This window comes from Eschscholzia californica, unplaced genomic scaffold (genome assembly GCF_041429995.1).
Source record: "Eschscholzia californica isolate CP2 unplaced genomic scaffold, dmEscCali1.0.p SCAF_1, whole genome shotgun sequence".
In the NCBI taxonomy this organism is placed as follows: Eukaryota; Viridiplantae; Streptophyta; class Magnoliopsida; order Ranunculales; family Papaveraceae; genus Eschscholzia; species Eschscholzia californica.
In genome coordinates, this window is record NW_028238198.1 from 1,367,110 (window position 1) to 1,437,418 (window position 70,309).

Consider the following 70,309-nt stretch of genomic DNA (forward strand, 5'->3'; position numbering starts at 1 on the left):
GTCACTACCATCACTCACCTTCTTTCTTTTACACCGAAGTGCTCTCAACATGTTCCATCCAACTGATGGAGTACTTTCATCTATGTTAGTAGTAACTTCTAAATTCTCACTTCGACTTGTTCGCTCTTCTGCAGAGTAAATTGATTTGTATTCCCCATATATTTGAATAAGGGTTCTTTTAACTCGATTAGAGAGTTCAACTGCTTCATCTTCACCAAATAAAACTTCCAAACAAAGAGCAAGTCCTTCTTCTTTGTGTCTTGGATCAAGAATTACAGCAATAAAAAGAAAAACATTCATCTTTGCATAATTCCCCCAATATTTGTCATACTTTTTCTTCATACTATTTGCCATTGTCACCATAATACTATCCTCACTATTACACCAAGCATTTAGTTGAGCACGAATCATACACAATTGCCACAAAAAACAATTTGAAGTGACATAAAGTGTACCAGAAAAGTTCAAAGTAACTTCATAGAAAACTTTCAAAAATTTAACAAAAATATGTGAACGTTCCCAATCCATATCATTTGGAGGAATATGTCTCCCGCAATACTCCCGCACAAATAAACCATCTTCCATTTCCATTCTTCGAAATCCCTTTTGAAAAATTATTGCTGACTCTAACATCAAGTAGGTAGAATTCCATCTAGTTGGAACATCGAGACACAATCCTTGTTTCGATTCAATCCTAGCAAGCTCACAATAGGATTTAAACTTTTGTTGCCTTGCAGGAGAAGACCTAACATACTTAACAACCTCACGAATCCTAGCGACTGATTCATCGTATTCTTTTAGTCCATCAGAAACAATTAAGTTTAAGATATGTGCACCACATCTCATGTGGATAAATTGACTCCCCATAATAGAGCCTTTCCACTCGTTTACTACTTTTCCTAAATATGCAACAGTAGTGTCATTAGAGCTTGCATTATCAACAGTAACTGTGAATATGCTATCAATGTTCCATTCTAGCAAGCATGTCTCAATGGCCTTGCCAATAGTCTCACCTTTATGATCTACAACTTGACAAAAGTTTAAGATTTTTTTTTGTAATTTCCAATCACTATCAATGAAGTGAGCTGTGACACACATGTAATTAAGATTTTGGAGAGACGTCCATGTGTCTGTAGTGAGACAAAGTCTTTGGTGATCACCACCCAAAATTTCCCTCAACCTAAGTTTCTCTTTTTCATAAAGCTTGTAACAATCTCTACACACCGTCCACCTAGATGGGATGATAAACCTTGGCTCAAGAAGCCTTATAAGGTCTCTAAATCCCTCTTTCTCTACATGACTAAATGGTAACTCATCTAAGATGATATGCCTAGCAAGTGCTTCTCTGCAAGTCTCTTGGTTGAAAGAAGAGAGGGCGAGCTTACCCTTTTCTTCTCCAATTTTCTTAGGCTCGACAGACAAGAGTTTTTGGTTAGACACTCTACCGGGAAATTTTACACATTGCAATGCAATATGATTGTTCAAGTTTGATGTTCCATTTTTTTTCGGGTCACTAGCATATTGTTTTCCGCAATAATTACACTTTGCTAAGTTACCTTCTATTCTAACAAAGTGTTTCCAAGCCTCAGACGGGGTTCGAGAAGGTTTTTTCTTACCAAGAGTACTTTTTTGAGCTTGCTTCGGTGGTTGTTGAGTAGTTGGTGCTTGTTCAGTAGTTTTTTGAGCTTGCTCTAGTGGTTCTTGAGTAAATTGTGTTTGCCCAATAGTTGTTTGATTTGGTGTGTTTCCTGTTTTTGGAGTAGTCGTCGCATTGAATTTCTCTTGGGTAGACATCTATTCGGCAAAGGACAAAAAAAAAATTAATAACCAAAGATGTCAAAAAATAATAAATTACAAAAGACAACATTCTATTAATTAAACTATTAAAGCTACAAAGTATGCAATTTATAAAGAATTAACTATCAAATATTCCGAAAAATTGAATTCGGATATAGAAGGTATTCTACTTTAGAGAAGATATTTATGAAATTAACATGTGAAAGAAAAAGTGAATCCAACTCTTAATGGTGAATTAAGAGGAGCAAATAAAATAAGACAAACAAACAAGAGTACATAAATAAATTTAACAATGGAATGTTTACACTCAAGCATCATAATTAGAAAATCTAGATCAAGTATGCCCATTGATCCTAATTCATAAGCCAATACAATTTCTCAAAATTTTGCTTAAGTGTCTTTATATCTAGTATTATTAATCACTCATGAACAAAAAAAAGTTAATCAAATCAACAAGCAAGTAAATAACAATGTATAACTAATAGTAATTAACAGGAAAAGAAAAAAAATGAAACAATTATCACTTTCTCTCTCTAGTTTCTCACTTTTTGTCTTTCTAATACTATTACTAAGAACAAATTTCTTTCAAAAAAAAAAAGAACAAAATTTCTAACACATGGAAACTACATAGCTCCACCAAAAGATGAACAAAAAATCTTACCCTCTTGTGTGATTACCAAAACAAATCTTTGTTGACTGCGATTAGAAAAAATAAGAGCCAAGATGTGGCCTAGTCACTTTGATTGGAGTTTGAAGATTTAGACTTTTGTTTTGGAGGAGGCGGCAAGAACATGAGTTGAAAACAATATAAAACTAGGTTAAATTTTAACTTTCTCACTTAAGGACAAAACTTGTAGAAAGTTATAATTTAAAGAAACTATTTAAACTATTAAATATTTAAATCCCTACAAGTACAATACTTCTGTCATAACTTCCAAATTCCAATCCCTATTAACTATTACTATTAAATACTTCTTTATAGTATTATACATATATAATATTATATATATATATATATATGTAGTTCGGTCGGTTCGGTTTGGGCGGTTTTCAAAATCCCAAACCGAAGCCAAACCAAACTACGAGCGGTTGATCGGTTTTTCAGCCGAGCCGAGCCGAACATTGTTCGGTTCGGCCTAAAAACCATTCGGTTTGGTTCGGCCGAGTTCGGTCTGGTCGGTTCGGCCGACCGTTGCTCACCCCTAATTTCTCGTCATGAATTTACAAGAAACTGTTAAACAAGATATTTATCTACCCATTTAACAAACATTCACTCTCCCAGGCCTATTAAATGGTACTGATGATCAGTCGCTTAAAGAGGCATCTGGCGATGTTCAAGGTCAGTTATAAATTTTGTTGCTGTATCTTGGCACACTAGAATAGTTGAGTCTTTTACTCTTGATTTAAGCCGTTGAAGTAATGAAGTATGTTATGTGCAGCAAGGGTCATCACTGACAGAGACACGAGTAAGCCGTTGAACTATGAAACTGAAGAAAGCGCGAGCTTAGCTGTAGCTGCAACGGACGACCAGGTCTGAATATGAACTATTAATATTACCTTGTGATCCCTGACAAACTGTATCAGGATATTGATTAACCAAATGTCGTAGGACCCCAACGGAAAGAGTATTCGTATAAGCTATGCAGCTGAAAGACCTAGTAATTTCGTAAGAAAGAAACCTCTCTTACAAATAGACACTTTTTCAAGATGCGATTTAATTGAACAAAAAATGTCTCAGATTCATCTTCTTCTGTTTCAAGTCATTTTTCATCTTTTGTATATGATTTTTTTCATCTTAGATCCGGTTTCTTATTTCACTATTCATCGTTTAAATTTCTTCTTCAATTGTATCTCAATTTGGTAGTAATCACCTCCATTAATAATCAAAATTCATCAATAATTAAGTTTGATTCTAGCTTTTTGTGCATGGAATTTATTAGATTGATTCGAAAACTTTCATCTTGGATCTATCTATCATAATCATCAATCTGAATACTTTGATTTTCTTCTCTGTTTTGATGAACCGAAATTGAGATCCTTAAAGTGATTTTTTAGGTTAATTTGTATATTTGATCTGGTACCATAATGTAACTTGATCATTGTTGTCTGTTTAGTGTTTTTCTCATCGGAATTGAAACTTTGGTAATCTTATTCCTGACTTAATTTTCTGTAAACTTTTAGAGAGAACTAGAGAAGGTGCTGACGACTTTCGAGGAAGCCTGTGATGGATTAGTGAAGATTGTTAGGTAAAATTCTGATACATCATCGCAGCTTTCCATCTTCTTTCTCTGTGATTCTAATTTCACGGACCGGCTGCCGGCGCATGTTACGGGAGTATCTTTTGTTTTAACACTCAAAAGAACATGTAATGTCCGTCATTAATCTGTTTTTTTTTGTTTTTCATGAAACGGTTCCCACCTGAACCACTCCATATGAACATAGTCTACTTTAGTTGTTATTACATATTCTTTTTTTACTAATAAAAAGTTTGGATTTTGTGTTTTTTCATCTCTTAGTAAGAACAAGAATCGCGAGGCATTTGCTGTGGCTAGGATCCAACAGATGACGGCTGAACTAGAGGCGGATGGAAAAGTTGGGTTCGATCTGGTTGAGAGATTGAAAACTGAATTTGCCCACTTAAAGAAAGAGAAATATGAGTAAGTAAATTTCTTTATTTAAACCGTTGATTAATTTTCTTTTGAGACAGGATGTTCAATTCCAACTAAATGGGGTCTTATGCCTTTTTTTTTTTCAGGAAGAATCAAGCACTTCACGTGGAACTTTCTAAGGGTCAGAATCCGAAGGTATTCTTTACTAATAGTTAGACGTAGGGGTGGGTTTCCGTCAGGCTCGGGCGCCTGCGGACTTTTTTTTTTTTGCATACTCGGGCGGATCGGGCACGGGAAATTGAAGCCCACTACTGAACATTGGGTGGATCGGGCCGGACACTTGGCCACTTTGTCGTGCCCGCAACCCGCCCGATCGGGCCCCGACAGTTGTGGGCCGTACGGGCTCGGATTTTACAAAAAGATAAACTAATAACATAATATTTATTAATTATCTGATCGGGTCCGGCTCTTGCGGGCCGAACGGACTCGGATTTTACAAAAAAATTATACTAATAACATAATATATATTAATTACCTTAATTTCATTTTGTAGTTATACTTTTAAAAAAATAATGGTAATCAATTGTCAAGATTGAAAGGAAACTTCAATTAACAATGCTAATCATAAAGGTTAAACAAGGATAATAATTAGGCCTCTAATTTAAGATCCAGATTTAGGTTAAGATTCTTGAACAATTTACTTTTATCACTCCCTCAACCAAGTAAATGTATGTATTAAGCAAAGAAAGGATGAAGTGATGAACTAATGTTTCATATCATTATCAAATTAAAATCAATTGACATGATGATCTAGTGGAATAAAGATGATAGATTGTCTTTAGAAAGTAAGATTCACTACTCCTCACTAATTAACTTAGAATCCAACAATTTCAAACATCAATAGCATCAGATTTTTACTGTTTTACAATGTAGAAAAATAGGAAAGTAAAAGATCATAACATCTAAATGAAACCCTACAATACAAATTAATTTCTATTAGAACAGATTTAGAAAAAAAAAAAGTATATCATTGAACTTCTCTGAAACAGATCGAAAAATCATAACAAAGAGACAAAGATAAGTAGAGAATAAGAGAACTATAGAATGTTTATGCTAAGGCTTAGGCTTAAAGAGTTTCGAAGAATGGTTGAGTAGAATATGAAGAGAGGAGAAGTTGAGGAAGGAGATGGAGGAGGCGTTAAAGTTTCTTGTAAGGCTTAGGTTTCTCTTGTTATGCCGTTTCCGTAAATGGTGGAGTATAATATAAGAGCATCTCCAATGCAAAACTCACAAAAATCTCTATTCATCCTATGTGTCAAGTTCTAATTGAGATTCTCACTCCTAGGTGGCTTTAATAGAGATCCTCAATTTTTTTTTGTCTCCAATGCAAAACTCTAAACTTATCTTATTTACTTATGTGACATAGTTACTTTTGTCAATAAATAATTAGTTATTTTAGAAAATAAAGAAGACTCGATTTCTATTGGTTGAAAATCAAATATTGATGAGTTGGACAATTAGAGATATCAGAGTGTCCTCTTGAGATATCTCTATTCCACCATCGACACGTCATCTTAGAGATCCAAATAGAGTGTTGCATTGGAGAAGAGTTTTAAGAAAAAACTTTAAAAATCCTAAGTGGCACTCAGAGTTTCTAAGATTGAGTGTTGCATTGGAGATGCTCTAAAGAGAAGAGAATATGAGGAGGGAGAGGGAGGAGGCCTTCAAGTCTGAGTTGGAATAAAGATGGGTTATTTACAGGGTTGAGCGGGTAGGGTTTATAAGGGGCTGACCTTTTAAGGTTAACGGGTGGGGTATAACCGTATAATGGGTAGGGACTCGGGTAGGAAGTCTTACCCGAGTCTCGATCGCTTTAGCTCGAAATTACGGGTTGGGTAAGCCCGAACCGGCTTATACCAGTTGCAGGGTCTTAACGGTCCGGACAATTAGGGTGGGGTCTCGGGTTTCCAGATCGTTTATGGGGTTCGTAGGTCGCGCCATGTCCAACTCACTGACTCGATGAAAGTTATGATATACTTCGTTGAAACTAAATAGAAACTGATTGTTATTATAGTTCACGGTTTTTGCATGTTCTGATTCTCGTGTGTGCCCTTCGTACATCTTTAATTTCAAACCTGGGGAGGCTTTTGTGGAGCGAAACATAGCTTGCATGCTTCCATCGTGTCATCAGGTTCAATACTTCAACCTCTTAAAAATGACTTTCTTTTTTTAATAAAAAATAATTTAACTGCTTACGTTGTCGCCTTCGTGTAAATGCCAGACTAGATATGCTGGAGTGGATGCAGCTATTGAATATGCTGTTTTGCACCTCAAGGTGGATTATATTCTTCTAACCATTTATGGTTTCACATGTTTACCTTGTCAATTTTTAATTGTGAATTCTTCACAGACACATTCAACCTAGAACGAAATAGAAGCCTTACAATATAATTAAATATTATTTAATATGATGTATTATAGTCTTTATTTCAAATAATATATGTAATAGTCTGGAATGAAAGATTTAGAAATTCATTAGGAAAGTCTAGCCTACATGTGGTGCTTATCTGGTCGACTTTGGTCTGTACAGGCCCGACTCGGTTTGGCCTGTATGTAACGGGCCAGGTTAACCCTGCTTTCTTCCCGTTGTTGTGTTGGGACTTTGTTTTCAATCTCACGTGCTAGGCCTGGAGTTTGGCTCGGGAAAATCCCAAGTTATGCCGCTGGAATTTTTAGATGGGCTGGGTTATCTAGGCCCGACTTGTCTCAACGGTTCGATGTGATTTTTTGTTTTATTCTACAAACTTTTATCGACAAATACTAAATCAAATACTAAATCAAACCATTTTCAAGATTTCAACTAATTTTATCAAGGTATTTGTTATTTTAATTCTCTTCTCATGACCTCTCATTTTTTTTGTTTTAATCAAGGATATAAATACGATGATGTAATTTAATATTTATGATAACTTGTAAATTTGACGATATTATTTTATCAAAGAATATACCCTTAATTTATCAAAAGACCCATATGAACATTATAAACAATTTAGGATATTCTGGACTTAACGTGTACTTGCAAGTTCTATTGGCAAAAGTATAGATGATGATGACTTTGATGTTCTACAATGATGATGGCGAACAATTAGAACTGTTTCTCGACATCTATTTCTCCGGTCGTACAAAGAGTAGGGGAGGGTCTCCACACGTGTCAAGCTTGAACCTCCCCTTGCTCCTCTTAGTGACACTTGTTTCGCTGCATGTGCTCCTTCTATCTTAACATGTGTCAATTCTAAGTCACGTGTCCATTTTCTGGTCTCTCCTGTCACGTGTCTTTCTTCAGGTCTAGGTGGTCATCTCACTTCTAGGGACTTATTTCCTACTTGAGGGCCCATCCATTGTTTAATTTGGGTTGGGCCATTCTATCTTTTGGGCATTCCTTTCGACCAAGGAGAGTTTAATGGGGGCCGACCAGCCTTTTGATCCTGGCAATAAACTTTCGACTCACTCGGGTATGCTTTGGTTTCCTTCTATCTCAGTTAGCCCTGCTTTGGTGGTCTCAGCTACGAGCTTACCATTAACTAGTTATGGTTCTCTGCTTCACCACTCACTCGTTGCAGTTTATCTGCGTTATTTCTCTGGTTTTGTCGTGCCTCTTGGCTTGAACTTACCAGAAACTCATTATTCCAGGTGTCTGATTACGGATTATTTTGATTGTGGTGGGGCATTATTTCTCTTCTCAGAGAAGTCTGGTTGGGTACTCCGGATCTTCGGATTCTGACTTGAAAAAAACACTAGACTTTTGTGAAGTTTGGTGCTTCTTTTTCCATTGGCTCTTCCTGGTGTGGTTTGAACTGTTTCTGGTTGTTAAAGTGTGGCTTTGGTTGCGATTGTCTCTTGGCGGTTGTTCACTGAAAGGCAGGCCTGTTTTCATGCGATCATGTATTTGGTTGCAAGTTAATGGAAATGCTGCTAGTCTTGAGAAGTCTTATTTGGCGGCTTTTACTTCAGTCATGAATGTTACAATTCAGAGAGTGTGCTCAAATTTGTATCTTCTAAGTTTTTATTCTGAAATTGTAACAAAATTGTAACTTTGCTTCTCTGTAAACTCTCATATATAAATAATACGATGTTTGCTTCTCTGTAAACTCTCTTTCAAACTACAAATAAAGGCCCAAAATGTTTGAAGCACTTACGCATGTAAGATGAAGTAATTGTTAGAAGATAATTAGTTAATTATTTCGATCATTATAAATAAAATCAAGTGAGATGCTGGATCATGTATTCCCTTAACCCTTGGGATCATGTATTCCCCTAACACTTGGGATCATGAAATAAAATCAAGTGAGATGTTGGATCATGTATTTGCTGATTCTAGCTGAGAGCATCTCCAATGCAAAACTCAACATGAATCTCTAAAGTTATGTGTCAAGATTTACTTCGGAGATTCTTAAGAGGACACTCTAAATTTAGAGTGTCAGACCTCTAAGTGCCACATAAGCAAGAGTATCTCCAATGGAAGTCTCAAGAAAAACTCTAAAAATTCTACGTGTTAAGTGTGAAAAATGGATTTCTAAATGTCCTCTTTCCTATTTGACCATTTAGAGATACTCTAAATAAACTCGACTACGGTGCGTACCTTTATTTTTACTATTTTAACTCAACTGTTTAGAAGTTGAATTAAACAACTATTTGAATCAATAGTAATTGAATCAATAAGTATTTTTATATTTAGGCCGCGGCTTTGGGGAATAAAGAAAACTCTGTAGAGAATAAAGACTTAGTCGGCTATAATCGACTTTGGGAACATATTTATGTTTTAACCCAAAGACTCATTTGATTAAATTTTGGCCCTTAACCTTCGTCTTCTAATCACCTCACTGCTACCGTTGTAACTCTTAAGGCCGCATGTTCTATCTCAATCTCTCTCTCCCTTTTTGTCACACTTTTTTCAAAGCAATATCTAACATAACAATATCTTACATATGAAAGCCACAAAAAATAGCATGTTCTATCTCAACCTCTCTCTCTCTCTTCTCTGTAAACTCTCTTTCAAATTACAAATGAAGGCCCAAAATGTTTGAATCTCCTTTAACTGTTAGAACAACTACAACCCAAAAGACCTAATATTTGTGGATGTGACGAAAACGTATATTTATATTTAGGGTGCTTCTAAAGGCACCGGACCAAAAGGCTGTTAGCATCCGGAAATTTTATTGACTCGGGTCAATAGCCATTGACCCGAGTTCTCTATAAGCACCAGTTTTTAATGTGGGTGACATTCACCTTCGTTTGCTTCTTCCATCTTCTTCTTCCAAAATAAAAAGAATACCAATTCATTTTTTTCCAAAACAAAAATGCTCATCTAGATAGTGTAAGTAAAAAAAATTCATTTTTTCTTATTTACTTTATATTCCTGTTAGTAAATACACAAAATTGAAAAGAATTGGTCCACTCTCTTCTTCCTTCTTCACCAAATTTCATCCACAAAATAAACTCATTTTCTCTCCTCTTCCTTCTCATGTTCATCTTCATTCTATATCCCCTTTGTAAATGTAGAAGAAAGATTGCAAGATTCAGAAAGGTAGAGAGAGAGATGAGAATAAGGGTTTTTAGAGAGAGAAAGATAAAGAAAACCTTGCGAGAAGTAGCAGAGGAGCTGGTCATGGTCGAGTTCACGAGAAAGAGAGTGAGGATTGGGGTGTTTTTTAAGCCCCGGATCAGCTGATCCGTTTGGCCCTCTTAGGTCCCGGATCAGCTGATCCGTTTGGTCCTCCTAGGTCCCGGATCAGCTGATCCGTTTGGTCCTCCTAGGTCCCGGATCAACTGATCCGTTTGGTCCTCTTAAGTCCCGGATCAACGGATCTATTTGGTCCTCTTAAGACTCGGACTGGTTCAGTCCGTCCGATAGATTTTGTTTGATTTTGTGATAAACGGATGGAGGTGTTAGAGTTAAGTTGGCTTTGACTGGTGCCTACATAGTTGAATGGTGCTAACAGAGAAATGAGCAGTTGGGCCTGGTGCTAATAAAGATGGATGCTAACAGCCTTTTGGCTTGGTGCCTTTAGAAGCACCCTTATATTTATGGACTCAAATGGAGAACCTTGGGCATAAAAAAAGAACCCTAATTTAGGGAAAAAATAATTGTGAATGTAGCGAGATGTTCGAGGCCGTAATCAAAATGAGATTAATTTGAAAGGCACGGAGAATCACTTAATCGTTTTGGCCAACCTTCAATGCAAATTTCGTCATTTTTAATCAATTTAGACGTCTTTGCTCTGCAAATTGGCTTTAATTCTTCAATTTCTAGGGTTTCAAAAACAATCAAAACAGAATTCGAATCAAAGATCTAATCTTTCAAAGAAACAATATTTAAAAGATATAATATCATTTTACTAGAAAAGGTAAACAAAATCTTCCAAGATCTATAACCCTAAGAACCCCTAATTTGGTAAAAAAGAAATTTGTGAATGTAGCGAGATGTTCGAGGCCATAATAAAAACGAGATTAATTTGATAGGCACGGAGAATCGCTATTCGTTTTTGCCAACCTTCAATGCAAATTTCGTCATTTTTAATCAATTTAGAAGTCTTTGCTCTGCAAATTGGCTTTCTGATTTCAACAATTTTGACATTAAAAAGGAAAACCCTAAAAAAATTGGGGAAATTTTGGGAGAAAAATTAGGGGAAAAGCTCAGAGAATTGCTAAATGTGCTCAAGGAAGAACCTTTTTAGGGTTCTTCTCATACAAGAGGTGTCAGAAATATAGCAATCGTCATCTCCGCCATTCTACTACCTATTTTGAACAAACAATTTCAAACCTCTGAAACTAATAAAAAAAATACAAAACATAGGAAGAAAAACCCTAACTTGTTAGATATGATTCAGACTGCTTGAGATATCTAGGGTTCGTGTGCGGTACTTATAGTGAAATTTTAAGCCAATTAGGGTTTCGGACGAGAACTTCGCGGCCTTGACCTAGTATGACGGGAATACACGGAATGCTACCCATAAAGATGAAGAAATTTTTAAAGGCGACCGAACATAACGGAGAACTTTATAGGCACGGCAGAATTTTGTGAACACCACTGCTTCCATAATTTGTGGAGGCTGCCTATAGAAGTTTTGTGGGGTCCTTTTCCTTAACGTGGAAGTGTACACGTACAAATGTTGTACTTGAGAGTTCTTGTGAGAAGAGTTCCTTTCCACCAAAAAGTGAGTGTGGACAAGGGAGGGGTTCTCTACTAAGCTAAAAAGAACTTCGGTCCTCTTCACCTGAATAAGAATCCAACTTCTTTTTACTAAAAGCACCCAAGTGAACTAAAGCCCCACTTCCTTCATTTTCTCTTTAAATGGTAAGACTTTTTTTTTTTGTTGAAGGAATTTTAAATGGTAAGACTTGAACCCTAATATGTCCACTGAAAAGACATATATGTTACTCAATTAAAGTGAAGTTCACAAGTGCTTCTTTTTTAAACATCATTAAATAAATATAGAAATTTTTTGAAAATGGTTTCACTCGAAATGTAATGTTAATTAGGTTGAAATTATATCAAACAACTTACAACCATCGCTAGAAACCAAATTAATTTTAATTGGATGACCACAAGTTTTAGCATGATATCATATATACCTATGACTAGGGTTGGGAATCGGTCCGAACGGGTAGTCGGCAGACAGACTTGCTCCTGGACCTGGCGGAACGGACAAAACTCCATGATGACCGCTCGGACTAGCGGACTAAACGGACAGACTCGAAATTTTTTTCTTTCAAATGTCTGTTTGTGTCCGTTTTATCCATCCGGACATGCCGGGCACCGGTTGATCGGGCTTCGGGAATGAGAAATAAAATACGTGCAAAGAAGCGAATATTTAGAATTACAAAGATAAAATTAAATTACAAAACAGACAGAAGATAAATCGAAAAATTAAGTACTAAAGTAGCCTAACATCATTAACTTCAATTCTTCAACACCATTGAATGCACACGATTAACAAAACACCATTCCTAAACTGTTTCAAAATCCACCTGATGCTTTTTCAAACAAACTTGAGTATGCCTAAAGAAATCAATCATACCGGTCTTAGACTCGCATATCGTTCTTTCACCACAAATTTTACTAAATTGGTACTAAATGGACAGATGTATGATCGGGCGGGGCCTTATCTAAAGCGTACGGTCACGGGCGGACCGTGGGGTAGACCCTTTTGTCCGTGACCGTCCGATGGAATTTATCGGTCGGGCGGGTAAGCCCGGCTCGGGCACCGGGTACCCGCGGTCACTGCCGGTCGCGGGCGCACCCGGGCGGATCCGGTTTGGCGGCCCAAATTCCCAACCCTACCTATGACTACACGTGATACATTTGAAGGCAACTGTATTTGCCATTAGGTCGTTATCCGATAAAAAAAATGTGTTCGGCTATAAGAAATAGAAACTAGGGTTTGAATCTATGGTAAAGAGCAAAAGATAGGTATGAGTCAACTAAAATGAAATCTAAACAACTTCAACAATGTAAGTATGCATCTATAGGCGCCCTTTCATGTTATTCTTGGGCTTGTTTCTTTCTTCGCGCACCGACGGATAGGGGCAGTCTGACGGCACTCTGATTGGGTCTCATTCATGTTGGGCTTGAACAACACACATTAGACTCATTCGGAGGGCCTTTAGACTCTTGCAATCCATGGGCTTCTTAGTCCGCGGCCCACGAAAAGGCATGAGCGGAATGAGCTGCGAGCAAAAGGGTGGGTCGCCTTTATAAGTACCCTTTCTAAAATCTAAAATCTAGATGGTTGGATGGGAGAAAGTAAGTTGGCCGAGTCAAAGATTTAATTTGATTTTTGACAAAGATGAGGCAAATTAAACAACACTCCGAGATTAATTTTTAATTGACTTAGAGGATCTCAATGCAAAACTCCATCTTAGAAATTCAGAGTGTCACATAAAATTTTTGGAGTTTATTTTTTTTAATTCCTCTCTAATACTAAACTCAAGATTTTTTTAATTTAAACTAATGGACATCAAGACTTCATATATTTCGAAAATAACTAATGATTTTTTTACAAAAATAATCATGTCATATAATTAAAACAAATTTAAAGTTTTGCGTTAGAGATATACAAGAATTGTGGATCTCTTTTTTTGTCACATAGGAATGAAAATCTCAATTGACACTTGACAAATATGACTAGTTGTGATTTATTTATTGTTTGCATTGGAGATGCTCTTAAGTATGAGGTGTGGAGTTTGGATCCATATTACTTGCTTTAGAAGGCCTCCTCCTCTAAAAAAATGAGTTATTTCCCCAGAGACCCCCTACTTTGTGACCAGCTTTCCGCGAAGGCATTTGTTTTATCAATAATACCGAGAAGGTCTACTATTTTCCGTTACCGTTAAGTGTCTGTTACTCTCTCTCTCTCTCTCTCTTTCTCTCTCCTCCATCTCATCACCTTTGTCTGCCACGTCAACCCCTTTGCCACATCATCATCTTCTCCGATAAGATCGTCGGCCGGTCAAAATTTCGGCGACCGGCCGACGACCTTCTTACTTAAATTTTTTTATACATCAGACAGTATAAGGGTGAAAATGTAATTTTAGCAACATAAGGGTAAAAATGTCATTTGACTATATAAAAACTAAATAAAAGCTCTTAATTGAATATTATATTTGTAGAAGTTAGTTGTCAACCAAATACCAGAGTTCGTAATTCCACAGAATAATGAATGACAACCACACGAAAGAACTCTTATTTCCACGGAATGAATTTCATGGAAACCTTTTATTTCCATGGAACTATTTCCCTGATATCAAGCAATACCTTAACTATAACATTCATGGTTGTTTGGTAAGTCGTCAGACACACTATCTTGCATCTAGCAGTTATCCAACCATCCTTCAAAACAGGAAGAGTGGCATGAAATCCAACGAATAAGAGTTCAACAAAGTTAAAATCGAAGACACAAAAATGAATAACAACACCCAGGTGTGGTGAAAAAGAAACTTTAACATTTTCAAAGAATATTATTAAGATCCAAAATTCGCAATCATCAGACTCCAGGTCCTTCAGACTTCTCTCGGAAGAGAAATATTATCCAATGATTTGCAAAAGGAAGAAAAATTGAATACTTGATGCTTAGGGTTGTTGATCCGGTTCAAGTCGAAGACCAGACTGAATCAGGAAGAAGAGGCAGCATAGCAACTAAAGGTGGATAAAGTGTTACAAATTTGTATACCGAGACAAGTAAAGAATCAATCCATTTCGAAGAACAACTAAAGAGATGTATCCAACTCTAGAGGAAAAACAATCAACTTTGGAAGTAGCTTGAGAAGTAAAGTTGAACAATTTACCAGAGTCGAATGGTCTACCCAATAAGAATAAGACCTACACTTGAGTAGATACTCCAGAATAATAAAAAAAAAAAAAAAAAAAAAAAAAAAAAAAAAGTGGCCCGAATAGTAATCATATATAGCCCCAAGAAGAATCCAAGAATGATATGTGTCAACTAGAGGATCAATAAGAGGTCTTAAAATGACACGTGTGAAGACCACCAGAACCTCAACCCTTCCCTGGAGAAACGAAAATAGTGATGGGAACTTCCTAATAGTGTAGTCAAACGGTAGGGAGATGGAGTAGGACTCATGGGCCTAGGGTGGCAAAAACCCCGTGAGTCCGAATTCGCCCGTGACCGTCCGAGTCTGAATTAGTCCGCAGACGTCCGGTGTCCGAAACAGACACTATCCGACCGACCGGCTAAAATTAGTGGACGGACACGGAAACAAGGCCTTGTCCGGCATACTGTCCGAGCCCGACCATTTAATTGTCCGTCCCACCACCCGACTATATGAACGTAAGACTACTCGTGTATATATGTATGCCAAGATTTAACCATGGTATATATGTATCTTCAGGGTGTTAATTATGTGTGTGTGAGTCATAGAAAATCAACCAATAAGTTCGGTCCAATTGCATGGCCCAAGATTTAACCATGGTATATATGTATCTTCAGGGTGCTCAAGTTTGGTGGAGGTTTAGGGATCTTATAAGTTTCGCCAAACCACAATTATATCTCTTCACTTGGCTATGTGAATTTGGCCTGAGCAAAGAAGCTTTTGCTTTGTTATGGCCACTTTTAAATAGGGTTTGACCACATTTGCCCGATGTCCGAATGTCCGCAACCGAAATGTCCGCTGCTTTTTGCCAGACATGGACGGGCAGGGATGGGCTGTGGACACTCCGATTTTGAAAACTGTCTGTCCAAATCCGCCCGGGTTCCATCAGGACAGGAGGCTTAGATGTCTGAACCGTCCGAAAGGGAAAGTGTCCGCGGGCAGCCTGTCCGGACCGATTCCCACCCCTAACTCATGGCAGTAAGATCAAAGTGAAGCTTATAGATCTAAGAAACCACCCACTCGAAATGTAAGTCATTTAAGGACATGAGTACCCATTGTTCCCGAAAAAAGGATCAACCATTTATACCTGCCACACTCACATTTGGGTTGACTTCATCATTTGCCTTAGCCTAGTCAAATTTCACGCACACTCGATCAAAAGAATACCTAAAATCTTCCACTACTATCAAAACTTAGGAATACTTCCATTAACTACATTCACTACCTACCTCGCCACTTAAAGCTCTTTTATCGGTGATAACATCCTAAAATAAAACAATTATCTTCCTCCATAATCATATTCAAACTATAAAGACCGAAGAGTCGCTCATTGAAAAGGTACGGGAACATCTCACATTTTTCGTTTTAACTTTTTCTTTCAGTGAAAGTAGTGTTGTTCTTTAAAAGCAAAAAAACTTAATAAAGGTAACATATCAGAGGTACAAGTCTGACAAATTGCATTATAGGTCGCCACGAAACTACCGATGTGTTATGTGACACATCGGTTTCATTTTTCCGACAGTTCGAATATCAATTTTATCTTTCAGATAGTTTTAGTATAATATCGGTTTTATCTTACAGACTTAAAACTTATCAAAATCTCTTCAAATGGTGTTCTTTATTATTTGTCGGTAGGACTTCACCTTTGTTATGATACACATCAATTTTACCTTTCTGGCATTTTCAGTATAACATTGATTTTATCTTCCTGACAGAATATCTATCAAAATTCTCTCAAATGTAAGATGAACTTGAGAATGAGAGATAAGAAATTGAGAACGACAGAGGAAAGAGAGTGACAGATCGGTTAATAGAACTTTTAAAGGAGAAGAAAACAGGGAAAAAGCACAAAGGAGAAGAAATTGGTCAAGGAGTTCTACTGATGCGTGTATCGGAGAAGTTATTGTTATGGTAAAAATTGGTCAAAGTGTGAGTGTGAACAATTGTGATTGTATTGATTTTTTTTTTTATGAAATGATTGTATTGATTAAAAACAGTAAGTATGTAACACCAAATCTGATCTAAATTATGCGAGTTACATCATCATACTTGTCTTTCTCGGAAAGGAGAAGGATCGGGTAGCTCTTGAGTGTTTGATTGAATGGTCAATAACACAAAATCAACAACCTATATATATATATATATATATATATATATATATATATATACCCATCATGGGGGAAAGGATTTTAAATCCGCACGACCCATTCTGCAAAAGAACATAAGCAAGTGATTTGAAAAGAAATAAAGAGAGAATCTCAGACAGTTTTTCCACAATTCATAAAACCATTTTGCCGACAATAAGTACCAAAATGAAGAAACACAGTTTTCACAATTTATTCCATTAGAGCTTAGCCCTCTTCAAACATCAAAAGAGTATTTCTTCCATTTTTTTTCCATTAGCAAAAGGACCAAAACTAAAAAGTACACGATTAATTTCTTAATTGAGATATTTTGGTCCTTGAAATCCGGCTTGCTAGAAAATAATTAAGGTTCCCTTAAGTTTGTAGTCATCCAACTCAAAATCAATTGGCAATAAATGGAGAAGACTTGGACATTATATTCTTGATTGCTTTACAACTCTTCTTCTATGTGGGACTATTCTCACAACTTACCAAATTATGTTGTTTGAGACGATGTCAGATAATACTAATACCTTCTTTGTAAGGCAGGAGAGGAGTCGCTAGCTAGTAGCCACTCTGAACAATGTGAGGCTACAGATACGATGTGTGAACTCATTTTCAAATGTCGGCGCCATGCTAGGGCATATTGGGCACAACACTGTTAAAAATCTAATTGCAATGAAAGAAAGATTGACCAAGACTTGTCTACTTAGACAAATTCTACTGATCACACGACGAAAAATGATGCTATAATACACACCGCCGATACACAAGATGCGTGTTTTCAAAAAAATAGTTAGAGTCGATGACAACTTATGCATTCCATAATACACATACTCAACAAAAAAAAATACCATAATACACAGGTTGCGAATAAATGAAGGGCATTGTGATTTGTAATGAAACTGACTATTCCTTAATGATATATTGCACTAATCTTTGAGAATATCAATAGGGTTTATTCCATAATAATTAATTAGATGATGATGAATTAGTTAGGTATGATGTATTAGTCAACATAGTTAAGACTGACCCACTAGATAGTCATGTCCAACCAGGTGTGTGGGGGTTAAGAAATGAAAAAATGATTTGTTTATGTTATCTATTTTATGGGCCTTATTTATCTCAATTTGTCATTCCATGTATTTTAGGACAAGGTTTGAAAAAATGATTTAGGTTTCGAGGGGAATATTTGGATTGGATAGAAGGTTTTATGGCATTCAAAATAAACCTTAAGACATTGTCACGTGATATACACGTGCTTAGATTAAGAAGATTTGGTCAAGTAGAAATGAAGGTACAAACTAATTGTATTGACTCAATTATATATTAATTTGATTAGTTCTCAAGAATGAAAAGTATTTTTTATGTACTCTATTAACTTATAACAATGTAAAACAATCAACCCACACGATAAACCATTACAAGTTATCGCGTATCTTTTTGTTTACCCAAATAAACCGTACAGATTAATAATAATGAAGTTTGAGTAAAATTTAAGGTGAAAATCTCGTGATTTACAAGTGAAAGATTGTGATTCTTCCCCTCTAAAATGTGTAATCTTCGTGGTAATTTACAAGAATCTTGTTTGATACGTGTGATGGTGGTAGTTTAATTACGTAGGTTTATTAATGTTGTGTAATAAAATGAAAAACATAACTCAATATACATGAAAAATACTAAGCTAATAATTGCAATAAAACTCTGTTCTCGTAGGTCTCTAAAATACTATCAATAGAAAAACGGGAAATTATTCAACTATGTTATTCAGGTTGTTGACTTCAAATCCAAAAACATATAGATGATAAAAACAATGGAAGATGATATATTTTCAATTTGGCAAAGAAATCGTGACGTCATTTCATTTTTAAATTGCTAAATTTTTTTTTTATAATTTTACTTTAACTTTAACCTCTTTTGCTTTAGTTTGCACGTGAAATAGGAAACGTAGATCTCGAGCGTGAATTATACAAGGGAAATCGACTCTCTCCCAGAGTTAAAAGTGAATAGAGAGAGAGAGAGAGAAGACACTTCCCGATATTCGCTGCCCATTGGGAATCATAAACTACTCTCTCCTCCCATTCCTCTCTCTCTCTCTCTATAACTCTTTCTCTTACTTTCTCTAGAAAACATTTTCACATTTTTGAGTGCGAGAATTGTACTCCAGGAAGTAAACATTTATGGTTTTGAGCACTCCCATAGCTCCTCAAAGTGCCACTTGTCCAGTGAGAGTTTCTAAAGTGGTAGTTGACCCGATTTTGAGACAAGAAAGGTGACGTGGTCGGCTCCGATGATCAGTTCATGTGAAGAGATAGATGTATTGACCAATGGGAATTAACCACATCACTATTCTGTCCATAATCGGCTCCAAACGTTAGACCAAATAACATTTTTGTGAGAACTTACTCTCTCGTACCATCACAAGTGGCACGTTATGGGGTCCCAGATTTTAACAAAGTTTGGGTTTTCTAGCCTTTTACCCCTCAACTCTAGGGTTTGTGAGTATAAGTTTTGTTTAGCATAATAGCCTTTTACCCCTCATCTTATTCCAACTAACCCGAACAATAAAGTAAATTTATTATCATTATCAAGAACCTTTTACAGAGTTGTTATTTCCGGTTACCACATTTTTCGCGTATGAATGTGAGATTAGTCCTACATCGGAAAAGAATAACTTAATAACAAAATATATATATATATATATATATATATATATATATATATAATGTCTAAGCCCTCTACACTTATTTTTAATTAGTTTTGAATTTTTTCAACAAAAAAAAAAATTAGTTTTGAATTGAATGTCTACACGTGACATGTTCAAAAGTCACACATACTCCACATGAAAAAGGGAAAAAATACACATAGTGCATTCAAAGAATGTTACACGTGAGGGACGTCTGAGAACAGTCTCACATGAGAAATAAAACCCTAAAAACAGGAATAGATATCTAGGTTCTCTCATCTCGTTATCTTACATAGGTTGAGTTTGATGACCTCAAACATGATCGATTTCCTTATTTTTACACAATTTATAAGTCGAGGTAACTTCCATTAGTGATTATTGAGGGGTAAACTTAAATATCAATTAAAGATTAGGGGGTGAAGTAAAAAAAAAAAGGAAACTAGAAAAGTTAATAAACTCCAGGAGTAGAGTAAAGTACGCAACTTCAGAAGAGATTCCTTTTGTTTAATTGAATTGTTTTTGTTTGAAAAAATAAAATAAAAATTAATTAATTATTAGTCTCGTAACTCTTCCATTCCAGCTAAGCTGTCATTTTTATATAAAGCCAAAACTATTTTTTTAAAACAGAGTAAGGAACGTTTTCATTCATTTCTACAGAGAGAGAAAGAGAAAGAGAAAGAGAAAGATTTCTAGAGAGAGAGCATTTGGAGTACTAACTAGCTAGCTAGAAGTCTCCCATAGATAGATAGATGCTTGAGAAGAAGAAACTACTTGATCCATCTCAACTTTGATAATCAAAACTTTCTCTCTCTCTACAAAACAGAGTAAGAATATGAAAATTGAGATAAAACAGGGGATAATTTTACCACTGGTTCACCCAAACTGGAGAAGATTTGGCAAATAAAGTTGTGATCTTTTCTTATTTCCAGGTATGGGTTTTGATTTTTAGTAAGTAGTATAAAATTAGTAATGCATTTAAGAAGTTTGATTTCATGATTGATTAGAAGATAGTTTAATGATTTAGATACCATTGGATCAAGTGTTGGTGGTAGGTGAAACTGAGTTAAGTTTTGATGTTGACTGTTGTTTAAGTTGCTAATTTAAGAACTTAATTTGGGTTATGTGATTTATTGCTCATTCAAGATTGGCTAAATTACAAACACAAGAACTCAAATCCTTTGAATCCATCCTTTTGATATTCAAGGGGTGTTTTTGTCATTTCGCCCAATCAGAAAAAAGAAAACCTGAAATCTGATTTGGACGGTTTAATTTTGCCTAATCTCTCTCTCTATCTCTCTAACATATTAAATCATTGTGGCTCGCATTTTAGCCCCATTACAATCAAAATTACACATGAATGATTTTCAGCTCAGACTGATTTCAGCTCTATTTTTCAATAGAATGGAATGGTCGGACTCACATAATTGGTTTTCAAGGATTCTTATTGTTTTCTTTTTTCGCCAATTAATCTTTAGTCTTTAGACTAATACAAAAATTTGGTAGAGTAAAACCTCATAAAGGATTAGAATGATTAAAGAACTAGATATTTAGGTCAAACCCATTTTGAAATCTTGATCTATAAAGAAGTGAAAGTCATGATACCCACTACTACTAATAGGTTAATTGATTCTTTTACTTTTTTTTTACTAACATTTTTGAAACGTTGAAAAGTGAATCAGAAAAGGATCAATTTTTACAAATCAAATCCAAAAAGGACATGAATGCTCAAACAAAATAATTACAAGGACATAAAAGAAGTGTCTGATTTGATAAAAAGGAAAAAACATTTTTGAGTTGATTTCTCATACCATGTTTATTTTTCTTTCTCAAATGTTGGTGTCTAGTCACAATTCATGTACCCTAAAAAAACAGATGTGCTTACATTATGACCACTCACTCCTTATCTTTCCTTAATAGTGAAACTCAATTGTTTTCCTAAATTAGTATCTCAATTTCAAAATCTCATTTTCATTAAAATTACCCATTTCTATCCTTCATTATCCTATCCATTTTACATTTTGTGTTTTTTTTTTAACTATCAACTTCTTGTACATATGGAAAAAAATAGCCAACTTGATTGGAGAATACCATTTGTTCATAATGTGATTAACTCTTTTGTAGTGAAGTTCTTGGTCCTATGCTAACACTTGCTAAAAAAAATAACATTTTAAGCGTATAAAAATTTGTGACATTCAGTTCGAGAATAATCTTCTAAATTGATAACTTTAAGTTTGTGTAAGAGTTGAACTACTAGTTAGTTAAGTAAGATTGTAACATAAATAATCTTACTAAGTGATTTCTTAAAGTATCAAATATGTGGTGTATTACGTTAAAGATTGTTGATGTACAATAATAGTTATCATGAGTAAATATCATTGATTGGAGTAGCCAGTATAAACCAACCACCTATTATATAACTTTTTGATTGTGTTCATGACATCGTTAATTTAGTCTCCTACGTACTTTTTAAATTGACCAACGTGAAAAATAAACATAAGCATAAGGCGAAAAAGAGATTTTGTGTTGCACTTTTTCATCTTTTGAATTAAAATTCTGGCTCGGCCCTGGAGCTAAACACATGCCAATAGGTACAGAAGTATTAGATTCATGAAGTTGATTTGCCTAATATGTGTTGTGTTTCAAAAATAAGTGATTAATGCATTTAAGTAAACAATAAGAAGTCTAGGAGAGAAAAGGATACATGTATTAGAATAGAACAATTCCATATATGTACATAAAACAATTCATTCTTTTTATATGTAACTCATATAGAACAAAACCAACTACATTTAGATCAAATTATAGTGAGAGAAACAGAGCTAGAAACAAAGAGAGTGTGATACACACAATTCTAAGTGTTCTGTTTCTGATTTCAGGTATTTAACTAGAGATTATAGATCAAATGGTTGAAACCCCACCTCAAATTCCTAGTTCAAATCCAACTTCAACAACAAATAAAGCTTCAAGAAGTACAACAAGATCAAGGAGAAAAGTTAGGTTTCCGGTCGAAGACGATGAAGATGAAGAAGATAGTGGAGAAATAGTGATAGAATGTTCAAAGAAGCATTGTTCATCATGTACAGCACATATAGTTGCAGATTGCATTGCTATGTGTTGTTGTCCATGTGCCATTATCAACTTACTTGTTCTTGCATTTGTTAAAGTACCATGGATAATGGGAAGAAAATGCTTGAGATTTCTTAAAAAGAAGAGAAAAAAGTTAGATGGAAAAAGATTAAAGATTAGTAGTACTAGTAGTATAGGGGTTAAGGATGAAGTTATAGAGAGAGAAAGTGGGAATTTGAGAAGAGAAAGAGTAAGGGTAGTAGTAGGAGATGAAAAAATTATGGAATTACCAAGTGATTTTGTAGAGAAAGATGACAAATTTTGTCCAAGATTTGAAGCTGAGAGAGTTTGGTTAGAGCTCTATCAATTGGGTCATTTGGGCTTTGGTAGAGTTTCTTTCTCTGGTAGTTTAGGGAAGGGTAATTAGGGAAATAACAATAATGATAATTTTACCAATATATTTAAAAGTAAAAGAAAATATTTTGATTTTGAAGGAGGAGAAAGAGTAGATATCTCATTCTCTTTTTTTTTTAACGAAACAGTTTATCTGGTCGGTTTTAACCAAGTCAGTTTACTCACTATATTCTCTATATTATTTACTTCTCAATTTTCGAATTTTTCGTTGGTGTAAAGTTTAATACAGTATAACAAATTAAAAGTTACTTATTACTTTAACTTCAATACATGTTTATATATGCTACACTTGGTTTCCACCACACTCAATGATGCTCTAATGGACCCAGTGGCATACAATGTTGAATCAGAAAATGCTAGAGAACAAGAAAAATTAGACAAACTTTAGGCAGAAATCTTACGTAGTTTGTCGTGAGCCACTATTTATTGGTTCAGAATCATCTGAAGCACGAATTGCGACAGCCTACATAGGATTTCTGACTAGAGTATGTCTAGTTTTTCTTGTTTCCTAACATTCCTGATATTGAATGTCACTTTATTCACCACACAAAACGATTTGTTTTGCATAACAGTAAAATTAGAATTCTGATGTATCACAATACCAAACATTATAAACTTACGATAGAAGAAAAACCAATTTATTAAGTTTCCTTATCTTCCTTCAAATACTCATTATGAATGAACTCTAAGCTGGTCTTATCTCTCCTTCAGTTTCAGCAATTTCAGTTGGGTTCTTTCCTTTTTCAGTCAGATCTGACTTGGGTTCTTCTTCATGTTTCTCATTAAAAGCTCTTCTAGATTCGAGATCGTTTTCTTTGAGGTGGAAGTTGAAATCATGTTTTGTTTTGGAAGAAAGTGAATGGCGAATGCAGAGCTGGCCAATGAAGCAACTAAGAGCTGATAAAACAAATATCACACCCAAAACTATGTAAACTGGACCAAATGAGCTTCTGGGATTAGAAGATTGAGACAATATTTCATTGTCAATCCCATTTGGAGGAGAAATCGACATTTTATTGTTCTTGTTTTCGTCGATTCAGATTGAGAAAAGAGAGTTGGATTCTGGGTTTTTGTTTCTATTCTCTTTTATGCTTTGAGTGTTGAAAAGGTTAGTACAGAGATGAAGGAAGAACCAAAATTCGGTTTTTTATTTGTATTTGAAATTAGTTCTTTTTAAAGATTTTTTTTTTAGAAAAATCCTTGTTATCAACTTTACTGTGGAAGAAGGAACATTAGAATAGCTTAAAAGTGAAGTTCTTGGAGTTCTTCATCTTATAATCTCCTATAGTCATGTTTACATTTCATTAGTGGAAATAGGGTAGGGCTCGGTTACCCATGGGTACTTACGGTGCGAGCTTGGACTTTCCAGGCTCGATGTTTCAAAGGCCAATGGACTTCACCAGCGAGCTCCGTGAGGGCAAAAAAGAAAAAATTTGCACAAAGGCCGCCATGAGTAGTTAAACGGGACATCAACGACCTTAGCTACTGTCACGCAGGACGACTACATTTGAATAAAGTTTTATTTTTCTTCTCATTGGTTGAGTCTAACTAGTTCAACTAGTCTGAATAGGGCTAGTTTGAATTAAATAGATTTAAAATCAACCTGAGCAAACCATTGAGACAAGTCGAACATAACCATTCATAAAAATCAATTGTTCTGTATTGAAACAGAGAGAATGTAAATAGAATTGAACTTTTATTAAAATGAAGATTGATTGTGATTTCATACAATGAGTTCAATATAAATAGACATCTAGAGAGAGAGAGAGATAGTCGGTTATAGAGAGAGAAAGAGTCTGTTAGAAGTGTAACTAACAAACAGATTCTAACTAACTATCTAACTACCTATAACCAATCTTATTTATTTAAGCTAACTCTTGTTTAAGCTAACTCTCTTTATTAGAATAGCTAATATCCTTAACATCCCCCTGCAAGCTTAACATGAGAGAAGCAATGTTAAGCTTGGATCGAAGGAGAGCAAACCTAGAGGAGGATATCAGCCAACTGATCTTGAGTAGATATGTGTCGAACTTGAAGCTGCTTCTTTTTAACCAAATCTCGAACAAAATGATAAGCAATCTCCACATGTTTCATGCGATTATGAAAAATGGGATTTGCAGTTAAGTAAGTAGCACCCAAATTATCACACCAAAGAACAGGACATTGAGTCTCATTAATGTGAAGTTCTTTGAACAAAGATTGAATCCAAATGAGCTCAGAAGTTGCATCTGCAATAGCTTTATATTCAGCTTCTGTGCTGGACCTGGCCACCGTGCTTTGTTTCTTTGAACACCAAGCAACAAGATTAGCACCCATAAAAATTAACAATCCCCCAGTAGACTTACGATCATCTGGACATCCTGCCCAATCTGCATCACATAATGCTTGAAGAGAAGGATGCTGATGATCAGAGAAACCAGTAAGAGAGATAGAAGATCTGGTGATTAGAAATGGGTAGTCAATAGTTTGTTTGAGATATCTCAAAATCCTCTTGACAGCACACCAGTGATCTTGAGTTGGTAACTTAAGGAATTGACAAACTTTGTTAACAGAAAAGGCAATGTCTGGTCTGGTAATAGTAACATATTGCAATGCTCCAACTGTGCTTCTATAGAGAGTACAATCAGCAGCACTAAGAGGTTCACCAATATCTCTTTTCAGAACCAAAGAGGTAGCCATTGGAGTAGAGACATCCTTAGCCTCAGACATCTTTGTTTTAAGAAGCAAATTCTTGATATATTGCTTTTGTGAAAGTGCTAGACCAGAAGATGTTGGAATAACCTCAATACCCAAAAAGAAGCTCAAAGTACCAAGATCTGTTATAGCAAACTCATGAGCCAAATTGTCAATTGTAGCTTGAACTAAGGCTGAATCATCTCCAGTAATAATAATATCATCCACATAGATGAGGATGTAGATAATAGAACCTGAGGAAAGCTTAAAAAAGAGAGAAGTATCAGTCTTTGAAGCAGTAAATTGTTGAGCAATAAGATACTGACTGAGTCTCTCAAACCAAGCCCTAGGTGCTTGCTTGAGTCCATAAAGAGACTTTTGTAGTTTACAGACATGATTAGGTTGATCCATATCCACAAACCCAGGAGGTTGACACATATAAAATTCTTCTTTAAGAAACCCATTCAAGAAGGCATTTTTAACATCAAGCTGTCTGATAGACCATCTCTTAGATACAGCCAAAGAAAGTATAATTCGAATAGAGACTGGTTTGATAACTGGGCTAAAGGTTTCCTCATAATCTATGCCCTCAATTTGATTGAAACCTCTAGCAACCAAGCGTGCCTTATACCTAGAGATACTACCATCAGCATGCTTCTTAATTCTAAAAACCCATTTGCAACTAATTATGTTCATATCAGAAGTTGCAGGAGTGAGAACCCATGTACCATTATGAATTAAAGCATTGATCTCTTCTGACATGGCTTCTCTCCATTGAGGAAGTTTTGAAGCCTGAGCATAGGAAGTGGGAGTAAAACAATCTGAGGAATTGTCTTCAAGTGTAGTAGAATAGAGTTTTGGTTTTCTAGTACCATCCCTTGTTCTAGTAACCATAGGATGAAGAGTGGAGGAAGGAATAGAAGAAGGAACAGGGAGAGAAGGAACTAAAGATGGAACAGGAAGAGAAGGAATATCAGAAGTAGAAGGAGTAGAAGAAGGAAGAGAAGAAGAAGGAATATCAGAAGTGGAAGGAGTAGAAGAAGGAAGAGAAGGAGGAGAAGGAACAGAAGTAGAGGGGACAGAAGAAGAAGATAAAGATGGAGGAGGAACAAGAGGAAAAGAAGAAGAAGACATTCTTTCAGAGGAGGAACAAGAGAATGTAGAATAAGGAAAAGAAAGCTCATCAAAAACCACATTGGTGGAGATCACAATTTTATTTGTGAGGGGATTGAAACACTTGTATCCTTTGTGTCTAGGACTATACCCAAGAAATATGTGAAGAGAAGACCTGAATTGAAACTTATGTTTATTATAAGGTCTTAAACAGGGGTAGCAGCCACAACCAAAAACCTTAAGAAACTCATAGTTGGGTTTGACATGAAAGAGAGCTTCTAAAGGGGATATCCCATGAAGAACAGAAGTAGGGAGTCTATTAATAAGATAAACAGCTGTATCAAAAGCAAAATCCCAGAAGGTTAAGGGTAGCTTAGCATGAGCAAGGAAAGCTAGACCAGTATCAACAATATGCCTATGCTTTCTTTCAATCATGCCATTTTGAGCATGCTCATGAGGACAGCTGATTCTAAGACCAATTCCATTAGCTTCTAAGTATTTAGAAACATTCCTGAACTCCCCACCCCAATCAGATTGAATATATTTGATCTTAAGATTGAATATATTCTCAACATGAGATTTAAAAAGAAGAAAAGTGGAAAAGACATCTGATTTCTGAGCAATAGGAAAAATCCAAGTATATCTAATATATGTATCTAAAAATGTGACATAATACTTGAATCCATTGAAAGAGGGAAAAGGAGAGGGTCCCCAAACATCTGAATGAATAATTTCCAATGGAGAAGATACAGTAGAGATGCTAGAAATATGTGGTAAAGAATGACTCTTAGCCATTTGACATGAATTACATACAAAAGGAAAAATAGAGTCAAATGGAAGCTTATTTGTTTGAAGTATATGCTTCATGGTTCTGAAAGCTGGGTGGCCCAATCTAGAGTGCCAATCTGGTTCCAAAGTTGAAGAAAATGCTGAAGAGGATGAAAGCTTACTTGATGACTGAGATGAATGCTTGTGAAGAAGAGATAAGTTGTAAAGACCATCTTCACAAGGACCAGTCAGGAGCTCCTTATCAGTGTGAAGATCCTTTATGTCAAAAAAGTTAGGATAAAATTGAAAATAGCAATCATTATCCTTAGCAAATTTATGAACAGAAATGAGATTCTTAGTTAAATTGGGGACATGGAGTATATCATGTAATGGATTTAAGATTTTATAACCCAATCAAAATTCACTCTAAACATAGGAAATTGGAGACATGAAATACAACATTATCAAATAATAACATCAAAGAAACAAAAATTGGATTCACCTTTGATTAAAATCTTAAACAATTGAAACCTTTGCCCCAGCTTCTTCAAGTTGTTTCTTTGCTTCTTCAGCTTCTTCCTTACTAGCTCCTTCCTTGAATTTCTTAGGTAATCCTTCTATCAATTCCTTTGCTTCCTTCAATGCCAAACTAGTTAATGCCCTAACTGCTTTAATTGTTGCAATTCTCGCATTGCTTGGTACTTCATCGATAACAACATCGAATTCCGTCTTCTCTTCAACTACAGCTGGTCCAGCTCCATCTACTGCACCACCAGGAGCCACGGCGATTGCTGCCGGAGCAAATGCAGCTGCTGATACACCAAGTTCTTCTTGTAACCAGTCGACTAGACCTCGAGCTTCTTCTAAGGTTAGGTTTTTAAGTTCATTGCCTATCTGTTCGATTTTCTCTGTTGCTACAGCTGATACAGGAGGTAAGAAGGTTGATCTCCGGGAGTGTTTGGAGTTTCGAATTGGGAAATCTAGGGTTTGTTTGGGGAAGATGGTGGATGGTGGAGTAGGATAAGCTGAGGTCGGTGTAAGATAAGATGGGGAGTGAAGAGTGATAGCAGAAAGTGTTGAAGCCATTTTTCTTTTGGATAGAAAGGTTTGAGAGTTTGAGACAGAGAGAGAGAGAGAGAGGGAGTGGATACTGGATAGGATGAGTTGGTTAAATTTGAACTCCAATTCTGTTGTCGGATGAATGGGCCGGATAGGACCATATCAATACTGGGCCTAATTTTAATATAGCCGAAATACCTCAAAAGGAAGTTTTAAAAGCGCCTCCCAAATGTTAAGAAGTGGTTATAGGCGCCTCCTAGGATTACAAGCACCCCCCCACATCAAGTTTGACCTAACGGGAATCTTAACGTTGTTCATTCCTTGACTAGTACGAAGTAGTATCTAACAATATTCATCTTCTTCTTCTTCCCTCTTTCATTTGTTAAATCCTAAATCGTTTTTCTCTCTCTAAATCCAACCCTCAACTAAGATACAAGAAGTTATTTGAAGCTCTAATTCTACCCGATATTAAACCTAAGCCTCAAGAAGACCAAGTGAAGGTGAATCGGCAGGAAATAAGAAGGTTGTCCTAAAAAATCTAGATTTCAATTAAACCTAAGTTTTTCTTTTTTGCTTTCACGATTAAGTTCGGTGAGGTCAAGCCGAAGTTTGCACAAAACTTCGGTACGACTTACCGAATTTTGCATAAATTGTCGGTACGACCACACCAAAATTTGACATATGTATTTAGCCTTCACACATTTAATAATGTATTAGGTGTTGGCTATAAATCCTTTTTGGAATCGAATCATCAACAAAAATCGGTTCGGTAGACTCCTTCGATGTTTTTCCGAAGTTTTTTGGAGCTTTCTTCATCCATGGTGGTTTGCTAAATAAGAAGACGCCTCTTAAACTTACAAATGGAGCACATTAAGAGAATAAGGTGGATGAGAATCTTAAATAGTACAAGGTCATCTTCAATGTCGCTAGGGCTAGGATGTAGGGCTATAAATCCTTTTTTTGGAGTCCTAAGACTCCGCCCTCGGTGTATGGAGGAGATTTTGGTGAAGATATGTGAATTTTTGGAAGATGTAGGGCTAGGATGAAAGAGGATAAAGTGGGTGAAAATCACCTTTTGACGTTTATGTAGGGAGGCGCCTATTACCATACATGGTCAATGTAAATTGATCAAGTCAGTTTAGTGCGTGGAGGCCCCAATAACAATTTGGAGAGGCGCCTTTAAAACTTCTCTACTTCAATACATCATGTTTTTACTCTTTGATGATACACAAGGTTAGGAGTCTTAGGACTCCCCTCTTTGACGATACACAAGGTTAGGAGTCTTAGGACTCCAAAGAAGAGCACTAACTTGGGGTTTAAAATCAGTTTTCCGCATCTCATCAAACATCCGGAAGTCCATCCGAACCACACCCATTTTGTCTCATAAAAGAATAGATGCAAAGCTTCCTGGTCGAACCCACATTTTCAGGACATTTTGTTCAAATGGTAAAATTCGAACCTCAAGTCTTTCTAGTGAGAAGACATACATGATACCCAATTAAAGGGAGTTTTACAAGTCTTAGTGGGAGGCGCCTACAGCAATCCGGGGTTTGACTACAGTCAACTCCTTTTGAGAGGCCCCTATAGCAAATCGGGAGGCACCTATAGAGGCACCCGTTTATGAATAGACTCATCTGTCTTCTACTTCTAGAAGGTTGGGTTATAACGACTCACCAAAGTCGAAGGTATCAATCTTTGTCCAAAACTAACTGAAGAAAATTACTAAAACAATGAGAACCACATATTCTCCCCTAGATTACGTGGCACTCTTTTCCACCACTACTCAATGGGTAAACCGTGACCCCTCTCTTTTGCTTTTCTAACTGCAATTGGGTATTCATATTGCTAAAATCAAGTTTTTTTTTTAGTTGAACAATAAAATCAAGTTTCTAATCACTCTAATTAAAATACGGGTGCATCTAAAGGGGCCTCCCCAAATTGCTGTAGGCGCCTCCTTAGAGGGGTTGACCGTGGTCAAACCCCGACCACTATAGGCGCCTCTTCTCGGACTGACGAGTCCGAGGCCCAAAGACTAGTCTCGGACTGGTCCAGTCCGAAATTAAACGGACTGTCCATTCCGATTGGTTTCGAGACTGGTCCAGTCCGAGACCATGCATCATTTAGGGTTTTTCATCTCGAAGTTTACAAAATTTGATTCCTTCATGCTTCGTCTAGGGCTTCTTCATCCCCAAATCTAGACTTAGTTTTTCATCCCCAAATGTATAGTTGATTTCTTCATCCCCTATCTAGTGTTTCTTCATCTCAACAAAACCTCAAACTTCATAATTAATGGTCTTTTATTTCCTTACGTTTGAAGATCTAAAAAAAGAAACCTAGAGTTTTTATATCCTTCTGATATGTACTTTTCGATTGATTATTGAGATTTTGTTGATAGATTAATAGATTTTGTTAGGTTTGATCTTTGATTGATTTGTAGATTGAGAATTGAGAGAGAAAGTAGAGAGAGAAAGAAATTGGCGTTCGGAATGGTCAATCCGTTTCATAGAAGAGGAGGCGCTCGTGGAGGCGCCTAAGCAATTCTGGGAGGCCCCTACAGAAGAGAGGCCCCTACAGCACTTTTGGGAGGCGCCCATAGCCGCACCCTTAAAATACATACATATTATGTACTACAAGAAATGATCATACAAGTAAAATAGAGAAAGTGAGATAGAGAGAGATGATAATGGTTAGATTGAGGGACGTCCGTTTCAGGGTAAGAGTAAGAGAGGGTAACGAAGGGTCAGGTTGACGGGTAGAGGGATCCGTTAGATATCAATCACGTGGCAAATAAGAGGGTGAGATTTACCTTAGTCATCATCCTAGTCATGTTGTCCTAGTCAGTTGCATTAATTTTGTTGTCCTAGTCAGCACGAACCCCATTCTCTTTTGTTATATAGAATCAAATCATAATGAAAATATACTAGGTTCAGACCTCGGATCGAGTGTCAATTACTTTTGAAATCCATTTCACTTCAAATTTGTTTACTAGAATGTAATTTAGACTCCTAATTTATTCTTATTCGCTTTTTTAAAAATTCGACTACGATCTACACTAATCTTATAAGGTATTGATAAATCATAAAGATGTGGTGAGCAAGATAATCGCCTAATTTAAACCAAATTTAAGAGGCCTAAAGCCCGAAAAATTTATTATATTCGTTTTAAACGCATGTAAAAGAAGAGGCTGATCTGCCAGGTGGCAACATTATTTTGTTTTTAGTAAGCGAAAAAACCAAAATTGTTTACCAAAAAGGGAAACCAAAAAACGGTTACAAATCACCAAATAATAGGTCGACACGTGCGAAACTAACTAAATAACGTGTGATACAAGTTTGGAGACAAGAAGGGGATGTATCTCTCCCATTCTCCGACTCTTCCGCTCCCTATATAACCTGAAATTAACCGGGAATTCCATCAAAAACCAACAAGTTAGAGAGAGAGAGAGAGAGAGAGAGAGAGAGAGAGAGAGAGACTGTTTTTCGAGAGAGAAAGAAAGAAATGCAGGAGATTTCGGTTCCGATTGATTGCCCTAGCTTTAGTAGCTATTCATCCGTCAGATTTACAGAAATCGCTGATAAAGTAATCGACGAATTCAACTTCCAAAGAGAAGAATTCAACATCCCCCGTGAAGATCAGAAAACAGAGGAGATTTTGTCAAACCAGATCAGCTTAAACAATGACGACGATGATGATGATTTCGAATTCGCTTTTGTCACAACAAATCCGAATACTTCATCCGATGAGATTTTCTCAAATGGACAAATCAAACCGATTTTTCCAATTTTCAATACAAATTTGTTCTTGAATCATAACAACAAACAAAAAGATGAAGTTCAAGAATCGTGTATTAATCTTAAGAAAACTTCTTCGTCTGATCGATTTCCTATAAGAAGAAACTTCAATGAAGAAAACAATTTATCATCATCTTCTTCTTCTTCTTCTTTTTCATCATCGTCGTCTTCATCTGATGCTGAAGATCTAGAATCTGTTCCTTCCGGTACGTATTGTATTTGGACACCGAAAATCAATCTTTCTTCGTCAGGAAGTAAGGCGAAACAATTTAGACTAAAAAATCTGATTAAACGAAGTAAAAGCGCCATTAATGTTACTTCAATAATTTCCTCATCTCCTTCGTTAATAACTTCTTCATCAAATCGGATTATTAGTAAAGAATCTGAGATTTCAAAAATGAAGACAAAGAAGAAAGTAGTAGTAGGTAGATCATCATCAATGGCGTCATTACATGATATTCATTACTTGAAGAACAAATCATCCAAAGACGGAGAGAGAAAAAGATCGTATTTACCTTATAAACGGAATCTCATTTCTCTATTCTAAGTTCACCGGATTGATTGATTGATTGATTATAAATCTCTTCATCGGGATATTAACTTTTCTTATCAGGCAACAGTTGAGATCAGTTTTTGTTTCTTCTCTTTTAAGTTGTCTTGGTAAGGGAAAATAGGAGTATAACGGTCAAAGTTAGACCAATAGGGAATAAAGAAAAGAAATTTATGAGAAAAATAAAATAATTACGATTAATACTTTATTATAGACTATGTAATTTTTCCTAGAAACGACTGAAATTTAGAAAATAATAATTTGTTTTTTTTTTTTTAAAAAAAAAATTACTGCGAGCTACGATCCTCATTAGAATGACAATTTTTTTTTTTTTTGTTGAGGTGATAAGCACGATAACCGCTTAACTCGAACTCTTACGCGGACGAGCAATATCCCAACTAAATTATGGTCTAAGGTCCAATAACATTATTTATACCTTCATGACCCAAGCTCAATAGACCAAGAAAATCCATTTCCTTAGGAAATTAAACATGGGACATCCAAAGTTTTGGAATTTATATCAACATTGTCCACCTCTTGGACTACCAAATGTTGATTAAAAATAATGAAATTTGTATCAAATGTCCCTTTTAAGGTTTATATTATTTTTTTTGATCAATTGCGCTTTACCTCCCAATTTGTGACCAACTCACTGTTTTGACTCAATAACTGTCGGGAGTTTGTATTGGTCCCAAGGCCTAACAAGGGGGTAGGGGCAAAAAAGATTTAACTCTTTCCAGATTGACCTTTAGGGGTAAAAATGAATTAATTCTCAAAAACTTTAAAATCAATTAAGTCTACCTCATATCTCTTTTTCTCCTCCATTTTATCATCTCTCCACTCCCATTTCGTCTCACCCTTTCATCACCTCATCATCTTCTCCGATGAAGTTTGTCGGTCATCCAATTCTTCCGGCGACCTTCAAACATAAAAAAGTGAAAAGAAATAGTCTTCTTATGACAAATGCTAAACGAAGCTGCATAATTGCTTCATAAAGCTATTTGCTAGACACAACCTTTTTGTTTTTGTTAAATTGCTAAACAACACCAAAGATCGATTTATTGGTTTTATCTAGCAATTTGAATCTTAGATTGCTAAATACAACTATGTTTTAACTTCCCAAAATTATTTACTAGACACCATTTTTTCTTTTATTAACTTGTTAAACAAAAATAAAATTGGTTGTATTAGTGTTATCTAATATTTTTTAAAAAAAATACTTAAACGTGTTATAGGTTTTAAAAAAATATACATTATTTTTATGTAGTATGATTTTATGTAATATGATTTTATGAAATATACATTATTAAGGTTTAAACTAAGCTTAAAAATATACATATTGATTTTATGTAGTATGATTTTTACAACATGAAATGCTCTGATTGGAATATAATATTTTTTAGTTATTTGTTTATATTGGTTAACTTTTTAGTTTAATGTTCGAATAAATTTTATCTATGAATAATTAATTATGGTAATAGAAATTTGAATCCAAGATTTTTTGAGAAAAATTTTGGTTATATTTGATTTTTTTTTTTGAATTTTACCTCAAATTACAGCATGGAATGCTCTGATTGGAATATAATTTTTTTTTATTTGTTAATATTTGGTTAACTTTTTAGTTTAATGCTCGAATAAAATTTATTTATGAATAATTAATTATGGTAATAGAAATTTGAACTTTGAGAAAAAATTCGATTACATTTGATTTTTTTTCTTCTAGTGTTGGATTTAGCAATTTAAGACAAAATTCAATTAATTTTATTTAGTTATTTTGTGTAATAATTTTTTTAAAGTTGTGTATAGAATGGAGGAGAGATTCGGTTATACTTGATTTTTGGTGTTGGTGTTGGTTAGCAATTTAGGACACAATTTTAGTTAGTTGTACTTAGTTATTTTTGTCTAATAGTTGTCCTTAGCAAAACTGAAGTTGCATATAGTAGCATCCCTTCTTATTCTCTCTCTTCTTCTTTATCTATTTTCTTTTTCTTATCTTTTTTCTTTTCTCTTTCTCTTTCTCTTTCTTTCTCTACTCTCATTGTCCGACAAAGGGGAGTACCCCTTTGCCAGACGCGTCTCCATACCTTCATCGGAGAAGAAGGGAAGATAAGGAATAAGAATTTTTTATGTTTTAAAGTCGCTGGACAAAGTATTCGACCAAAATCCTTAATCAAAGAAGATGGTGAGGTGGCGAGAAAGAGATGATAAAATGGAGGAGAATAGGAGAGATAAAGTGGAGGAAATAGATGATGAAATGGAGGAGAGGTGAGGTGGATTTATTTGATTTTTAACTTTTTTTTGCCCGTAAGGGTATTTCTGAAAATAGTTGTAATTTTTAACTCATGGGGACCAAACACAAACTGTTTCACACTTACAAGAGATACAACAAAATTCAAATTTTTTTGTTTGTCTTTGATCCATGTCAAAAAAAAAAACAACATAGGCACTTGTCATTAGAATTAAAATGTGGTAACCATGACAAAAGATGTCAACACTCTCTAGGCATTTGCTTATTATAAAACTCTTGAATTTTCCTTCTCCCATACAAATACTTCCCTTTCTTGTTCTCTCCAAAGATATTCCACCACTCCCATATACAAATTGTCTCCCTCTATCTCTCTAACGTTATAAGTGATGGCAAAGATGAAATTTTTTCAACTCAATCACAAGTTTTATCATACAAAAAACTCATTTCATAAGGATATAAATTCTTTGCTAGAGAAAGGATGAAGATTAGGTAAGCTTTGTAACTATTTTGTGTTTGTTCAATACCTTGTATCATGGTCTATTAATAGGTTTATATTATGGTATTTCACAGTGAGGCACCCTCAATCATGACATTTGTATGAAAATAGGTTTTTTTTTTTTATTTTTATTTTGAAAATACATTAATAGTAGGGGTAGTTATGACATTTGTATGAAAATAAGAGGTCATATTTGAATTTACAGAAATTTGGAGACCATATTTGAAGCTGATCACAAAGTAGATGCCCAAATAGAAATTAAGTCAAAAGAAAATAGATTAACCAACTTGTCATAGAATTTCAAATTACCAAGACAAACTACCTATGGTTATGAAGATGGGTACATGGAATACAAAAGCTACAGTGAGAGCTATCTAACCATGGATAAGTGGCAAAATAATGCCCTAATGTTAGGCACTGTACCCGTGAGTCTCCATGTCATATCCTAAAGGCACAATAGGAAAAGGAGAAGACCCATGATTATCTGAACCAATAAGAACTTCCCATTTGTAAACCATTACTAATAACAAAAAAACCTATCTTTTTCTCCATCCATGATCCAACCAACTGATTTATGACCTTTGGTATGACCATGCCATCTGCCCCACTATTAAACCATTACTAATAACAAAAAAACCTATCTTTTTCTCCATCCATGATCCAACCAACTGATTTATGACCTTTGGTATGACCATGCCATCTGCCCCACTATTAAACAGCGGCGAGGCCAGAAAATTTTATGAGTGGGGGCACTTTTTTTTTGTTATAGTTAGTGAAAGAATTCCATAGTATACGATCAGGCTAGAATCAAAAAATAAAATTTCAACAAAATTTTATTTATAGTTTAGATATTCCATAGTAATTTTGATGTACAACAAGAAATAATTTTCTCATCAATATGGTTTGGGATCTTTCCCCCAACTGCATTCCCAAAAAATATTAAAATAAAAAACAAAGGAAGGGATGAAGAGATAGTGGTGAAGATTACGAAAACGATGGTGGAGATGATGAAGAGCAAGTGATCGTAATGGAAAAAAAATAAAGATAAACTTTTCTTTCTAATAACATGTTTACTATAACAAACGTGTAAAAAAAACAATCTTGAAGTCCAAAATACAAGTCACTAGAAAATCAAACAGAATCAAAATTAAGGGAGTTATTTAGAAAATTCATCATCTCTACGAAGTCGTGTTATTAAGTTGGTCTCTTTGAGGAGGCCAAAATGGAATTAGTTGAATTCATAAGAATCAATTTTAGACCAAACATGCACTTTATAAAGTATTTTCAATAAGCAGTCATTTTAAACCAAACAATACTTTCAACTAATGTAAATAGTAGACATTCTACGAAAAAAAATGTAAGTAGTGGAAATTCAAGAAAAAAATGTGTTGTGTGTGGGTCGAACCCAAGACCTCCACAATGTAATCCAAGCATTTCACCACTTGAGCTAGAGAAGAATTCTATTTAAAACGTGGAACTGTAGATACATAATATAATGACAAGTGTAACTTAAAACATACGAGTCACATTAGGGTCGTGGGGGCACGCGCCCCCACGGGCCCCTATGTGGGCTCGCCCCTGCTATTAAATCCCTTCCCCTGCAAACCCAACACACCCATCTCTCTCTCTCTAAAAGAATTTTCTTTGTTGGGCTGCAATATTGATTGCCCATGGTCGTGGGCCTATTTTCTTGAACAAGCCCATTATGAGAATGACTCCAAAATTTCACTTGTTGAGTTGATGCAAATTGTAACAACAAATCTATGTCCAACGTACAATTCTTATCTAAAGATAGAAATTCTTGGGGTCCTCATCTTTCGCTTTCATTATCTTTATTATCTTCGTCGAAATATCGATGATATATCTATTTCTAAATCATTCGATAAGAAAAGTAAGAAGGAAAATGGGAATAATTTATAAATTGTAGCAATTCTTGAATTGCAAATGTCAATTATCAGTTCACATTCCCTTCCCAAGTGTTCATCTTCTCCATTTGTCTACAACACTAAACCAAGACTCAACAAACTAAACTCTTCATTTTTCTCTCGAGTCTCTTCTCGTCGCTTTATTAATCACTACACCGTCTTAGCTACCCCAGTCTCGTACATTACTCCTCTGGTACTCTCTCCTCACACCATTACTTTTTAAAACGTCATTTAAACATCGATTAATGATATAAATTCCATATTTATGTGCTTCTAAATGGTAAGATTTGAATTTCCTTGTGTTTGTTAATTTTGACATAGATAAGTTGAAGGGAGAAACTAAGGTAGCTAGAGATTTGAAAGTTGAGAACAAGACCACTTCCAATGGCTGGAAAATTAACAAATTGTTTAATGTGTTGTATGAAGAAGCCTCCCTCTGTAAGACCTACTTCCTCCATTTTCTTCTCTCCAAATGAACCTACATTATTAGAAACCAAATTTAGAAATAAAAAAATTAAGTCATCGTTTATGTATTTAAACTTGATTTGTCAAGGTTTTTTCGTACAAGCCAATAAGCCATTACTAACTCCTATATTTAACTAAAAACATTAGAATTGATAAAATCACACAATTAAGTAATTGCATGTTAAAATTGGAAATATATTTAATATAATAACAAAAGTAATTTTAAAGTCAAATAAAAGGTCGATGCAACGTTACTACAATATCTGTTTTCCACTTTTAACTGATAAATATTCAACTAAAATTTGGCCATAGTTTAATTATGGGTTCCTTCAACTGAAATTCGTATCCATGTTATATGATGTAATGTTAGGCTGACCTTATGGATAGCCACACGATAAATAACGATTTATTTTCTCATTGTTTTTATCTAGTTTTAACCGTGGTTAAAATACTAACTGTGGTTAGAATCCTTGAACTAAAAATAATTTGGTAAGAAAGAAAACTTGTCTTATAAATAGACACTTTTTTTGATGGAAATGTTTTTGTTGCATTTTGGGTATTGGTCGGCTTTCTCCTCTAAAAAAAGGTTCGTCAAGATGCCATTTATTTGAGCAAAAATTGTGTCAGATTCATCTTCTTCTGTTTCAATTCCTTTTTCTTTTTCTGTATATGAATTTTACTTCTTAGATCCGATTTCTGATTCTCGTTTTTCATTTTCATCGTTCAAATTTCTTCTTCAATTTTATCTGAATTTGGTAGTAATCGCTCCATTTCTGATCAAAATTCATCAGAAATTAAGTTCGATTCTAGCTTTTTGTGCATGCAATTATCAGATTGATTCTAAAAAGTTTATCGCGAATCAATCGGATCATAATCATCAATTTGAATTACTTTGATATTCTTCTCTGTTCTCTCGAACTGAATTTGAGATTCTCCTAAAAGTGTTTTTAGGTATATCTTTATATTCGATCTAGTATCATTTTTCTCTGTTTAGTGATTTGTCTAATTGGAATTGAAAACTTTGATCATCTGACCTAATTTTCTGTAAAATCGTAGAGAGAAGAAGAAGAAGAGAAGATGTCAAAGACTAATTACGAGGAAGCCATCGATGAATTGAAGAAGCTTCTTAGGTAAAATTCTAATTCATCGTCGGAAAGTTCCATCTTCTTTCTCTATAATTCTAATTTCACGGCGCCGGCTGCCGGCGCATGTTACTAGAATATCGTTCGTTTTAACACTGAAAAGAACTTGTAACGTCAGTCATTAATCCGTTTTTTTGGTTTTCATGAAACGGGTCCCACCTGCACCAACCAATATGAACGTAATCCACTTCAGTTTGTTATTAGTTTTTGTTTTTTTTACTAACAAAAAAGTTTGGATTTTGTGTTTTTTCATCTCTCAGTGAAAATGTGAATCTCGAGGTAGTCGCTGCGGCTAAGATCCAACAGATAACGGCTGAGCTAGGAGCCGTGAATGGAAAAGCTGGGTTCGATCCGGTCGAGAGATTGAAGACTGGGTTTGTCCACTTCAAGAAAGAGAAATATGAGTAAGTGAATTTCTTTATTTAAAACCATTGATACGTTATCAAATATTTAAGATAATTCGAGGAATATCTAATCTAAGGTGAGGATAAGTCAAACTTTTTTCAAATTTTTAAAAGAGAAATAGGAATTAGTTGGAGATTGTTCCACCTAGTTTCCAAAACGATCCTTGGTATCTATCCAGCAATGGGTCGATCGACCCAGTCCATTCTGAAATCATGTTTACCTAGCACAACTATAAACACTCAGTGTATTGTGTTTTGAGTCACGTCTAGATGTATTGTTAACAATGACATGTCCATCGATTGTGTCTAGCGTGGCAAACTTGTCCTCCCCAACATGTAAAGGGGTTGAACCGTTACCTGTAGTGAAATACTATTTACAACAATATTAATATGTCAAAATTATCTAAGATTTCAATTGTAAAAACCTGCTTAAAATTATAATTATAACATACTAGATAATGGTTTTATATGGCATGGGATCCATATTAGCTAAACTTAGTTCTTTGAATCTTTACTTTTAAATATTCTACAAAGTGATTTTATAGTTTATAGTATTACTATGTTTTATGAAATCTTCCCTAGTAAGGAATAAAAAGATTCAAGGGTGAGCTCACTTTGTATCGTGACCGTCGGTGTTTACTTATCACTAAATCGGTCCGCTTATAATAATTATAAGAATTTGCTGCTACCTTATCAATGTATTATCAGTGGTAGTACTTATTCTGAGTAAGATGCTTCAAAAGGGAAAAGCTTCTAAACTAGTCTTTTTGACTCTTCCTTTTTAATTTATACTTGCTTTTCTTAGGGAAACTTGGAAGTATGAATGGACTTTTTTAGATGGTATATGATAATTTTATGGGACAATTCTGTAAAGACTAACGTGCATATGGCTTTTATATGGTATTCAATTGCAACTAAATTGGGTCTTATACATTTTTTTTCTAGGAAGGATCAAGCACTTTATGCCGAACTTTCCAAGGGTCAGAGTCCCAAGGTAATTTTTACTAATAGATAGATTGTATAAGGGTTGGAATCATGTCAGGCTCGGGCGCCCATAGATACCTCGAGTCCGTGCTCGGGCTTTCCGAATACTATATTTCAAAAACCACTAGACTTAATGGGCAGGCTCAGGCATGTCGGGCATCCGGACCAAATTCCCAGCCTCAAGATTGTATATATGCACAATGGATGACTACATGGACGCACAGTCGCCCCACATGTTTATGTAGTTGGTTGGTCAAGCTGAGGTCCAACACACTGGCTCAATGGAAGTTATGATATATTTGGCCCGCACAAAGTAGAAAATGATTTTTGTTGTATTGGAAGCCAGAAGAGTATTTCATTAACTAATTAAATCTCAAAATATATATTTGCAGTTCATGGTGTTTGCATGTTCTGATTCTCGTGTGTGCCCGTCACACATCCTTAATTTCCAACCTGGGGAGGCTTTTGTGGTCCGAAACATAGCTAACATGGTTCCTCCGTACGATCAGGTTCAAAATTTCAAAATCTATAATTACTTTTTACAAAAATAATTTTTTCAACTTCTTACATTGTCGACTTTATTTGAATTCCAGACTAGATATGCTGGAGTTGGTGCAGCTATTGAATACGCGGTTTTGCACCTCAAGGTGGATTATATATTTCTGTAGTTTAACATGTTTGCCTTCTTTTACAATTTTTAATTGTGGACTTTTTTTTTTTTTTTTTGATGAAATTTTAATTGTGGACTTTCTCCACCCACATTCAACCTTGTATGATATAAAAGCCTAACAAATTAATCAAGTATTAGGGGCGTTATCTTTTGGATATAATATATATACTAGTCAGTCATGAATGATAAAGCAACAAGATTGAAAATATACAATCATTATCGAAGCACAAATTAATTTTTGAAGTACGCAAAAATCAAACTAAAAGCTAAAGAATATGCCAAAACAGGTGGAGAATATTGTTGTCATTGGGCATAGTTGTTGTGGTGGCATAAAGGGTCTCATGACTTTTCCAGATACTGGTCCAACTTCTACGTAAGCTCTCTTCTTCTTTTTCCTTTAATCTGTTTTTTATCGCCCTTTATAATTGTTAATTGTCACGCTAGACGGCTAAAGATAGACTTACTGTATATTAGTGACTTTATTATTAAATTGAATCACATTCATTTTTATATTTATACGATATCTCCCAAAGTTTAGGTGTTTTCATGAGTTAACAATTGCTTAATTGTTTGATGGTGGTTGTGAACCCGACGAAAAAGTATTGTTTAATGTACAACAAGTTATATGTGAGTCATGTAGCACACTTTGGAGAGATTAGAGAGTGGATCATAGATTCGCTTACCACTTGGTATCTCTCTGACTCAGATCCCATATAAAGGTCCAAGCTTTAGACCTGCAGATCATATAATCTGATAGGATTATCAAATACAGTAATATCGACAGTGGCCTCACTTTTATGCCCTAGATTCAGAACCAGTGAGTATCTTTACGTTTTCGTTTCAATCAAGTGAGATGCTGTTTAAGTATAGGGAAGTAATTGAATCAATAGACTTGCATTCTAGCGAAATAAATTCGACTAGGGTACCCTCCTTTTTTATTTAATGAATAAGACTTTGAGTTCTGACTCGACTCTTTAGTAGTCGAATTAAGTACCTAGGAGAACAACAATGTGACTCATTTAAATGAGTACGCACCATAAGAAATAGTACTTAAACTCCAGAGCATATGCAATTGCATTTTGCATAAGGTTATACCGTTATAGTAACAGCAGAGGCATCATAAGATTAATTTGTTTATTTTGAATGAAAATGTGCAGTGACTTTATAGAGGACTGGGTCAAAATCTGTTCACAAGCGAAAACCAAGGTAAAGGCAGAAAGTGCCGATGCTTCTCTCCCAGACTTATGCACCAAATGCGAGAAGGTATTGTCTCTTTTAATTTTATTTGTTTACGTCAAAACTTATACATTACCACATTTCTGAAACAAAGTTGTAAAAACGCCGTGTTAACTCTCATCATTAAGCACTTGTGGCATGTTGTCATATCATTTGGTAGTTTATCTTGTGTTATGCCACTACATCATCATCTAGACTCCGGACACTCTCGTGAGCGATGTGGGACTGGCTCTGACACTTGATAAGCTTGAGCCTACACCTATAGCCCACACTCCGGACACTCTCGTGAGCGATGTGAGACTATATTGTAAACGTAGTTTATCTTGTGTTATGCCACTACATCATCGTCTAGACAATTTGCTAGCTAGTAAAGTAGTGACTACTGACCCAACTGATTAAAACTATTTGTGTCATTGTTGTGAAAATGCAGGAAGCGGTTAATGTATCACTCGGCAACTTATTAACATACCCGTTTGTTAGAAATGCAATCGCGAGCAAGAAACTATCATTGAAGGGTGGATACTATGATTTTGTCAATGGATCTTTTGAGCTATGGGAGCTAGGCTTCAATCTATCGCCTCCCCTCACTGTATGAATACCATTTTCACCATGTTTGAGTGCTCAATAACCCCCCAAACTGCCAATCTCTCTCTCTCTCTCTCTCTCTCTCTCTCTCTCTCTCTCTCTCTCTCTCTCTTGTATCTTTGTATCTCTTTCTAAATCTTCTTGCTAAGTTATCCTATATCTATCCTCTTTGTTGTACTTTTGAGTACCAATGAATAAAATAAAATCAGTTGAAGCAAAGTAAGTTTCCCTTTTGGTTTTGATTAGGTGTTTCTAATTTGTCTGGTCAGAACTAGAATCAAGCTGGTTCTAAGAAGTAGAACCTGACTGTGTTTCTTTGTATTATTTCTCCAGCTTCAAAGCTGGGTATCATGGTTTTGGTGAGACTGATTGGAGTAAGTTTTTGTTGCAGACCTTGCAACTGCAGTATGCAGGTAGGTAATTTACTCGTCCCATTCATGATCCATCACCTTTTGTAAAGAACTGACGTCAAGCTTCAATTTGTTTCATAATGTTAATTGGTTTATGATCATCCTGTTCAAGTTTTTTTGTTTCAGAATTTTTTTGCGAGTTCTAATTGTTCGAGATGTGAGGTTTTCTTCAATTCTGTGAACCAGAAAATTATTTCGTTCCATCTAAATCCTGCCTTTCATTATGATTTAGGGACATTCCCAATGAAAATGAGAGCATAAGCAACGGCTGCTGTTGCTGCCGTTCAAACTGGTCATTACTGCAGCAAAATAGAACTGAATTTTGAGTCCTTATACATCAAATTGTTTTAACAGTCTCGAAATCGATTATTCTATTAGCAAGAAATTCAATGGTTATAAATGTATACAGCAATCAATGTTCTTATGCTACTAATACAATCACATCGATCAACAACTTCCACTAAAAACTAAAAAGGGTCCTCAGTCCTCAGCGGGCGACCGGCCATGAATACAAGCCTACCACCATTAGAAAGTCTTGAGCGAGCTCATTCGAAGGGTGGGAACACTCTCCTAAATAACCATCACAACTCACAGAGATAAGCCTTTCTCTGGGTACGTAATTAGAGTTTTTAGCCTTAATTAACCCAAGTCTTTGGAAAAATCTATGAACTCAATACTTGGGTAGTTAACTACAAGAATTTCTTTTTAATTAACTTGCTAAATTATAAATTTTATGGAGATAGTACGTTTGAGAGTAGTTGTATCTTATTACAAATTCATCATAAAGAGTATATATTGGGTAAATGATACCGATAGAGTCCCGTACTACAATCTAAATGGCTTACGGAATAAGTGTACTCCTAATGTAACTAAACAATACTCACATGGTAGCGTACCAGTACCACGTACCGGAGCGATCCACTTACCACGTAACATTGCTGCAAACTTCATCAGTAAAAAGCTGCTACTTTAGCATCTGTATTCAATATTAAAATGTTTAGTTGTACCACAATCACTTTTTTTTTCTTAATATTCCAAAATTCTGTTCTTGAGTATATAACTAATACCTTCCACATGGTATATTTTAATGCAACAAAATCTATCTATAAGAATGCAATTAACCTAATCGAAAATACCCAGATCAATCCAGACATAATCTATCTGTGAACAGTAAGATAAACAAGTCTCAAATCCATGTTACCTGTAATTAGCTGGTCCGATTTTCCTAATTGAAGTTGATTATGGATTATTAAAATGATCTCCTATGCAAAAAAGCAGATTTGAAACGAATTTTTCATTGATTCTATATGATATTACAAATGGACGAGGAATATTATCTATTCCTCAAACAATGGAATAAAAATACAGCAAACTATAAAGAGGAACAAACGGGGGAAAATACAATCAACATTACATAATATATGTTTTTTTTCCTGTTATTTTTTTTTTCGACAACCCACGAGAAGAATCTAAACAACCCACCCCCACCAACTAATCTTATTTTACAGACAAGCATGTGTACAAATCAATTGTTGTTATACCTTAATGGCATCTTTTTGTGTAGAATTTGGGTTGGTATCTAAGAGATTTTCAAGTGATCTATTTTTTCTGTTACGTACCCGGCCAGCTTCTTTCAGTAACTCGGCTAACCTTCTCTTCTCATCGTCGACATCAGGATTTGCCGTCCCAAGCTTTTCCTCTCTCATTCCAACAACATATTCTAATATCTCAATAGCATCATCTAACCTGCAAATATAAACGAACTAGAGTAAGAAAAAGGCCAAGTCGGTTTGACTATTTGAGTTAAAGTTCTAGTTCTCGTCGTTTTCTTATTCCAATATTTTTGTAGTTAATGACAAAAACATGTTCGAAAAGCAAGATCTAGTTCATAGTATTAGTATACCTTCCCATTGCATCATAAGTACCGGCAAGATTGCTATAAACTCCCAAGGTGTCCGGATGGTAAGGCCCGTACTCTTGTTCCAAGACGTTTCGGGCTTCTTCAAACAAATCCGCCGCCTCATTTATTGCGTAACGTTGCACACAAGCGAGACCCATCTGATTCAAAGCTATCCCAAAGAAAGCAGATTTCTTTTCACCACTTGTTCGAAGCTTCGTAATAGCGTTCTTGAAGAAGGTATAAGATTCAGAATAGTTTCCCAACATATAATACATAACTCCCATTTGAGCTTCAATTCCAGCAATTGTGCTTTGTTGACCAGGGGAATCAGCATAAATTTTCAAAGCCTTTTTGAGCAACTTGAGTGCTTGCTCAGGCTCATTCATTGATTCATAAATGGCAGAAACATCGGTTAGACCACTAGCAATCTCCTCTTGAGGGATACCTGGAAGAGGCTTACTGTAAATTCTTAAGGCATTTTCGCAGTAAGATTTTGATTCTCGTAACTTCCCAATCTTGTTGTATAAATCAGCCAAACGCACAAAAACTGAAGCAACAGCGGGATGATTCTCGCCTTTCGTTGTTTTTAACAACGTTAAAGCCTTCTGATAAGAAAAAACGGCTTCATCATACCGAGCCAAAGATAAGTACGTGTCTCCGATGCTACAATCTACAGTTGCCACCTCCGTTTCCTGCCCGTGTGATACCATGGCCATGCTCGCTAAAACGAGATGCTCCAGACCTGTTTCATAGTCTCCTTTCGTGTCACAGATAAGTCCCATGAGCCTTCTATCTGCCGCTTCTTCTAAAGAAGCCGGAGCCCCGTTTTCCTTGTGGATATCAAGTGCCATTTGACAAAGCTTTTGAGCATCATCAAACTGTAGTGCTTGAACAAGGGCTTCTGCCAAATACCTGCAAGTTTCACCAACTCTTGGATCCATTTCTCCTAGGGCATGCTTTTGAACATCCAGACCTAGTTTATAACATTGTATTGAATTCTCAAGTTGACCTAACATTGCATAAGTATCACCCAACTGCATGTGACCGGCGAATTTAGCAAGAGCATGATCTTGCTTTTCCTCCATGACTGGAATCTCGATTGAGTGCTCAAGAACAGGAATCGCCTCATTATACCGCCCTAAGTTGCAGTATATGGCTGCTACAACATGCAAACTCATGACAAGTTCTAAACTTGGACTTCCATTTGCACATTTCTCGAATGATTTCGCTGCTCTAAGAGCAAAGTCGAGAGCTTTTTGAGGATTATCCCCAGAAGATATTAAATCTCTCGCTTGCTTAAGCAAAAAAGGTCCAAGATCTGGGTTGTTTAAGCCATCTTCAGATATATCATCAGTTCCATTCTGAAACTTTACCCCTCCTAGAGCAGAATTTCTATATTTCGAAGCCGAAACAACTCCACCATTGGGTTTTCTTGAAATCTTATCACTTCGTTTATCGGTAGGAGGTTTATCACGAGAAACTTTGCTCCTAGGACTTGATTTCGGCGATTGTTTTGAGTCCGATGCCAATCGAGCACGTCCTTTTAACTGCGGAGGAGAAATGGAATTAGTAGTAGACACAGTTTGGGCATTTTCGATCTCTTTACACTTTTCACCACTATACCCATTTTCCTTAACAGAAACAACACCACTACTGCCAGAATCCTCTTCCTGCTTGCTAATCTCCTCTTCCATTATCTCCACTTCTCTCATTCCGCCTCCGACAAGATGTCGTAACTCTGAATCAATCCTCGATTCATCACCATCGGAACCAAAACTAGCCCGTGATGGTGATTGATCAGAACTTTGCATATCACACACATTATCATACAATCTCTCAATAGACGTATCAATCCCATCTTCGATCGGTGTACCGAGATTCTCAGACCGTGGGCTTCGGGGATCCAATGGACTATGACTCGTCTTAGGGAGATTCAAGTTTTCCTCAAAATATGTGGAATTTCCATTTATTTCACTCACTATCTCATCTCCATTATTAAATTCACCATTAACAACTCCAGGCATCTTTCTAATTAGGGGTGTATTATTAGGTTAAAAAGTAGGTAATCAAGTGTAATATCTGCCACATTAACCCATAAACCAAGAACCATTAAACACAAATTAGTCTCAATCTAACAGACAAAATATACAAATAAACAGATCTGAACTAAAACTAAAGAAGGATTTGAACTTCCCGTCTTCACTCAAAACAAGAACAGAATCAAAACCCTAAAAAAACTGTTCTTTTGAAAGAAAAATTGCACCATAGTCAACCAAAAAAGGGAAATCATTAACTTTTTTTTTTCTTGTACTAATTTCTCATATTGAACAATAATTACCCATAATAATAACTTCATAATAGTAAGAAATTAGTTGTTTTTGCCACTAGATCTCTACAAATCATTATGATTAAAACCCAAATCAAAGATTTAAACACACTACAAACAAACCCTTAAACAAAAAAAAGTTGAAAATGATAACTACAAAAAATCACACTGAAAAAACCCAAACCCACAAAACCAATCAAACAATAAAGATTATAGCAGTGGATAATAACTGAAGTAAAAGCAATGGAAAAAAAGAAATTAAAGAAATGAAAGTTTTTTAGTACCTTCAAAAATTCTTCATTTGAGAGAGGAAAGTTTCATCTTTTCTGACTTTAGAGAGAGAGAGAGAGATGAGAGAAGAAAATTCTCTTTCTTTCCTTATATATAGGAAGAGTTTAGTGGGAAATTGGGAAGGGTAGAGAGAGACAAAGAGGGTGAAATTTTGGTTGGTAAGTAAGGGTAAATTTGGAAAATAAATTATAAAGATATTAAATTGTAATAAGTTTTTGATTGGGTAGCAAAGGTGGAATGTTTCCACATAAAAGATGACTTCTCCCCCACCGCCTGCAACCGCCGATTTGCCTTTTGTTTTCTTCATCCACCACTTGTCTCAACCACCACACACTTTTATCACTGATACGCCCTCGATCTCTTCTACAAGTTACACATTTCTCTTATTCTACTGTTGAGGGGCTAAATCTGACTCGTTCATAAGAATCGATAAAATTAATATTTTGAATCAGATTTCATATTAAATTTGTTAAAAACAAATTAGAACAGATTTTTATTTTCCTAATTGACAATTGTTTGTAAATGGTGGAGTAAATTCATTTTACGAAAAATATCATAATGGGTTTTATGAAGTACACGACCGACAAACTAAATTACGGCTTTAAAAAGACATCATGCACTATACAGTGGCTTCCATTAATGAGGTGTGGGCTTTAAAATACTAAACCACAAATAAAGGAAGTGGGAACCACATTTCCATGGTTAATACCCTTTCTTTTCCATGTATAAAATTGTTCATAAGTGTCAAATTATGGGTGAAATTAAAAATAAAAGGGTTGAGTAGTTTACATCAAATTAGATAAGGGCACTTTGGGGATTCCAAGTAGATACTAGGGGAAACCGTAGAATATTTGGTTAAGGGCTTTTTTGGAATAAAAGTATGAGGTTGTAATTGATAAGGACTTGGCATCCAATGATATATAGACTCAAAAGAAGTAGAACCATTTAGTACTTCCCAAGTGACTTCACAATTACTTTTTGAGGAAGAAAGGGGTTTGCATTGGAGCAATAGATATTACTTTTTAATTCCTGAAAATAAATATTTACAATACACAATCATGTAGTATTTATCATTAATTTAAAAATACACCGTATTGATTTTGTAGTCTCTGAATTTTGAGTAGATACACTTTCTCTAAAACATACATTCCAAAACGAAAATTATTTTCATTTGAATTTTAGTGGTAGGATTGTAGGAAGAAACTTTGTGTAAGAAGTTTTGATCTGGTGATATTTTGAAAAGGAAAATAGTAGACTTCCCGGCCACTCTCCGGGTGAATCCCGGTGGAGTGAGGTGGTCGGGCCAAATTTAGAGAGAGAAAGTGAAAAAAAAATCTATCACGGCTATTTTGAAAATAAGTTTACAGTAATGTGTTAAAGCGTGGTCAATTTGATGGATAAATAACATGATACAGAAAAATTGTAAGCACTCGCCCTCATAAAATTAAAGAAATTCCCAACTCCTTAATTCTACAAAATACAAATTTGAAGTAATCACAATCTTGAAGAATAAAGTTGCAAGTGTGGAGAATAGTTGAAACATTGCCTTTTTCATAAACTAATGAAAGTGAGAAATGTAAAGTAAATCTAACTACATTGCTTCTATAAATTGGTGCAAAGCCAGAGCATTAGAAGAGTAGAAGGTGAGTCATACCAAAAAAGTGGGAGACAAAATGTGCAGTTACTTTAATCGACTTATCATCTACAACTATAATTCTTCCCCCATAATTTAGCAATCTCAATTGGCCTCCATGTGTTTCAATTAGGGTATCAAAATCCAAAATTTAAAATATTTGTTTCTACTTTCTACACATATTTTATAAAGATTTATACCACATTTTCGTCCCACTAATTCTCGTAAATTATAATATCAATTAACTTTACTCAAAAGACCACTAAAATAACATATATAATTTCGACAATATTCTTCATTTACCACTTAAAAAAATCATGCACTGTCATTTTCGTAAATGTTAGGAGGGTTGTTATTTTCTACCTCTCTGTTTTTTTTTAACTATTTTTAAATGTTTTCAAGCCATTTCTCAACTATATGGGTGAAAATGTGAACAAAAATGTTTTCATATGTATATGGTGCTCATTTTATACTCTACTAAATCAACATAGTTGTAATTTGTTTTGGGGGGTTATGGTTGACCTTTGAGTTGAGTGTATCTTAAAGTGAAGTGAAGACAGATAGATCCATCCATACAAATCCAACGACCTAATTTGATGAAGTGGGAGGTGGGGCCAGTAATCTCGTCTCATCCATGTTTGCTGCTCTGTCAATCTTCAAATTGCTCCGATGTCATGGTCTGACAACCCCTCCTAACATTCTCAAACTATATCTTTTGATGGAAATATGCTTCTAACTTATTTTTTTCCTTTAATATTATCACACTACATTTACACCGGTATAAATAAAGAAGGATTATTTTCCAAATAGTACCTAACTTTGTAACCAGCTTCCGCCTAACATATAACTTTATAAAAAAATTTCAGATGACCCCTTTTCTCGGTTACCGTTAAAACACCGTTAACCAGTCATCATTCTCTCTCCTACATCTCATCACCTCTCTCTGCCACCTCATCATTTTCACCGGCAAAGGTCGCCGGCCAACCAATTTTCCGGCCGACGACCTTCAAACAAAAAAAAATATTTCTCTGCTCTCTCTCTAAACTTTTTATTTTTTTCCTCTCTCTCTAGAACAGATCTAGAGAGTGAGGAATCACGGACAGATCTAGAGAGGAGAGAGAAAAAATTAAAGTTTGAAGGTCGTCAGCCGAAAATTTGGTCGGTCGACGACCTTCGCCGATGAAGACGATGATGTGGCGTGATAGATGAGGTGGCAGAGAGAGGTGATGACTGGTTAACGGTGATAACTCAAAAAGGAGACCATCTGAGTATTTTTAATAAAGTAGGGGGTTAGGCAGAAGTTGATCACAAGGTTAGGAGCTATTTCGAAAATAACTCATAAAGAAACCAGACAACATTTAGTTGCAAAGTCGACATAAACTCTAAAATCGTGGAGGTCTAGAGTTTAATTCTTATAGGAAATAGAATCCAAAATTATTGAACTTGATTTACTAAAAGACAAAAGTAACAATAAGTTTGTCGAGCTTTAAACTCTATTTGTTTTTGTTTTTTTGGAAGTCGACTACGATCTACGTATGTCGTTACATTTGGCACTTGATACATCATAGATGTGATAAGCTCGATAACCGTCCACTCAAACACTAACAGAACCGGGCCTAAAGCCCAACAAGACATGGCCTAAAGCCCATCAACATTATTTACACCCTAATAATCTCAATTCAAATAACCAAAGATTCCACCTTCTCTGGGATTTGAACCTGGGACCTCCACTCTCCAGGGCCATCTGGAGCTTATGTCAACACCTTGGAACCACTTGAGCTACCAACTGTTGTTAAACTCTATTTGTTGGACTTGTGATTGATTTCTAAAAAGAACAAAACAATATAAAAAAATAAACCATGGAGGGATGGTCAATCTTCCCTAATGAAACACTCCACCCACAAAATGGGCGGCCCTTCGGAGAAATAAGAGAAAAATTAGTAGCCCGAAGAATTTGTAAAAAAATGGTCAATTAGTTGACTAAATTCTTTCTATTTCTTAGAAGAAAATCATTTTAAATGAAGTGGTTTTTTTGCTTTTTATTTTATTCTCCACTGTTTCATGCACTCGGGCACTATCGTTGGCAAACGACCATCATCGACGACCTTCAATAAGTATTTAGAATATTTCTTCTCTTCCGTCCACCACGACCACTAACACCACCTTTCTCTATTCCCTCTCTTCTCTTCTTATTTGTTCTCTAGTCGTTTTTTGACGAAAGAATCGCTAGAAAACGACACTAGATTGGGGATCTCCCGTTTTATCTTATGTGGATATATTTTATGTACAAACTATTTGTTTATAGACCGTACATGTAACAATTGTAAAGCGATAGATATTTAATTTAGCGAGTCAGATTAGTTTACATTTTATCAAGATGAATACATTCAGAACGTTTACTTACTGACAACAGGGTAAAGTAGAATTGTATATCCATAAGTGGATAAATCGAAGATTTATTACATGTATTAACCAGACATGAGTTTTATCAGTATTTTCTTTTAACTGGATTTGTACTAGGTAAGACAAGAGTATTATTGTCCAACAAATGGTACCAACTTGAAGATAAGTTTGGTTATCTTATATCATGTTATAAGTGATGGTCCATCTACTCATTTCTTAGTCATTTACAGACTTTGGCATCACCAATTGGAGCATCTTATTTGGTGAAATTGTAAATATAAACAACTTTTATTTGTTTGTTCTTTTTGCCACTAATAAAGAAATTGATGTTTGTGGAATGGAATAGCTATAGCTACTACAACTAACTTTGTCTTCTTTTACCTACCAACAAATGAACACACAACCAAATATCCTAGTAGCAAGTCCATGTCAAATACAGGTATTATGTGTATTTACTATAGTGTATGTGAAGTCTATAATATTATTGTCCATATCACTATCGATGTTTCATATTTATTATATCTGGTATCAGCATCTCTTGCTATTCACTTATGATTGTCGATGTCTCTTACTATTCACCTATGACTGAAATATAGGTTAAATAGTGTGAATTGTGATATGAAAGAGAAGTAGAATAATCAATGTGTATATATCTAGTGTTTTTGGATTATGATGTTGGGTAATTGGGGATCAGGTAGTCAACTTGGAAAGATTAAATGACCCTACTGGATAAGATTTTCACTATTCTAACATCCACAAATTAAGCTATAATCTATCTAATCATTCTTTATTAACTTTAAATTTTGTCTTTTAATAAGACCAACTACAATGAGAAAAAATTTAGATCCAAAAAGAAAAATGAAAAACAAAAATTGACAGCTGTGGGATTTGAACCCACGCCCTTTCGGACCAGAGCCTAAATCTGGCGCCTTAGACCACTCGGCCAAACTGTCTTCGGTGACTATCACGATACCAAAAAGGCTTATAATTAAGCCAGAAACTTGGGCACACAAGGAGTGGCCTGAACTAGATATGTTATTTAGTTTGCCCAATTTTGTAATTCTTCCCGTAATAAATATTTTTCCAAAAAACCAGGATTACACAAACACAATAGACATCAGGCATGAAATGCCTTAGATACATCATAAGAGCATCTTCAGCGCTAGACTCAATCTTAAAATCTTAAGTACCACTTAGGACTTTAGAGTTTTTTTGGGGAAAATCCTCTCCAATACAAAACTCAATTGAGATCTTAAGATGATGCGGAAGCATTAAGTTTTAAGATATCTCAACTAGAAACTCTATTTTTGAGATCTCTTTTGAGAGTCTTAAGTGTTCTAGTCATCAAATTTAATTTTTGGACCAATAGAAAGTTTTTCTTTCTCAATCATTGTTCCTATCAAATGTATGTGTGAAATGTGTATCTATTAGAGTTTTTTAGAGTGTTGCATTGGAGAAGGACTTGAATTAGAGACACTCAAGTTAGCCACATAAGAAAGATAATCTCAATTGAGACTCAACACATAAGCTAATTAGAGTTTTTTTTTTATGTTTTGCATTGGAGATGCTCTAAGGAAGTTATAACTACGTGATACAGTTTATTCCCTTCTATAACACATCAATAAATGATAGATTTTCACCCTTCCGAAATTGATTTTGTGAGGTACAGGCTTTCAGAGTGGATGCATTGCCAACTTGAATATGCGATATCGAATTACACTAGAGCATATGTATATGAACGTAGTAATTTGAGTACAATAGACATAAAGATTTAAAAGTTCATACTCATTCCATTACAATTTAGCAATTCAAGAATCCATACTCATAATCAAGAAAAACCTAAATTTTTCGCATTGCCAATTTGACATATGCAAAAAAAGGAAAAAAAAAAAAAAAAACCACCTCCATTTCCGAAACCTTGCTGGGGCAAAAAAAAAGTGGTACTTACATGGAAGTAAACTATGTTAAGCTAATACTTCTTTCTTTTTTCGTTTGGGGTTGGGTAGAATTAGCATTATAGGTTAGAAACTGAAATCTAAGAAGGTAAAGAAGAAGACTTGCATACAGAAATACATCTTGGGACGCATTGAAGAAAATTGTTTCTTCGTGAAGGCTTGTAAGACAAAAAGAATGAAGGATCTTGTTCGAAAGCCTCTGCGTAATTTTCAAGGATCAAAAGAATCTCATCGAAGTTGGGTCTTTTATTTGGGTTACTTGACCAGCATCGTCGGATAAGATTACTGAACGCCACTGGACAAGCCGTAGGCAATGGTGGTCTCGCATTCTGCAATAGAAATGTAAACGTTATACTGAAATTCAATTTAGAAAGTTGCTATGGTTTGGTATGCAAAGCTCGATATCAAGAAAGAAGTACCTTCTGTGCGACAGCAAAAGCAGCTTGTTCTGGAGTCATATCGTGGAACGGTGTTAATGCTGTTAATAACTCCCAAAGGACTATCCCGAAACTATAAACATCAACTTTCTTTGTGTGATGTTTTTCCTTTATCATTTCGGGTGCCATCCATCGGTAAGTGCCCGTGAATCCCTTCCAGCTCCCACATTGAGATTCTAGGCAGGAAATCCCAAAATCAGCAACTTTGACACACATATCTTCACCCAGTAATAGATTTTCAGATTTGAGATCCCGGTGAAGTATTCCTTGTGAATGAAGATATTGCATCCCACGTGCTATATCAATTGCAAATTTCAGAACTAGGTCTACTGGAACTGAATGAGGTTCTTGTTGATGGAGATATTTTCTTAAGGAGCCTCCTGATAAATATTCGGTGATTATACAGAATACAGGCGGCTTCTTACATGCTCCTACAAACTGCAGAGTGAATAGAAAATGACACGAAGTCAAACAAAGCATTTGGGCCATGGTATAGATTCAGAACCAAAGCAAAATATATTTTAAATGTGTACAAGAACAATCAATTCTCCACAGTCCACACATGTAATTTCATACTATCTTTACGAAATCCTAAAATGAGTATTAATGTATTAAATGATCTAGATCATATCCCTTTTGCAACTAATGGATTCTTTTGGTAAATGATAAAACTAGACCGAACCCGTTCTTGACTCATGGGGTCATCTGGCCGTTGATTCTAATACTTTCAAACTGACAAGGCCCATCTCCGCAAATTTACGGAAACAAATGACGGGATAATCCTCTTAAGATTCAAGATAAGATCATTGGTCTAGCACTACTGATCTGCAAACTCCATAAAAATAGTGATTGACCAAAACATGAACGTAGACCAACTCCAAAATGATTGGCTTCCCTGAAGTACTATAAGAACAACCTCAAAGATAACTTTCTATTACCTTCATAAGAAGGAAATGTTTCTTTAGTTTGTGGCTATCCAACGCAAAACCAATTGGCGAGGTGAGTATCTAGATATTATATTATTGGTTACTTGTTTACCTTTTTCCTATGTGGGACTATTCTCGCACGCCCCCTCACTTGTGGCGTTTTAAGCCTAACACATGGTTTAACTCTTCTTTGGTATGACGTGGAGCACGTGGGCTCATTGGGCCTATCACGGGTGGGCCTAGCTCTGATACCACGTTATGTTTGTGACAATTTAGTTCAAAATGAGTGGAGAAGACCTAGATATTATACTATCGGTTACTAAGTTACCCTTTTCTCCCTTAAAAAAAAAAACAAAGTAACCCTTTTCCAATGTGGGACAGTTCTCATCACAACAAATCGAACCTAGGGTCTTGTGTTCTTCATCCAAAAATTGTTAAGAATAGAATCATACATTGCACTCTTAATGTATCAAGAATTTGAAAATATGTTTTCGCACTCGGAACCAAATGGGCTCCGAAACTAGTACAAACTAAAGTATATTGTACTTCAACTAAACACAATAAACTTCAAGGTATGTACAAAAATTGAAGAACAAATAGGAGAGTGTAAGAAATGTTACCATAATGATATTAGGATGTCGAAGGGGAAAAAGCAAAGCGACTTCAGAATTGAACTGTTTTTCCAATAAACCAGCCAAAATTTCATCTTCTTCGGGCTGACTTATAAGCTTAATAGCAACATCTCTCTGTTTATAAATACCTTTGTAAATTCTACTATGTCTTCCAGAAGCAAATTTACTACCTATAAACAACTTAGACATATCAGCACTCCATTCTTCTTCTCCTTGTCCTTTAATTTCTCCACCTGATGAAACCAAATATTTTGACCAAGAAATAGCTCTTTTATACTCTCCAAGTGATAGTCTTCTTTCAGATCTACCATTATTATTATTTGAGTTTATTTGCTTAAACCAGTTCAAATTCTTCTTCATCAATCTTACAGTATTTTTCTTCAAATTCTTTCTCTGAGTCCTTATAACAAACAGAACTTGAACAAAACCTAATTATTAAATCTGTTTACTCAAGAAAGAAATATATTAACCTGACTTGGAATTAAAACCTAACTAGTCAGATTTTGATGAACTAGTCAAGTCAAGATAGAGATATATTGAACAGAACTCTAAAGTAGAATTTCTTCTTTCACTTAAAAGATCATCATCATCGATTCATACTATTAGATGTAGACAGAGAAATGGATTGATTATTTAGTAACTGTTGTAGCTAGGATTTCTGAGTACGAGAGAAGAAAGGTGAAGTCACTTTACTCTTTACTCTTCTTGAAGGTTCAAAGTGAGCTCTTCCAGCTTTGAACTGATGAAGCAACAATAGAGAAATCAGGTCGAGTAAACAGGATTTGTAGTACGAAAGTTCATAAAACCTGATGATTCTGAGAGAAGTTGTTCATCATGAGATTAGACGAGCAGAGCTTTTTTTTAGAGAGAGAACGTAAAGAGAGAAAGAGAGAGTGTTGAGTTGTTGGTGCAGTGAAGAAGGGAAGGGATTTGTTGTCGTTTTAAGAGAGAGAGAGAGAGAGAGACGTTAACAGCTTTCTCTCTCTACTCTCTATAGTAAGTAACGTGAGAGATCTACGTCTCAGCAGACAAACCCAGGTACTCCATAATAAAACCTCCTTCTTTATTTTTCATCATTTTACCCCTTTCAATACTTGGTATCTTCTAAATTGCCATTTTCTCTCTATATTACTCAAAAGTTGGAGTGGACAGGGTTGTTGACATGTGAGTGACCTGTCAACAATCGGTAGCCCAAGTAGTTCCAAGCAGGGGCGGAACTACTTGGAGACCAGGCTGGGCTATGGCCCGGCCTGGTTTCCAAATATATTCACCTTAAGATACCATACATGATAGAAACCCTAGAGCAGCTCCAGTGGCAGTGGTCACTGATGTCCATAACAATGAGACAAGTTCAATTCCTTGCTGGAGCTGCTCTTTCCAATTTTGCTTTCCTTTTTGTCTTCCTTGACTTAATTGTTGAAGTTCTAAAGGATACTGCTGACTTGTTCAGTAACAATCCGCTTTTGATTATATATTTCTTTTGATTATATATGTTTTTTCCACTCTAAGTTTTTTTCAAACAATTCATTTCTAAAGATTTAAAGAAATATTAGCAATGGTTTATAAAATCATGCAATTTTTTTTCTCAATTGTGTCATAGTTGTCAAAGCAGTATCGACATTTCGATTTTTAATTTAGTTGTCTAATATTTTGTTGGCTATAAAGTTGAACCAAAAATCTTATATATACGTTGCTTATTTAGAAAGAGAAGATATCTTAAAATCTATATCAATAGTAAATAAGAGTGTTTCTTATAGTAGTGATTTTAGGCTAGCCCAGCTTAAAATGAAATTCTGGCTCCGCCCCTGGTTCCAAGGGGTTGACATAAATCCCAGAAATACCTAGAGGGTCTCAGATTCGAATCTCAGAGAAGGTGGATCTTTGGTTATTTGAATTGGGGTGATGTAGTGATGGAGACCATCTTCCTATTGGGCCTCACGGCCATGGTGATAGTGGGCCTCACGGTCAAGAAGCTACATTAGCGTAGTTTCTATAATTAAGTATTTAGGGTTTCCATAATTATGAGTCTTAGCAATCAAGGAAAGTATTATTAGTAGTTATCTTATTTCCATATTTGAGTCTATCTAGGAAAGTACAATCTCTATATAAGAGAAGTCTAGTCTGTCTTTGTTAACCATATCAGAGAATATTATCAACCAAGTTTATTATTATTCAAGTTATTAATCAAGTTTATTGTTTATCGTTATTTTATCAGTTTTATTTCGTTAGTTTAGTTTATTAATAATGGTGGATTCCATTACTTTTACGCTTCCGCAACAATCTACATCAGCTGGTATTCAGAGCTTGAAAAATCTGGGAACAAAAGATGAAATTTTTTTCACGGATACATCTCTCCTTGAGTGCTGGAAAATTTTTCCACGTTTAGATTGGGATCCCTTTCGAGATTCTAAACAATTTTATGTTGATCGAAAATATCCAGAAAAAATTAATACCGTTTCTAAAATTCCTCTATTCGACGGTCAATATCATATAAATTTTTGGATTCAACATATGGAAGATTGGTTCATAAACCAAGATATCCACGATGAAGATAAGGTTTTTCTCATCGAACAACATATGTCCGAAAGAATCTATGAACAATTCAATGCAATGCAATGGGGACTCATTAATCAAGGGAAAAAATTCGTAGACGATTGGACTACATTGAAAAGCATCTTCAGGTATGTTTTTCTTCCTTTAGATGAATATTTTTCATATGTGGAGACAAATATTGAATCAAGTAGACAGTTCTCCAATGTTACTTCGGTCACCGTGTTCGATAGTATTGAAAAAGAAGTTCTTGACAAAAAGAACAAAAAATTTTCAATGGCCGAGGAAAAAGAAGAACAAAGTGAATTATCTGAAATTCCTTCGACTACCATGGTCGGCACTGTTGAAGGAGATTTTCTTGATAAAATAAATACTAGTTTTTCAATGACGGAGAAAGAAAAGTTCAATGAGATGAATAACACAAGCTCACACAAATTATTTGCTCCGTATATAATCCCGGGAGAAGAATTAGTTGTGTCGAATCATAAAATACTTTCTCCTCCATTGATTTCTTCATGGCTTTCAACTTCAAAGAATCATACAAACCAATCTTCATGGCCATCCATTGTTTTTCCAAGAACAAGACAGGTTGTATATGTGACCTCTTTCGTCAAACTAAAAGACGACGGGCGATGTCGCAATTTACTAGACGTATCTACGTTGGTATTGCTTTTGCGAGTATCTTGGCAATATATGTTTCACATTATAATTGGTGATATTGTCAATATTTTTCTTCTTCGGATTTTCAGCAATTTTCGTGAAAAGTGGGAACTAAGGATTGCCTTCAAACTTGTCGCCGAAGTTACCTTCAACATCGCTGATATATATCCTCATTACTTGGACGATCCGCTTTATGACAACACCAACTTGGGGGCAAGTTGTTCCGCAGCGGGGGAGTATGATGGAGACCATCTTCCTATTGGGCCTCACGGCCATGGTGATAGTGGGCCTCACGGTCAAGAAGCTACATTAGCGTAGTTTCTATAATTAAGTATTTAGGGTTTCCATAATTATGAGTCTTAGCAATCAAGGAAAGTATTATTAGTAGTTATCTTATTTCCATATTTGAGTCTATCTAGGAAAGTACAATCTCTATATAAGAGAAGTCTAGTCTGTCTTTGTTAACCAGATCAGAGAATATTATCAACCAAGTTTATTATTATTCAAGTTATTAATCAAGTTTATTGTTTATCGTTATTTTATCAGTTTTATTTCGTTAGTTTAGTTTATTAATAATGGTGGATTCCATTACTTTTACGCTTCCGCAACAATCTACATCATGTAGGTATTAATAAAGTTGTTGGGCTTCAGGTCGTTGTCTTTGTTGAGCTACAGGTCCGGTGTTGTTAATGTTCGAGTGGGCAGTTATCGAGCTTATCACATCTATGATGTATTAAATGCTAAATATCACGACATACGTAGATCGTGATGGTCTTCCAAAAAAAAAAGACAAATGAGTGACCTTCTTTTTCGTGTTGAAGTAAAGTAGTCACCTTGGGACATCTAAAATATTTTGTGCAACACACGAATTTTGGTCAATCACAATTATTTAGGAAACAATTTGATTTGGAGTTAAAAAATAAACTTAGTTCTTTTTACACTCATCTTCACTTTCAACTTCGACCAGTACCAGTGCACTACGACATCCATGAATAATAAACGAGTTAGAATGTTTTGACTTTCAGAAAAGTCATCTCAGTCTTACTTTTAGCAAATTAAGCTATTTTGTAACTCTATTTAACACCGGAAGGATCATGTCGTGAATACCATCTATTGAGGTAGTAAAGCCGAAGCCGTTGAATCGTGGGCTTCTTTATTGCAATTTCGTGGGCAATATCTTATGGAGATGGGAGCACCGTACATTCTTGCACGTAGATCATTGTTAAATCATGTTTCAAACATATTTAGAATACAATTATTATTTCAAAAGTGATACTATACATTTTCATTACATTTGGGTCTAAAGCGGCCACATTAGCTACTTTGGAGGTCTGGAGTACCACGTCGGAATTGAGATGAAAGTGGAGTGATGATGCCCCAAAACCGTGCCCGTGGTATAGATGTGATTAAGGTGGATAAATAAGGGTAATATGGGGATTATGGGGTATAGGAAAACAGAGGAGGTTGGACGTATCGTAAAAGTAGTAGTAATTGGGGGGCGGACAATAGGGACCAGTTACAACGTGATATATCCGTGGGCGTGTCGGACAGCCGTATCATGATTGTTTGTTACTTCCGTATACACGGTCTCTCTCTCTCTCTATCATTACTATTCTCGATAAAACCTCACTCCATATTCTATTCTAGTTCTTCTACACTTCTATTAGTAGTATAAAATATGAATATCTCTTATTTCCACCCCCAACTACTTTCTACTTCTTATAACTTTACTTTCTTTTACACTTGGCTTCCACTTCTTTCAACCACTCCAACAAGTGAGAAATGCTTCTTTAATTATCTAGAGTCTTATTTACCCCAAAACTGGTACAAAAAATATACTCCACCCAATATGGTGGGTGGAAACAACATAGATTGGATATTTGATCAAATGGGATGGCACATGACATCATAATAACAACAATAGGTTATACTCTAGATAAAGGAGTACTAGAAATTAAACAACACATGACCAAAAAGGACCACCAATAAGTACCACTACTATAGATGGTGAGATTTTTATTTTTTTTGTTGAAAGGGATGGTGAGATTATTTTAAAACATCAAATATTAACTATACAAACTAATAGAAAAGAGGGAAATCCATGTACATTATTTCGACATTTAGTTGATATTTCCACTAGAAGTATACTGTAGAAATGGGTTCATCAGTTTTTTTTTTGTTCAAAGAACTTGAGTCTATCCATTCAAGCTTGAGGGTTGATGTTTTTTTTTCTTTTTCTATCTAAAATTGTGATAGTATAATTATGATTTGATGGCCTCGTAGTACCTATAAAAACAGCTGTTTGATGGTCCCGTATGTCGAATACTTGTCATTTCAATCACAACCAATAAATGTTACGCGTTTATTTACTAAACGACTTTTATTTGATGTGTACATATATACAAAATAACAATCACATTAATTAGACGGGTCAATTTTGTTTTAATGTCGACTTTTAATTTGTTAGAATGCAACTACATGCATATATTTAATATAATGTAGTGGTGATATGCATTTGCATACAAAAAAAATCAGAGCAGTAAGATATGAACCACCCAACTAAACTAAGGTTCTTTCAACAAAAAAAAAAAAAAAAAAAACTAAACTAAGGTTTTTTTTTTTTGTTGAAGGACTAAACTAAGGTTTCACTACGACATTTTCAATACTAAGATCAAAAGAATATGGTATTGAAGAATCTCAAAGGGACCTACCTAGGTTAAGGAAGGATATATCATTCCCTTCATTTATCATGGACAAGAATCTCAACTCTTAGTATGTGTAAATGTGTTAATTCTTAAAAGAGAAAGCCGACTTAGGAGAGAAACCGAAAATCAATGGCCCATGTTTATCGTCATCGCTCTCTCTCTTACAAGTCCGAAAATCAAGGTCGTTGATTTGAATTTTCTTTTCCCAAATCTGAATGGATTTCGGTTGCGGCTGATAGTTGGTAGTTATCTCGCTTCGAAGACAATTCAAGCCTTTTCGCCGAAGTAGGGTCTATACGCACCACACAATTTTGCATTAGATCCGCCCCTATTAGCACTCCCATGACCCACGGGCCTTAAACAGAGCAGTCTGAGGCCCACAGGCAGGGCACTCGGACTGGGCCTTGTCCACAACCAGCTCGGCCTGGGCCCAGTCAAAGTGCCTCGGACTGTCCTATTTGAGGAGGGCTGATAGAAAAGGCGGGCCTATGGCATATCTGGATGCGCCTATAAACCCTCCCTTTTGCCAATTGAGTTTGTAGTCCTCTGTAAAAACACATGTGCCCATTCGAAGAAAAAAGGAAAGACTTCTGTACTTGGTGCTACTTGACTCCGCCTTAACTCGGTATTTTATTACTCCGTCCAACTCGGGGACTAAAAGCATCCTCTAACTAGAAATTATAATACATTCATAGTATCATATAGCTGCATTTTCAGTCTCCCATTTTGCATATCAATGGGTTGAATTGGATTGACTCATGGGATAGGATGTAAGACGACCTTGCCGATAGCTCTATTAGTTTCAAGATGAGTGAACGCTTCGACAAGCTGAGAGAATGGGAACGGGCCCTTAGGATCGATAACTGCCTTCACCTTCTCACTTTCTAAATATGGGTTTAGTTTCTTCAACACTTCTCCATTAGAAGTCACCACGAATCTAAAACCCGGTGGTGTTACAGCGCCCGTTAGTACTACCACGCTTCCTCCTTCCTTAATGGCCTTCACCGCTCTATCCGACTGCCCTGTTTTTCACCAAAGTTAATTAGGACAAATCAAGTTTGTGATATTGAGATTTGATCAAGTTTTAGGGGATTTTCATTGTTGAATTAGTGAAGTATGAAATGATCTTACCAACTGCATCAAACACAACATCAAATTTCTCTTCAAGATCTTCGAAGTTTTCTTTCGTGTAGTCAATTGCTAAATCAACACCCAAGCTCTTTAGTAGTTCTAACTTTCCAGTACTTGAAGTAGCTGCCACTTTTGAGGCACCAAATACTTGCTTTGCTAGCTTTCATCAAGGATGACCGAAAAATCGTAAATACCAACATGAAAGATAAAGAATTCAAGAATGAACTTTATACTTGAATATCAATATGATTATAACAGTCGAATTCTACGATGGGTACTGCAAGAAATTTAAGTCATTCGAATACAGAAAGAAACGAAATAAAGGTAAGTCGAAAAACAGAACGGATGAATGGGAGGTGGTGTGGTACCTGAATTGCCAAAGATCCAACTCCACCTGCACCGCCCAAAACAAGAATTGATTTACCAGAAGAAAACCCAGATCTTTCAAGACCTTCATAAGCGGTTTCAATGGCGAGAGGAAGACTAGCCGCCTGAACGAAATCTATGTTCTTGGGTTTTAGAGCTAATAACTTCTCCTCTACTGCTGTAAATTCAGCAAGAGACCCAAACTGCTTAGGATTCTCCAATGCCTTCTCATTAATGTTCCCATAAACTTCATCCCCTTCCTTCAAATCTTTGACTTGGCTTCCGACCTTTACTACTATACCAGCAACATCATACCCTGGAACAGTCTATTACCAAAATTCACTTTTCAGCAATCAACGTTGGAAACTTGGAATAAACTTGTTCTAAATTCCCAAAATATCTAATATATATATATATATATATATATTAGCATTAGCTCAGATCGCCTAAGCATTAGAATTTGAAGAGTAGATAACCCTGGGGCAATCCTTTCACAACAACCCATTTTTCAAGGATAGTTTGGCCCATTGGATTTAACATGGTATCAAAGCTAGTGAGTCAGGGATGAGTCATGATTTAGTAACATTAGCCATGCTTGTAGGGGAGTGTCGAGTGACTCAAGCCTGAGTGTATGGGAGCTAATGTGTCAGGGCTGGATCGAGACTTAATAACCTTAGCCATGCGTGTAGGAGAATGTCAAGTGACTCAAGGCGTGATTGCACGGGAGCTAGTAAGTGTCTCAACGGCAGACCAAGTGATGTAGACGCAGCGGAAATATAAAAACGATAAATAAAGTAAACGAATAACGGTAAAATAACTGAATAAACTTAATAAACTATAAACTTTGATTTGGTTTTCTCTTCAATGTCTCATAAACAAAGACTGGACTCCTTTTTATAGATTACTAGACTTTCCTAGATAGACACAAACTGGAATTTCCTAAATAATAGAAACACTAAAAATAATGAAACTTCCTAAACCTAGATTCATTATGAATCATACTTAAATTAGGACTCTTATTAAACTGCTAATCTTTGGCCGACTAGGACATGTTCGTGTGGCCTTGTGGGGCCGTTTGGGATGCGCCTGCATCAGCTCCCCTTTCCCCAAAAGGTTCGTCCCGAACCTTTTCGATGAAGAAAACAATTTGATGCACCCGCATACGATGAGTTTTGCCATACCGATCCGTAATGCCCACTTTTCACGAAATTTCTTGGAAATCCGTAGAAGACAATGATGGACTAGTGAACCCACTAGAATCCGGACCCTTTGGCACGCCAAGATTCGCAAAATCAACAATAGTGAAGAAATATCCAACAAATTGCGACATCGACCGTCATCTTTGAGTTTCAGGAAAGAAATCACAAATACGACCTTCTTTATTGGGAAAACAACAATGAATGTTGTCTTCAATTCCAATATGAAAACCACCTTGTTTTGTTTCATAACCACCTGAAATAACTGAACAAGGTGTCGACTATCTTCAAACCCGTAGAAGAAACTCGTAGAAGTATAACCAAGTGCGATTAAGATATCGATCTGGAAACATGTAGCGTTGATATGATACTCAAAAACTACCTTCCCACGTTCATCTTCGTGAATTTTATAAACCCGAACTCGATAATCACGTGGAAATTTAGTTACATTCCGAGCCCACATAGTTCCAAAATTTATATGTTTGACATAAGCTTTGCTTTTTCTAGAAGGTATTGTAGCAAAATTACCTATCGCATGAATATTTCTAAGAAATTCCTTATCGAACACATTAGAGACGTGAATGATCAGTCCCATCAATTTGAACACTTCAATAGAATTTGGTTTATCAATACCATGAATCCTCCCCAATACCAGAGTCACTGGCTTTCTTGTATCTATAAGATATAATTGACACATACTAGCAACAAAAAAACTAAACCCATCATAATTAAGCCCAAAAGTTTTTATCTTCTCACCAGGAACAATATGTGGTTGTAGATCTTGTATCATAACAAAAGATGGTTGCTGAAGATAACCTCTATTTGATGGATTACCCATTAACGTAACCCATAAATCTGATCCTTGAAAGATATTTCCAAAAGGAGAAGCGCAAGAAGCCGAAGTTCGAGTTTGTGAAACTGTGAAGGCTCCTGGATCCCAAACAAAGTAAAGAATTTCTTCGTCGAGAGAAAAATCATAGTCTTCACTGAGCAAAGGAATGCCTTCTTTAGACGATGATCCAGAATAGAAACTGTACGATTGACTCAAGGGTGTTGTGACCGAGGTTCTGTTATGAATATAGTGAGTACGTTTTTCTTCATGGTAGTTATAAATTAGCCTCAAATTTCCTTGCCCAACTTCTATGGTGTCATATTCACTTCCCTTGGAAGTATACATGGTGGAACTGGCAAAAAAATTAAGCCAATACTTTGGAGCATCTTTCTGGGATTTACCCAAGAATGCCTTAGCATAAGAATTTCCTAAGGGCAAAGAAACGTTGACTAAGGGTAATATTTTGGACTTGATTACGTTGTCGCTTGAATCCCGAAAAGTAACTGAGCCACTGATAACTTTTTCTTCCACCAAATTCGAAAGAATTTTGTTATGTTCAAAGTGAACGCCTTTATTGGTATCATCTTCTTCTATTATTTCTTTGTAGTTGGAATCATCTTTTTCACAATCTCCCTCTTCATGATCAACTTCTTCCACTTCTTTGTATTCTTCTTTTTCTTCTTCATGATTGAAAGATAAAATCGACGAGAAATATGGTTGACGTATTAATGTTCTGAGGTCGTCACACATATCTTGAATCTTAGCTAAATCGGATAGTAGTGATTGAACCGTTTCGGCAGACGTCGTTTGTGGTGGCGGTGGTGGTGTATAAGAAGATGGAGGTGATGGTAAATAAGAGTACGGAGGTGGTGTATAAGAAGATGGAGGTGATGGTGAATATGGTGGTGAGTACGGTAGTGGTGTATACGAGGACGGAGGTGGTGTATAAGAAGATGGAGGTGATGGTGAATATGGTGGTGAGTACGGTAGTGGTGTATACAAGGACGGAGGTGGTGTATAAGAGTAATATGGATGTGAAGTTGTATAAGACAATGGTGGGGGTGGTGACGGTGATGATGAATACGGTGGTGAATTCGGTGGTGGTGAATGATTAGAGTACGGCGGTGGAGTATAAGAGTACGGTGGTGGTGTATAAGAGTACGGAGGTGGTGGTGATGGTGGTGGTTTGGTGTTTGTCGGATAATAAGAGGATGGAGGTTGCGATGAGTTTTCTCGTACGGTTTCTCCCGGATTCCAATAATAATCGTACGAATTCTTATTCTCATACACACATGATGCACATGAACATCGATTCGTTATCCCTTGATGAGTATAATCTGATTGAATATAATCATCTTGACGAATAGAATACGATCGATACGGATTTAACAAGTCTGGAAATTTTTTTTCAGAATCATTATCCAAAAACATTGGTGGCTCTGAATACCACATGATGTAGACGCAGCGGAAATATAAAAAAAATAAATAAAGTAAACGAATAACGGTAAAATAACTGAATAAACTTAATAAACTATAAACTTTGATTTGGTTTTCTCTTCAATGTCTCATAAACAAAGACTGGACTCCTTTTTATAGATTACTAGACTTTCCTAGATAGACACAAACTGGAATTTCCTAAATAATAGAAACACTAAAAATAATGAAACTTCCTAAACCTAGATTCATTATGAATCATACTTAAATTAGGACTCTTATTAAACTGCTAATCTTTGGCCGACTAGGACATGTTCGTGTGGCCTTGTAGGGCCGTTTGGGATGCGCCTGCATCACCAAGACTTAATAACCTTTAGCCCTGCGTGTATGGGAGTGTCGAGTGCCTCCAAGCCTAAGTGCATGGGAGCTAATGTCACAGGGGTGGATCGGACTTAGTAATTTTAGTCATGCGTGTTATGATCAAGACCATGTAATCAAGAAAAGCAATAAAGAAAGTAAACAATCACACAGACCACAAGTACGTGGTTCAATTTATTAGACCTCCTTCGTGGCGACCAATGGCAGCGATGATTTCTGATATGAATGAAGAACATGTTACTAAGATATCTCTAACGTTTCAGTTTATATAGCTCACTGAAAATCCTAATCCCACCGCCACATGACCTCTCTTTCTAATTCTGAAAATACATGGATAGCCCTTACATTGATAACCGCTCTGATAAGACTAGAGCTAACATAAGCAAAATGATGGAGTTGGATATCGACCCATATTCAGTACACTTTCAACAATGCATGCAGGAGGACTGTCGGAGTGACTCTTGGTCTGGCATTGGGGAAAGGTATTAGCATGATCCCACATTTGTTTTATATATTACCACATCAGAAATTGATTTTTACATCTTCTTTCTTCTTACCAAAACTTTGAAGTTGAGAATTAATCAAGAAAAGGGGAACTAACTTACAGGTAAAGGGGAATCAGTAGCTTTAAACTTGCCCAATCTTCTTTTCCCATCAACTGGATTAAGTGCAGCAGCAACAACCTTAAGAAGAACTTGATCTTCATTAATCTCAGGAACAGAAACATTTGGATCAAATTTAAGAACATCAATACTACCATATTCCTTATAAGTCCAAGCTTTCATATTAGAAGGAATAGAAGTGGAAGAGCTTGTTGATGTTTCAATGGAAGAAGAAGAAGAAGATGCTGATATTCCAAGAGATAATGGTGGGTAGCTTGAAATTGAGGTAGATATAAAATTAGTCCCACATCTTCTTCTTCTTCTTGTTCTGAATGAGAGAGATGGAAGTGAAGAATTAGTGAGAAGAGGGTAAAATTTGCTAGTAGTAGTAATGGTGGAAGTCAGTTGGAATTCCATGGCTAATTTCTTTCTGATTGTTTATCTGTTTTTCCCCTGTTTATCTATTCTTTATCCATGATTTTCATTTCTCTTTTCCTTCTTGTGGTTGGAATTTAATTTTCTTTCTTTTTCTTCCTCATAAAACGGGTCGGATCTGATTTCTTAACCCGAATGGTTGGGCCTGCTAATTAGAGTTGATGCCCACTGGTCGCCTATAAAAACTTGTTGAGAAATTTTAAGCACACACATTACCCTTGACTTGGTCAATTGCATAAGACCAAGTTAAATTTTATTTGCACTCTGACCGCCGCCCTCTTCCCTAATTATATCAGGCAAAGTCACCGACGACTACAACAACTGTGTAGTCAGAAATGAACTACACGGAAGGAAATCATTTGGTGAAATTTCGATGAAATTCAAACCTATGTAAAGTAAAGTTTTCCAAATACGATTGAATTAAAATCACTTATTAATGGTAAACTAGTATCTTATATGACACAAAAGAATTGCATTACTAAAATCTATAGTCTAAGTCTTTTAAATAAATTAGCCTTTGATTCAAGTTTAGGCTTGCGTTTGTTGATTTTGTATTTATTTAAAATTTTTATCAATGGTATAAATTCAAACTTTCACCCTAAATAAGAAGTCCGAAAAAAAGATGTCCTCTAAACTAGGACAACAATTACAACAATCATGTAAATTTGGAGAAAGAAACTAATAAATTTAATTTGCAAACTAATAGAGCCTTCAATCTAACATCCAACCATTAGGCCAATGACCACTTTTAGTTTAAACTTTTTTTTTTTGAATTGGTAAGCGTGTGCCTCGAACCCTTGACCTTTAAGTTGGAAGACTTACCTCTTACCACTTGAGCCAAGGGTTGTTGGCTCTTTTAGTTTAAACTTGCCAGCTCGTGAATATTATAAATTTTTTGGTTTTTCTTTTAATGAAACTAGGTTTCCTCCCCGTCCTACGGACGGGGAAGATCCCTCTTGGCTAACGCCTGAGAAAATAAATAAATTTAGATTACAACATTCTTGAAAAGAGAATAAAGAAGATAATGGAGAATAAATAGGGAGAGTTATTAACCAACAGTTGTAAATCTGACTGAAAATGGTGAGGGAGAGAAATACGTGGGAAGTTAAATGGGAGAGAAATAAGTGTGAAGTTAAATGGTGAGGGAGAGAAATACGTGGATAGTTATGTAGGGATATCCTAACCACTTTTGGTCGTTTTATACTATTACCCTTCTATTTTGAAGGGATTTACACGAAAAGGGATTTTATAACAGCCATTAGATGTGATGTTTATGAAAATCCCAATAAAAATAGACGGTCAGACTTATCCCCTGGATAACGGACTGAGCTGTTTTAATATAATAGATAGGCTCGTGCCTTAGTTTTTTTTCTTTTCTTTTTGATGAAAATAGGCATTGCCTATACTTTATTAATGCTCGATAATCAAAGAGAGTTTAGCTTTATCAGCCATCAATTGGTTTACAATGCAAACAGGAGCAACATAAAATTATAAAGGGACGTCCATAGCAACGTTTGATTGCGAGTGCGCCAAAATATGAGCAACTTGATTTGCACTCCTCGGACAGAAAGAGAATTTGCAATCAGACAACTCTTTAGCTGTCTTCTTCATGTCCATTACCAAGGCTCTAAATCTCCATGGTATATCTTCATCCTTCCCTAAACATGCTTTAATAACATTAAGGGCATCACCTTCTAATGTGCACTTACACTGGTGACCATCAGTCACCATTTTCAATGCAAGTTAAGCTGCCTTCGTTTCGGCCTCCAGAGCTGACGACGTAAAAGCTGAAAAAAGATAAGTCATTATGCCAACAACCCTTGGTTGGAGTGGTAAGAGGTATAATCTTCCACCTAGAGGTCAAGGGTTCGAGGCACACGCTGAACAATTCAAAAAAAAAAAAAAAAGATAAGCCAT

General features: G+C 35.6%; 8 protein-coding genes and 4 non-coding genes across 22 annotated transcripts in view; 4 read left to right on the plus strand and 8 right to left on the minus strand.

Moving 5' to 3' along the window:
- Positions 1–6,944, plus strand: part of LOC147563008 (carbonic anhydrase, chloroplastic-like) — an 8,661-nt gene extending 1,717 nt beyond the window's left edge. Inside the window, exons 3-9 of the mRNA XM_086633642.1 lie at positions 3,080–3,136; positions 3,237–3,328; positions 3,979–4,043; positions 4,314–4,454; positions 4,553–4,601; positions 6,481–6,597; positions 6,688–6,944. Of these exons, the coding sequence (XP_086489768.1) occupies positions 3,080–3,136; positions 3,237–3,328; positions 3,979–4,043; positions 4,314–4,454; positions 4,553–4,601; positions 6,481–6,597; positions 6,688–6,831 (665 nt within the window). The 3' untranslated portion in view covers positions 6,832–6,944. The remainder of the gene's footprint in view (positions 1–3,079; positions 3,137–3,236; positions 3,329–3,978; positions 4,044–4,313; positions 4,455–4,552; positions 4,602–6,480; positions 6,598–6,687) is intronic.
- Positions 6,945–10,555: 3,611 nt separating this feature from the next.
- Positions 10,556–10,685, minus strand: LOC147563009 (small nucleolar RNA snoR86). The gene has a single exon (XR_015231557.1). It is a non-coding gene; the product is annotated as a small nucleolar RNA snoR86 (small nucleolar RNA).
- A 190-nt stretch (positions 10,686–10,875) lies between these two features.
- LOC147563010 (small nucleolar RNA snoR86) lies at positions 10,876–11,004 on the minus strand. The gene has a single exon (XR_015231537.1). It is a non-coding gene; the product is annotated as a small nucleolar RNA snoR86 (small nucleolar RNA).
- A 92-nt stretch (positions 11,005–11,096) lies between these two features.
- On the minus strand, positions 11,097–11,191 carry LOC147563011 (small nucleolar RNA snoR1). Its single transcript, XR_015231641.1, has one exon. It is a non-coding gene; the product is annotated as a small nucleolar RNA snoR1 (small nucleolar RNA).
- A 9,040-nt stretch (positions 11,192–20,231) lies between these two features.
- LOC147563012 (uncharacterized) lies at positions 20,232–23,342 on the plus strand. Its single transcript, XM_086633653.1, has 2 exons — positions 20,232–20,530; positions 22,478–23,342. Exon 2 carries the CDS (start codon positions 22,504–22,506, stop codon positions 23,092–23,094), a length of 591 nt encoding a protein of 196 aa, XP_086489779.1. The 5' UTR covers positions 20,232–20,530; positions 22,478–22,503; the 3' UTR covers positions 23,095–23,342.
- Positions 23,343–28,015: 4,673 nt separating this feature from the next.
- Positions 28,016–28,813, minus strand: LOC147563013 (large ribosomal subunit protein bL12c-like). The gene has a single exon (XM_086633666.1). The coding sequence runs from the start codon at positions 28,719–28,721 to the stop codon at positions 28,152–28,154; it is 570 nt and encodes a 189-aa protein (XP_086489792.1). The 5' UTR covers positions 28,722–28,813; the 3' UTR covers positions 28,016–28,151.
- A 3,294-nt stretch (positions 28,814–32,107) lies between these two features.
- LOC147563014 (uncharacterized) lies at positions 32,108–33,240 on the plus strand. The gene has a single exon (XM_086664697.1). The coding sequence runs from the start codon at positions 32,193–32,195 to the stop codon at positions 33,030–33,032; it is 840 nt and encodes a 279-aa protein (XP_086520823.1). The 5' UTR covers positions 32,108–32,192; the 3' UTR covers positions 33,033–33,240.
- Positions 33,241–37,388: 4,148 nt separating this feature from the next.
- LOC147563015 (carbonic anhydrase 2-like) lies at positions 37,389–44,030 on the plus strand. Of its 11 annotated transcripts, none has more exons than XR_015223243.1 (12): positions 37,545–37,897; positions 38,026–38,142; positions 39,226–39,299; positions 39,572–39,715; positions 40,661–40,709; positions 41,092–41,208; positions 41,293–41,346; positions 41,657–41,742; positions 42,527–42,632; positions 43,036–43,194; positions 43,524–43,603; positions 43,833–44,030. XR_015223243.1 is itself a non-coding variant. In XM_086633491.1 (12 exons), exons 2-12 carry the CDS (start codon positions 38,089–38,091, stop codon positions 43,859–43,861), a joined length of 894 nt encoding a protein of 297 aa, XP_086489617.1. In that variant the 5' UTR covers positions 37,545–37,897; positions 38,026–38,088; the 3' UTR covers positions 43,862–44,030. The 11 variants fall into 11 exon arrangements, 7 of the variants coding, with proteins under 7 accessions (XP_086489637.1, XP_086489617.1, XP_086489628.1 ...); XM_086633491.1 differs by having other exon boundaries at positions 43,582–43,603; XR_015223247.1 differs by lacking the exons at positions 43,524–43,603; positions 43,833–44,030 and adding an exon at positions 43,307–43,409 and having other exon boundaries at positions 43,036–43,259.
- An 847-nt stretch (positions 44,031–44,877) lies between these two features.
- LOC147563016 (protein KINESIN LIGHT CHAIN-RELATED 2-like) lies at positions 44,878–48,693 on the minus strand. Its single transcript, XM_086633477.1, has 3 exons — positions 48,111–48,693; positions 45,504–47,579; positions 44,878–45,346 (listed from the first exon to the last, which is right to left on the minus strand). The coding sequence occupies exons 2-3, from the start codon at positions 47,522–47,524 to the stop codon at positions 45,136–45,138; spliced, it is 2,232 nt and encodes a 743-aa protein (XP_086489603.1). The 5' UTR covers positions 47,525–47,579; positions 48,111–48,693; the 3' UTR covers positions 44,878–45,135.
- A 4,333-nt stretch (positions 48,694–53,026) lies between these two features.
- Positions 53,027–53,106, minus strand: TRNAL-UAG (transfer RNA leucine (anticodon UAG)). Its single transcript has one exon. It is a non-coding gene; the product is annotated as a tRNA-Leu (tRNA).
- An 817-nt stretch (positions 53,107–53,923) lies between these two features.
- LOC147563018 (serine/threonine/tyrosine-protein kinase HT1-like) lies at positions 53,924–57,139 on the minus strand. The gene is made up of 3 exons (XM_086633571.1): positions 56,092–57,139; positions 54,528–54,983; positions 53,924–54,437 (listed from the first exon to the last, which is right to left on the minus strand). Exons 1-3 carry the CDS (start codon positions 56,461–56,463, stop codon positions 54,189–54,191), a joined length of 1,077 nt encoding a protein of 358 aa, XP_086489697.1. The 5' UTR covers positions 56,464–57,139; the 3' UTR covers positions 53,924–54,188.
- A 5,490-nt stretch (positions 57,140–62,629) lies between these two features.
- Positions 62,630–68,580, minus strand: AOR (Oxidoreductase, zinc-binding dehydrogenase family protein). Its single transcript, XM_086633677.1, has 4 exons — positions 67,961–68,580; positions 63,518–63,841; positions 63,150–63,309; positions 62,630–63,040 (listed from the first exon to the last, which is right to left on the minus strand). The coding sequence occupies exons 1-4, from the start codon at positions 68,372–68,374 to the stop codon at positions 62,775–62,777; spliced, it is 1,164 nt and encodes a 387-aa protein (XP_086489803.1). The 5' UTR covers positions 68,375–68,580; the 3' UTR covers positions 62,630–62,774.
- Positions 68,581–70,309: the final 1,729 nt, after the last annotated feature.

Coding starts and splice junctions, on each gene's coding strand:
- LOC147563016 (XM_086633477.1), bottom strand. CDS start 47,524: ATGCCTGGAGTTGTTAATGGTGAATTTAATAATGGAGATGAGATAGTG. Junction 45,347..45,503: donor ACTTATGATGCAATGGGAAG/GTATACTAATAC, acceptor TTATATTTGCAG/GTTAGATGATGCTATTGAGA.
- LOC147563014 (XM_086664697.1), top strand. CDS start 32,193: ATGCAGGAGATTTCGGTTCCGATTGATTGCCCTAGCTTTAGTAGCTAT.
- LOC147563013 (XM_086633666.1), bottom strand. CDS start 28,721: ATGGCTTCAACACTTTCTGCTATCACTCTTCACTCCCCATCTTATCTT.
- AOR (XM_086633677.1), bottom strand. CDS start 68,374: ATGGAATTCCAACTGACTTCCACCATTACTACTACTAGCAAATTTTAC. Junction 63,842..67,960: donor CTACTGATTCCCCTTTACCT/GTAAGTTAGTTC, acceptor TTTTGGTAATAG/ACTGTTCCAGGGTATGATGT. Junction 63,310..63,517: donor TTGGATCTTTGGCAATTCAG/GTACCACACCAC, acceptor CCTTGATGAAAG/CTAGCAAAGCAAGTATTTGG.
- LOC147563018 (XM_086633571.1), bottom strand. CDS start 56,463: ATGAAGAAGAATTTGAACTGGTTTAAGCAAATAAACTCAAATAATAAT. Junction 54,984..56,091: donor GACATCCTAATATCATTATG/GTAACATTTCTT, acceptor TTCACTCTGCAG/TTTGTAGGAGCATGTAAGAA. Junction 54,438..54,527: donor CTTTTGCTGTCGCACAGAAG/GTACTTCTTTCT, acceptor TTTCTATTGCAG/AATGCGAGACCACCATTGCC.
- LOC147563012 (XM_086633653.1), top strand. CDS start 22,504: ATGGTTGAAACCCCACCTCAAATTCCTAGTTCAAATCCAACTTCAACA.
- LOC147563015 (XM_086633491.1), top strand. CDS start 38,089: ATGGCTGGAAAATTAACAAATTGTTTAATGTGTTGTATGAAGAAGCCT. Junction 41,209..41,292: donor TGGTTCCTCCGTACGATCAG/GTTCAAAATTTC, acceptor TTTGAATTCCAG/ACTAGATATGCTGGAGTTGG. Junction 41,743..42,526: donor GATACTGGTCCAACTTCTAC/GTAAGCTCTCTT, acceptor GAAAATGTGCAG/TGACTTTATAGAGGACTGGG.